This window comes from Falco cherrug, chromosome Z (genome assembly GCF_023634085.1).
Source record: "Falco cherrug isolate bFalChe1 chromosome Z, bFalChe1.pri, whole genome shotgun sequence".
Classification (NCBI taxonomy): domain Eukaryota; kingdom Metazoa; phylum Chordata; class Aves; order Falconiformes; family Falconidae; genus Falco; species Falco cherrug.
Genome location: NC_073720.1, coordinates 43637250 through 43709338, shown reverse-complemented (window position 1 = coordinate 43709338; position 72089 = coordinate 43637250). Strand labels below are relative to the sequence as shown.

The 72089-nt window shown below is 40.7% G+C and overlaps 1 protein-coding gene across 1 annotated transcript; it reads left to right on the top strand.

Annotated features, from left to right (window-relative positions):
* Positions 1-17201: 17201 nt before the first annotated feature.
* On the top strand, positions 17202-68567 carry SLC28A3 (solute carrier family 28 member 3). Its single transcript, XM_027808453.2, has 18 exons — positions 17202-17311; positions 22007-22295; positions 35408-35490; positions 39287-39378; positions 40800-40989; positions 42962-43106; positions 44747-44860; positions 46295-46372; positions 51463-51543; positions 52625-52705; positions 53749-53874; positions 55042-55172; positions 55968-56136; positions 57736-57933; positions 60665-60746; positions 61634-61732; positions 64089-64212; positions 67807-68567. The coding sequence occupies exons 2-18, from the start codon at positions 22074-22076 to the stop codon at positions 67907-67909; spliced, it is 2118 nt and encodes a 705-aa protein (XP_027664254.2). The 5' UTR covers positions 17202-17311; positions 22007-22073; the 3' UTR covers positions 67910-68567.
* The last annotated feature ends 3522 nt before the right edge of the window (positions 68568-72089 follow it).

Here is a 72089-nt window from a genome sequence, read left to right as displayed (position 1 = left end):
TTAGCCAGCGCAGCTAATAAATGATCAAAAGTGGCTCAATGAGCACTTCTTCTAGCTCCCTCAGTACCCCTGGGTGAATCTGATCTGGTCCTAGATACTTGTGTCTAAGTGGTGCAGCACTAAGTGGTGCAGCAGGTCACTGACCATTTCCACTTGGGTTATGGGGCGGGTACCCTGAGAACAACTGGTCTTACTATTAAAGACTGAGGCAAAGAAGGGATTAAGTACCTCAGTCTTTTCCTCATCCTTTGTCACTGTGTTTTCCCTCACACCCAATGAAGGATGGAGGTTCTCTTTAGCCTTTTGTTGCTAATGTATTTATAGAAATATTTTTAATTGTCTTTTACAGCAGTAGCCAGGTTAATTTCTAGTTAGGCTTGGGCCCTACTAATTTTATCCCTGCATAACCTCATGGAATCCTTGTAGTCCCCCTGAGTTGCCTTCCTCTTCTCCCAACTCTCCTTTTTTTCCTGAGTTCCAGCCAAAGCTCTCTGTTCAGCCAGGCTGGTTTTCTTCCCCTCTGGCTCTTCTTTTGGCACATAGGGACAGCTTGCTCCTGTGCCTTTAAGACATCCTTCTTGAAGACTGTCCAGCCTTCCTGGACCCCTTGGCCCTTCAGGACTGCCTCCCGAGGGACTGTCAGCCAGGCTCCTCAACAGGCCAGGGTTGACCCTCAGGAACTTCCAAGGCAACAGTTCTACTGACCCCTCTGCTTACTTCTCTGAGAACCTAAAACTCTTACTATCCTGTGATTGCTATGCCCAAGATGTCCTCTGACCACCACATCACCCATCAGTCTGTCCCTGTTTGCCAACAGCAGGTCCAGTGGGGCATCACCCCCAGCTGGCTCCCTCACCAGCTGGGTCAGGAAGCTGTCCTTCCCACATTCCAGGAACCTCCTAGACTGTTTCCTCTCTGCTGTGTTGTATTGTCAGCAGACATCTGGATGGTTGAAGCCCTCCATGAGAACAAGAGCTAACAATTGTGAGACTACTCCCAGTTGCTTATAAAATATTTTGTATACCTCTTCATCATGGCTGGGTGGTCTATAACGAACTCCCACCATGATATCTGCCTTGTTGTCCTTCCCCCTGATTCTTATCCATAAACACCTAACCCTATTATCACCATCATTAAGCTCTAGGCAGTCAAAACACTCCCGAACATACAGAGCTATGCCACCACCTCTCCTTCCTTGCCTACCCCTTCTAAAGAGTTTGTAGCCATCCATTGCAACACGCCAGTTGTGCAAGCCATCCCACCATGTTTCCATGCTGGCAATTATGTCATAGTTTTCCTGCTGCACGATGGCTTCCAGCTCCTCCTGTTTGTTGCCATGCTGCCTGCATTGGTGTAGATGCAATTCAGTTGGGCTATTGATCCCACCACCTTTTTGGGAGGAGAAACCCTAATTCCTACATGACCATAAGGTAAAATGTGTGTCATCTTGATTTGGCCCTTCTTCATCAGCTATCAATATACAATGAAGAGAAACTTAATTTGAGGTGATTTAGGATTTATTTTTCTCAAGGTCACATTTCTATATTTTCCTCTTTTGAGGGAAAAGCTTCTGAGATAGTCAGTATTCTGTCAGCAACCAGTAAGATGTGAATCCACAAACTCAGTCAATTTCTCAATTTGGTTAGGAAAAACATGGTGCTGTGGTCTCTGAGCTTGCAAGTGTTTTCACTTTGGTGTTTTGTGTTTTTCTCTTCTGAGCCTCCATAAATAAGACTCTAGAAGCCCATTTGCTTCATTTGAGACATTTTAACACAATATTGAACAAAGCATTAGCTCCTCAAAGAGAACTACTACATAATATATTTATGGATTTAAAAACTGGTATATGCTCAGATTGTATGGATTTATGTGCTTGATGAAAGAAAGACCTAATGGATGTAAATTATAGTAAGCATGTGAGATTGATACCCTTGTTTATTGATGGCAATAATCTATTAATAATTGAAATACAGTTCCATCCCTATTATTTATACATACTCTACAACATTATTCATATTTATCCTGTATGGTTTATCAGTATCATCTGCACATTTCTACTGATTATGTTTTTACAATGATATATTTTTAGGGCTATACTGGATTTGCCTCCAACTTTGAAATCCATGGGCAACCATAAATTCAGAATTTTAATGCAGTGTTTTAGTTCTTCTTAAGAGAGAAGAGTGGGTGCAGGTATGGAAAACCTCCAATTCAAAAGAAGCAAAGAAATGTGAGGTGAGGAATCAAAAGATTAAAACATCACACCATAGAGCCCGTGGGGTTAAAAAAAAAAAAAAAAAAAAAAAGGGATCTTTGAGACAAAATACCTGCTGTACTTTGCTCATCTTGCTCAGTTCAAACTGCATAAAACTAGTATAAAATTACAATATATTCCTTGCTGGGGTATCTGTCTTATGGATGTGCTTAAGCAGGGTTAATATTCAGGGACTCAGGGTTGGGAGTGAATGCATCCACAACCAAATTTCCATTCAGATGGAAAAATGATGCAAGGAAAGGTGTATTATCTCTCCTGTTTGATCTGTGACTTTGCAAGGCATCAGCAATTCTGTTTCTAAATTTCACCAGAACTGCTTTAAATTGAACAGCTAGGTCTATTAGAACTATTAGAACTGCCATAAAAGGATGTAAGAAAAAGTGGAGCAATTTTTTAGTTCTTTGATAAGCCCTGCCCACTTGGATGCTGTGAGTACATTTCTTACACACAGACTGACCAAAGTTTCTCTGCTGCATTTATCTCAAAATGCAGCCAGAAGAAGCCCCCTCATTTTATGAAATAACCCAGCGAATAGAACCATCACATAGGTAATACAGAAAGAGTTTCTAGCCCTCCTCTGATAAGGTTCAAGACATGAAAACAATCTAACCATCAGGTTACAGATCATCAGAAAACATACAGAAGAAAGCTAGGGGTATGGACTGGCTACGTAACTAGCAACTGGCAACATTTCTCATACCAACTTAACCAAGTGGTAAGCTACCTCTTTCTGACCAAGGAAATATTATACTCTTCTGCCCAATTTTTAGTGTTCACAGAAGACAAGAATGCATTGTAGACCAGCATAAAGTTGAGGAGCACATGTTGAGGACCTCTACAACCCAAACCATCTATGCTGAAGGGTCCTTTAACTGCACTGAGGAAACTCTAGCATACTAAAACAACCCCTACCAGCTCCTCATCCCCTCCATAAAGGGATAAGATTTCACAGCCCTGCTTTCAGGTATTTCCTATTGACTTGTTGAGGGTGCAGACTTTCTGACGCACTATTCTGAAATAGGCAAAAGGATCACAACCTGACATAACATTCATACCTCTGTGCAGATACTGACTTACTCTGTACAGAAATCTTTGTGCATTGCTTTGATTTTTATATTCTTTTGAAATATTCTGACTCCTTATCCTCACAGCCCTCCACAAAGTCTAAGCCAAGAGCAAGTAACTTCCATTGCTGTTATCTTTGTAAGCTTCATTATTGGTCATATGTGTAAATAAACCAGTGGATTGAGCACTGATTCCAGAACCTGTATTTGAAATAACGTCTTGAAGAGCACACCTTAAAAAAGGTTTGCTATAAAAAATAATAATACTGCTTGGGGCACATGGTGATTTCCCTGAAGTATTGCTTGCCTTAACTATTTTGCCATAACTGTTATCATTAGACCAAAATAACCAGCTGAAGGATAAGCCAAAACCAAAGTGACTCAGACAAGCATTCTTGATGTAGAATAGAAACCAAATTCAGATTAGAATTTTGAATTGATCACTGTAAATTGTAAAGCTAAAAAAAAAAAAAAAAAAAGAAAAAAAAAAGTCTAGGTTGAACATCTCTTTAACTATGTAGGTTTTAAAACTCTGGTCCAGTTTCAGACCAGAATTTTATCTCAACATTTGGGCCAAACTCTCAGCCACACTGCAGCTCCTTTAAACACATAAGATTAAAGGAAATCTGTAAAATTCATCTGACTAGACTATGAAGGATGCCCTTACACAAGGGAAGTCTGTGTACAGAGAAAAGCCCTGTCTTGCAAACTGTATAGGTAGGCTGAGTAGTAGTAAGGGATTGTTGCAAGAACACAACTCTTCTCTGATGATCCAAAACAGTTTTTAATTGACCAGCGAGACAAAACTTTCTGTTTCCTTGTTGCTGCTGATTTATGGCTCTCTCACTCTGTGAAAATTCTTTAAAAAAAAAAAAATCACTATTTTTAATTACAGATCTTTCAATTACTTTCTGTTTGTGAGAAGTATAAAAACAAAGAACTAGCTCAGGACTGATATTTGCACTGCAAATATTCTAACCTCCACTCTCTCGGCTGTTTGGTTTTGTCTGGGGTTTTTTTGGTTTGTTTGGTTGTTGTTTTTTTTTAATTTATTTCTGTTATTATTTCTATATTTCCTAGAGGTGCTAAAGGCAATCTGTGTTTGAGTAAATCAAGTCATCTGAATACAGAAGAAAACAACACTCCATCCAAGAAGATTTTTGAAAACTTGTAGCCATTTATTATAACTGAGTTTTGCACGTTTAGATTAAATTACTGGAAGCTACATATCCTGAGTATCTCCGCAAATCAAGTCATGATCATCTCTTTCACTCGAGGCGATAATGGGACACACCTTCCAAGATCCTTTTCTACTACAAAAAAGCAACAGATTTTTCTGCTCCAGGAAAGCAGGAAATAACATTACATACTCTGGAGCACCATCTGCTGGTACCTAACCAATTCTTTAGCTACTAGATTAATTACTTTTTTTTCTCAGTGAACAGCTTTGTATTTTCTGTGCTTTGGAGTCTTGAGTAGGGAGCAAAGTTTTGGGGGGAGTTGGTATTTTAATAGAAAATAGATAAGTTGACTAAATCAAGAAAAAACGCATTTCACAAAAAAGTTGCATAGAATTACCAGCCACCCTCAGCATATGAATTACACAGCTATCTTTTTTTTTTTACAGCTCATCCTTATAATGCACCTGTATCTCAGAATGTAAAGGACAGCTCAGAAGCTGTAACAACCCAGCTTTAAAGGGCAACAGAAGCTTGGCTATGTAACCTGACTTGTGAGGACAGCAAGAAAAGATTGAATGAAATAACAGAGAATAAATGTGGAATGGGGCCTTAGTAAACTGTGTAGGTTTGTCTCACAATGACCATTGTTATTATAGCTCCAGTATGAAGCAATAAACTACCTGCTAGAAGTGGTGCCTAGAGAGACAGCAGGGGCCACTGCTACTACCTTGGCTTTCCAGTGTGTCCAATATTTGACCTGCCTTTCGAAAACAGTTGGCTAGGAGTTTATATTTCATAGTCATAGAATGGGTTGTGTTGCAAAGGAGCTTAAATATCATCTAGTTCCAGCCTCCTGCCGTGGCCATTTGAAATGGCTTTTCATAAAATATTTTAAAATGTAGCAGTTGAAAATTGAAATATTGCATGCTCATAGTTGGGCATAAGAGGCAGGGTTGTGCTCTCTCTGGGCTCTTCCAGCTAGCTCAGGGGACAGCCTAAGGTGCTGGAGGCACCAGGAGCTGCAGCTCTGAGGCAGTACCATTATCCTTCTAGGTAGCTGGGGCTGGAGAGAGCTTCAGCTATAGGTTTCAGGACAGCTAACCTTCTTTCTCCCTAGGAGAGGCACAGCCAAGTTAAGAAGCTCAGAACACGGATTCTCAAATGAAATAATAAACCCACACACACCTATACCCTAAATAATTTACTTTAATCACTACTAAACAAATGTCCTCAAATATCTCATCCCACTGGAAATGCTGGAAAATTGTTTACCTTTCCAAGCACAGAGAACATTTTTAGAAATTTGCAGGGGGGGAATATCAGATTCCGCTCAGTGCGTTGCTGCCTTCCTAAATCCTGCCATTGCTAGTCATTCCTTTGGGAAAGTAAAAGGGGCCAAAGCTCTCCTCGCTCTCTCCCCAAACACACACGCACACACATTTTAATATCTTCTGGTGCCATAGTGATTTCAGCAAATGTTTTCAATGGGCCCTGCAACTTCTGAATTTTGATTAGTTCAACCCCCAACTCCCAGTAGTATTGCTTCACTTAGCATAAATTATTAATTTATTACAGAGAATTTCAAGGGGACAGAGTTTCAGTTGGATAAAGACATCAACTGCAACAAGAAGAATGAACCACCCATGTAGTGAGAGGGGAAAATTTCTGTTTGCAGCTTTTAAAAAAAAACAGGTGGAAAGGTGACACAGCTGGACATGAAAACTCCCCGACTTCATTCCTAAATTGATTACTTGGTGCATCAGTTCCACAGTTGGTAAAAACAAGCAATCTATACTTCTTTACACCAGCTGAGGACCTCCCTTAGTGTTTGAGTGGGACTGAGTTGTTTTCTTTTGTGATTTTTTTCTGACATAATTTTTTGGAACAAACATCCAGACTTGGTAGCATCATGAGGAAAGCCATACTGCAGCATGGTTTTGTTGCACATCTAATGCTGTGAAAACCAACCCATAAGACCAATGGATGCTCTTCTCTGAAAAAAGCAGAAAAAGGATAATCAAAATTTGGAGTAGAACAACCCTAAAATATTTTTTTTATTCTAATCCACTGCAAAAAGCTGATTGCATTAAGGAAACAAAAATATCTACCTAGAATAAATGTCTGATATTTCATAGTGTTATCAGAGTACCAGTGTATCAGAGTAACACCACAAACACTTGCATCTGCTGTATGCATATATTTTTTTTTTGGGGGGGGGGGGGGGGAACAAACAAAACAACAACAACAACAAAAGAAAAAAAAACACCACTAGAAAAACCAAAATCAAGCATTTCCACAAATTTTGTTTGATAATAAGATAAGGGTAGGACTGAAAATATGCTACAGCCTACAAGTTTCAGTATGTAGAAGGGGCTGAATTTAGATATTGGTATACATACACTAAAGTGTTTTATGTATTCTTCTTGATCACAGTCCTTGGATTGAATTTGGGTGCACTTGCCAACCCCCCCAAAACTAGATTCTTACCACCATTATATCTCTGCCATTTGACTGCAGCATTAGCAGGGGATTGCTTCTATCATTTGTACAGGCTAGGCAGCCTCAGATGACCATCTCCGAAAGTATCACCACTGGCAGGTCAGCAGGAAGCTGTGTGGGAAGCTGCCTCTCATTGCACTTGGGGACCACTCTTACCCACTCACCTGTTTAGAGATATTTTGCATCACTAGCAAGTTGCCAGGTGCTTCAGCCACTGCTGAAGCACTGTAGCCCCTTGAAGGCAAGAATTAGTGGAGAATAATGCTGTCATAACAATCATACCTTCACTCTTAATCAATATACCCCAGATCAATGTTATCAGCCACACTGCGACAGATTTCAAATAACTGTTCCCTTAACTTTTGTCCTGAGATTGAGCAGATAGGGTCAATGAGAGCTCCTGAGGCAGAAAGTCGACAGTAAGCCGGAAAACGAAACATTTACAGCAAAATAGTGTCCGGTAACAGTGGCAGTAGTACTGAAAAGAGTAAATCATATTTGCTGTGCTTACACTCCTCTTCTGTGATTTTCTCTTTCCCTTCCCTGCATGCCCCCCATCTCAGGCAGTCAAAAATGCCCAAAGCTCTCCAGAGACTGCACTGGAAACCGCAAAGCTACTGGAGTTACTGCTGGAAGAACCCAATGCGAATACTGCCATCAAGTGCCCAACAGACGTGTTCGCAGGGCAGACTCTTCCATCTACAGCTATGTGCAGAGATGCGGATTTTAATATACGGCATACATCAGTTGTGGATGCTTGTATACAAGTCTCTCTGGTACAGTGTCAAACAGTTATTGAATCTGAACGTACAGGTAAATGCAACCACCTTCCTGGAGACAGGAGAACTGCATTAGAGTTTTAAAAGTGCAGCCAGGATGGGCAATTATTCCCCCCGTGGCCTGGCTTCTGTGACTGTAAGGCATATTCCATTTCCTGGTATGTCCCAATATTAAATTTGAACTCTCTCCCTTGATTCAGCACTTAGGTGTGCTGGCAAGGGCTTACAGGAGAAAGCACACACAAATACACAGGATCCTTGCCAGCACCTGCACAGGCTGGCATTAATGTGAGCATCTCAGTCCATGCGCTGATTGCAATGCCACACAGCCCTACAATGCCTGGGGGGAGCCCTCCAGCCCCCTGGTGACCCCCTGAGCACAGCCCACCCAAAGGCAGGGACCAGCTCCTGGCCCTTATCACTTCTTGCTCCTGGGAGATCAGACCCTGCTGTGTGCCTGGCCCTCTAGCTCACCGGCACCAAACACATTTCCCCTCCTTAGCTTTAGAGCTTACAGGCCAATTTCAACTACATCTAACTGGACAAATATACTTCTTCAAAACTGGTGATTTTCGGTGAGAGAGAGAAACTGTAGCTGGGTTTTTTTTCTCATTATTCCTGTAAGCTGGCTGATCCACAATAAGAATCAGGATCTTCTTATTATCAATATTTATGCTTGCATTTTTCGCTACATGTTATTTTAAGCAGCTAATGTACAAAGAGTGCTTTGCAGTCATCAAAAAAGTGTGTCCTCTGGCCATGCTAATTGTAACACTGTAAATGACTGTATAGGCAGTGTAAATACCAAGTTGTGAGGGAACTGGGTGCAAACAGCCATCAGTGAGAAAAGCAGAGGGAAGAGAGCTTTCTGACTAAACAGTCTTCAGAGAGACTTAAAGGGAACTGCTTGCAGACAGAAATTGTGCAACTTTTTGAAGCTTAGGCAGCACCAGGGTAGGACATAGGAAGTTGAGAGGCAGAGAAAGAGGTGAAAGAAAGAGTGAAATGGAAAGATTAGGAAAACTAAAGGAATTCAGGGGGAAATTACAATAAATAAAGCTGGAGACTGCAGCAGAAATATGAACATATGGGACACCCAAGGTAAAAACAGAGGAGAGATGAGATAGAACAAATAGCTTCAATATTGTATAAGGCTTAAAGATGGAGACTAAAAGCCTGAGTATGATGTAGGAAGATAACGAGGTAATCAATGTGGTATTTCTAAATGTGATCCAACACACTGAACAAGAAGACGATTTTATAGGCAGGATTAGGTTAGGTTATTCTGTGTGTGTAAAATACTAGTATTGCAGTAATTAGTATTACTGGCATTGTTGAGCTTAGGGACACTAATACTGACAAAGAGAGAAAATCCTTACCAGGAAGACTAGACATATAAACAAGATAAGGAGTGATTTAATGTAAGTGCTGGGAAGAGGAAGATTACAGTTAATCCAAGTAGGAGGTACCAGGTCAAAACAGAAGGGAGGATTTTGGTGCCAGCAGAGGAGGAGGCAGGCAGGGAGATGGCTGCTGCTGTGCCTGGGCTGAGGATCTAGGGCCAGGGATGACCTCTCCTTCTGGATGCCCTCATAGACAGTAGGGAAAGCCAGCACTGTCTTCCAAGTTAAACTTTGACTCTCCGAAGGAAAACTGATCCGAACGTACACTAAGCAATACATCTGTCTATGCATGGGCCAGATTTTTTTGTTCTGTTGTTTAGTCGAGGAATGAAGGCATATGTATGAATAATCGTGTAAAAGTAATAGGAAGAATAACGCTTAGTTTCACTTTTCAGACCGCAAAGGCAGCTCAGAAGAGCCGTGCTTACTAACAGTATCACTTTAGGATAAACAGAGGCTTCCTGCTGTGACAGCCTCTGGTGTGTGGCCTATCTGGAGAACACACACATATACTGAATTTCTGCTACCAACAAATGTTACTTCTCTGTTTAGAATAAATTATTGGAGATTATTTCCCCTCCCAGGAAAGAAAGGGGTCAGGGGGTGCACCTGACCTTCCATGGTTCCCCACATCAATCACTACTAGGACTGTAATACGATTCCCACACTCTGGTTTGGTGCTGCTTAACAATCTGATGTACAGCTGGTGCAGGGCAGCTCTGCAAGGTAATTTGCTTCCAGTGGAATTTTCGAATTTAAATTACTTAAGTGTAAAGCTTTGTAAAATGAATAATCCATCACAAATAATTAGAGCTGCCCCTAGAGGAGCTGGATAGTCAGCCAGAAACAAATGTGTCCTGCATTTGACTTACTGGTTGTGTCTGGCCTGAAAAGCCAGCTTTTCTGATAGAGGCTCCAACATGGATGGTAGTTAGCAATTCCAGAGGGTGTCAACGGGCAATCTGTTCATGTAAGAAAAGGCTATAAAGGATGGCAAGAATAGAAAAGGAATTAGCAAGTACTTTAACAGTGGTCATTGGGAGATCTGGCCTTCTATTTACTTTTTTCTTTTCACATGGCATTCACTAGTCAACTGGCATTTGCTGGTTTTCTGGCACACAAGATCTTTTATTTCTTTACGTTCTGTACCTGATTCCATAACTAACTAGAACTTCTTGCTCAGCTGCATAGTTACAGTTCCTTCCTACTTTTAAATTAATTCTTTACTTTCTAGTCCAGTGGTAAATAATTCCATTTTTCCACCACTGCTTCTTTTAAGCAAGGTGTTACTCCTCATACATACTGAATATGCCCCTGTCCCAGCCCACTGGAATGTGTTTGTGTACGCAGTTCGCGTTTGCAAATGCAGCCCGAATGGATTTGGGTTTGACTTCCTGTACACTATCCTTCCTCTCCCAGTTCTTCAAAAGGTCTTATTTATTCATCAGTAACCCTGAAGGATCCCACAGATCTGTACAGTCCAAAACATATGGAATTTTAAGACATGCAGAGAAATTGCAACCTGTAATGAAATATATTAAAATCAAAGGGAACTATAAGAGTATGGGGGATCAGAAGACTAAGGTGGACAGTAGGCTTCTCTGTCTAGAAGTTTTGTGCAATATCTATCAGCAAATTACAAAAGTGTCTCCACTATAAGCTAGATCAATGCAGAATAGTTACTTCTGTGGCAACATTGTTGTGCATCATCAGACCTTGGATCTAAGTGGCACCAATCGGCTGGCTATAGGGAGCTCTGTTGAAAAAGCTGGGAGAAAAATTACACTGCAATATGGTGAAGTGGAATTGATCATTGCTGTTTGTAAGAAACATAAGGAAAAATTGTCTCCAGGTTATAATGTGTTAGTCTTATGATTAGGTTGCTTTGTCTAGCAGTATATTTAAGAAATACAAAAAGGTCACTAGGCAGCAAATATTTAGCTGAAACAATACTAATGAGCCATCAGTATGTACACCCTGCAGGATGGAAATGTTATAATAAACGTACAAGGTAGGAGCTTCGCAATTTTTGAAGCATGGTAAAAAAAGATCTGCAAAACACAGACTGCAGATATAAACCTCCAACTGACATATTAGCTATGTGAACACAAGATCTGTTGACCGAAGGAGGAATCCTTTGGCTGATTATGGTACTGATTGTCCAAATCCACTTACATCCTGTTAAATCCTTTGCCTTGACAGACAAGCTGTAGTTTTGTGTCACTTGGACTTTAAAAATGTGTGTCCTGAATTTCTTAGTGAGGAGGAGGAGTTCCAGACTGTGCTTGGAAAATGTATTTTTGATCTTAGGCATAATTCTGAGCTGGGTGTCTTGCAATACGTATTTAACTGTTTGCCCCCCCCAAAAAAATTAGTACAGGGAATGGGTAAAATGGTCTTGCTGGGATGGTACAGGGAGCAAATGTCTCCAAGCTCCAACAGCATTCATTTCAGCTGAGAGAACTAGGCTGGGCAACACTGCTGTGATGCTGGGGCAATCTAGAGCTGCCCCAAGCTCTGCTCTAGGCCAAGCCTTCCCTGAAAGCTATTAGAATGATAACAGCTTTAGCTGTGTTAACAGCAGTGTGTTGAGTGGTGTTTAGCCACCGTTGACCTCTTTATCTCCTCAGCTGTAGAAAAGGCCTGAACTTCTAAATAACCATTAAAAATTCAAAAGAACATTTTAAACGGTGCCTCTCCCTCCCCAGACAGCAGCAGTTTAAAAAAAATGCCTGAGAGTTCAAGCCGAGTGCACGTTGCCCTTGGTTGCTGTAGTATTTCACAATGCAAGGAATTATTTTCTCTTCCGAAGCATATTTTACTTCAACTTGTGCATTTCGTCAATAAATATAAAATACACAGATATGGAAAATAATAAACAGTGCTTAATCATGTTTAAGTATTTCAACAAACTGACATCCCTATATTTAAAAGGGAGGGTTCTTCCTTTCTTTTAAAAGGTTTTGGTGTTCTGATTTCTTTTAAGTCACATTCAGCACTCAAGAGGTGACCTTTAATAGATTCACACTGGGTGATCCCATTGCATCAAGCAGAGAGACATTATATCATCTCTAGTACACCTAGGAAACCAGCATGGGGGAGAGATTTAGTCCAGTCACTTCAAGTTAATATGTTATATTCAACCTCATTTGTCTTAAAGGCTTTGTCTTCCATACTGGGCTTGTTTTTGAAGGTTTGTTCTTGTTGTAGATCTATGGAATATTTATTCAAAACCACAGTATGTGCTTGCCCTGCTTCAAATTCACTAATTACACTGAACTTGAGATATGTAATTGAAGTAGGATTGTTTAATGAGGGTGTATGAGTAGTGTATTTTCCATCTTCTGAGAAGAAGTACCAGTACCAGACAAGGAAAACAAAACAAAACCAAAAAAAAAAAAAAAAAAAAACCCAACAAAAAAACCCCAAAGGTAATGGGTAAGAAATTTGCCCCAAAAGAGCTTGTATTAATATAGCCCTTTATCCTGATTAAGTCCTAATTCTTTACACACACACAGTTCACTGTCCCACACAACAGTGTTCATTTAACAGTGTCTTGCACATCCTTCTCCTTAAACTGGAGGGACATGGCTTTGATGGATGGACCACTTGGTGGGTAAGGAATTGGGTAGACAGTTGCACTCAAAGAGTTGTGGTGAATGGCTCAGTGTCCAAGTGGAGACCAGTGATGGGTGGGTGGCGTTCCTCAGGGGCTGGTACTAGGACCGGCGCTGGTTAACATCTTTGTTGATGACATGGACAGTGAGATTGAGTGCACCCTCAGCAAGTCTGCAAACAGCACTGAGCTGTGTGGTGTGGTCAGCACACTGGAGGGAAGGGATGCCATCCAGAAGGACCTTGAGAGGCTTGAGAGGTGGGCCCATGAGAACCTCATGAAGTTCAACAAGGTCAAGTGCCAGGTCCTGCATGTGGGTCAGGGCAATTACAAGCACAAATACAGACTAGGCAGAGAAGAAGGACTTCGGTGTGTTGGTACATGAGAAGCTCAACATGGCCTGGCAATGTGTGCTTGCAGCCCAAAAAGCCAACCATATCCTGGGCTACATCAAAAGAAGTGTGGCCAGCAGGTCGAGGGAGGTGATTCTCCCCCATCTACTCTGCTCTCATAAGACCCCATCTGGACTATTCTGTTCAGCTCTGGAGCCCCCAAGCATAAGAAGGACATGGATGTGCTCAAGGAGGTCCAGGGGAGGGCCATGAAGATGACCAGGTGCCTGGAGCACCTCCCCTACAAGGACAGGCTGAGACAGTTGGGGTTGTTCAGCCTGCAGAAGAGACCTTGTAGCAGCCTTCCAACACCTTAAGGGGGCCTACAATAAAGCTGGAAAGGGACTTTTTACAATGGTATGTAGACATAGGATGAAGGATAATGGCTTTAAACTGAAAGAGGGTAGATTTAGATTAGATATTAGGAAGGAATTCTTTACTGTGGGGGTGGTAAGACACTGGAACAGGCTGCCCAGAGAAGCTGTGGATGCCCCATCTCTGGAAGCATTCAAGGCCAGGCTGGATGGGGCTTTGGGCAACCTGGTCTAGTGGAAGGTGTCCCTGCCCACGGTGGGGTGTTGGAGCTAGATGGTCTTTAAGGTCACTTCCAACCCAAACCATTCTGTGATTCTATGATTCACATCCTTCAGCGGGCCCTGTTACATGTGACAGATGAAAAGTACTTCTAGTACTAGTATGCTAGGTAAAAGGTACTTAGGATAGCACACGCCCCCATCCTATTCCTCCTACCACATTTCTTGCATTAGTAAGGAGGGTCTGAGGCTGGAGGAATGGAAGCTAGGGGTCCTGGTCAGAGCAGTAAATTAGGGCGCAGTCCTTAGCTCTGCTATTTTGAAAATGTAAGCTTGCTGAACTGACAGTGTGGACTAGGTGATGGATAAAAAAGGAAAGATAAGACCTTTTGTTGTCAGTTAAGAAAGTTTTAGAGTCATCAAGGTTAAATCTCTCTCTAGTGCTGCTGGTTTTCTAACCCAGGTAACTTGATAATTTTACAGTTCTGTGTAAAAATATTTAACCTCAATGTGACAGTGCCAGCCCAGGGACTAATCAGCAGAGCTCTGAATGTAGTATAAGCTATGTTGGTTGTGATTTTTACAGCTGTGAAGCTTTGTTGTCTCTGTAATGAATTCTCCACAGGGAAACCACACTGAACACAGTATATTCACACTGTTTCTAAATTACCTTGGATCCCAATAATATCAATGAGTGATTTACTGTTAAATGTAAGGAGTGTAAGCACAGCGCTTTTTGTGGTGTCCTCTTCATTACTCAGTAATTGAGGATTCCCACTGTCTGGTTTAAACTCATGCTTACCGAGGTCCTGCAGTTCCAAGCTCCAGAAACACTGTTAAGTGCATCAAGGAAGCAATAAGAGTAAGTGTTGTGCTATGTGTATATCTTTTCTTTGTAAACAGACATCTAAATACTTTCAGGACTTTTGGTCAGATTCTTCAGATTTCTGCATTAGTAATGCTCCATGACTGCCCTCTTTTTGGTCCTTTTGAAACACTTTATCATAAGCAAAACATTGATTTGTGCTGAAAGATCTTAAAGATCAGTACCATACTCAGGCTTATATTGCACTGGCAGTTCAGAGCAGAACACCTCTACTTATGTAAAAAGCATTTCATGACGTAGGTAAGTGTCATTGTCTGTGTTGTAACGGGAACAAACAACTGTATAATAAACATTGAAATATTCAAAACTTGTCAGATTCTGGCCTCACTTTAAAAAAAGTAGAAATTATTGACATTGTTTTATAGCAGAAGATTTTGTTTCAGGAGAAAGACTCCCTGAGCTGTACAGGCATTCACAGACAGAGTGTTAGTTACAAAAATAATTTATTGTAATCTTCTGCACAGATAGGGTAATGCCTATGTGGGGAACTGAATCTGTCAAAAAGGGCTGTCAGTCACTATGTAGATGGTGCAGGGCTGCCCCATTGCAAGCATTGCAATGGCATCTTCACTGGATCAAATGAGACTCCCAAAACTGAAATTGAGGTGAGTTTTTACAGTCCTACTGATCCTACTAGGATTAAAAGTGTTCTGCTCGGTCGGTCCTATTAGCAGGACAACTCCAGCAAATGCATGACCCATTACTATGGGCTATTTTTATGTACCTACAAAACTTACTCTATCTTAGCTATACACAAAAGACAATCCTACCTTACCATTCCTACATATGCAGGAACAGTTTCTACTGACTACTCAAATTCTCTTACGTATGCACATTTTGGTCAACTGCTTTCTGTGCCTGAGGAGCCGCCAGGATTAGTCTGTTTCTCCACCCAGGGTGTTAATTGACACTTTTTAACATGCTCATCGTGCTTATCCACTGGTCTCAGCCCTGCTGGGTCTGCCAGGGTGAGTCCTGGTGCTGTCGGGAATGCAGTGCACGGAGAGATCCAGTACCAAAGAGGCAGTTGCTTTGAGAGAAAGCAAGACAGGAATTCAGTCAAGTAATCTGTCACAAATGAGTACACCTTCTCATCTGTACAGAGACAAAGAAGGGAGTTCCTGTTAAGAAGCACTCCAGGTATGCACACAGACACAGTCTTTGTGTACATAACCCTGCCACATGCCAACCACACCACAACTATAACCACAGGAAGAACCTGAATTTCCTCCTTGTATTGCAATTATAAATTACTTTTCATGGGTTTTGCCACACCTGCCTTCACAGAAAATGCAACATGCATGCATTACTTTAATTATTTTTCTGCCTCAGAGGTCTAATTTTCACAACTGCAGTGATTAGCTGTCTTGTTGACTCTCTATAGCATTTCATCTCACTGAACAGAAAGGCAAAATTACTACAAAGTAAAAATCAACTGAGTCTGCACAGATGCCCAAAGCTAAACTGCATCCTGCATGAAATGTATTGACACAATTGTCTCACCAAAACCAGTTGATTTTACACCATCTATAGGATCTCTTCATGTGTCTAAGCAATGACCAGAAGTGGTGTTTAAAGATTTCCAGCACACAAAAGGTATAATTTCTCAAGCAGAATTAAAATAATAATTAAAAAAATATGAAAAAAATAAAATACGAAAAACCAAACACCAACTCACTGTCCAAAGGAAATATGGTATGCTAACATTTCAGCTTATCTTTGCATGTGACATTTATAGATTGATGACAGTTATATTTCTGTGCATAAAAGGTTAGAAGAAACAGTCTGTGACAGATAACCAATAGATATTTTTTTTTTCCTCAGCTTTTTAGATTAAGACAATTTCAGATTGGTAGAATAAGACATTAAAAGACACCCTGGTAAGCCTGATTGCATTTCTCTGTCTTTGAGCTTACATTCACACCAAGGTTCCCACCTGCAGATGACCGAATCCTTTCTGAAATATAGCCATTGAACCTGGATAAAATTTCTATCGTAATTTCCCTATTAGTATTCTTCAAAATAATCTTTCCTATCACCTTCAAGTGTATACCTTTCTTCTTTTATTTGAGTTTTGTTTGTTTGTTTGTTTCTTTTCCTTCCACATGAATGTGCTATGGAAACATCTATGTGATGTTAGTTTCTTTTACTTAGCCTGTGTCACATGATTAGAAGATGACATAAAATCCTTTTTCTCTGTTTCTACTGAAGTCTGACCCCTTTGGGATGGTTGGGGTGGTCTTTTTGAACTCTCCTGAAGTTGCTGCTAATGTCTGAGAATCAACAGGTGTAGGATTCCTGCTGTTTAGCCTTACATGGGTATTTGTCACAAGGTAAAATACAATAGCTCTCAAAGGCCCTTGACTTTCCTCCAAGAAGTCTTTCCGCCCTAATTGATGGTGTTCGTTAAACATGAAGTTCTTTTGCATTAATGTTTCTCTCCTGTCAAGGGGCAACTTTAGGACAACTAGGAAGCATAACAAAGTTTCATTTCTATTGCCACAGAACACAGAGGAAGTGAGTAACTCGTTACAAAACCATCTCAGAGGGACAGCTGGGAGCCAGAGTAGGAGCTGGAGATTTCCTGGGCAAGAGGTTGTGACTACTGTCGACCAAAGACTGAACTCACAGCAGAAGCTGGGAAAGAAGGCAGCACCTGGCCACTCAGCCACCTCATAACTGTGTGAGTAGTATATTTTCATAAAGTCATCTGGCAAAAAGCTAAAATTATTCTGAAAATGCTGATGGTTTCCCCCCACCATTTATCTACATAGCAAACAAATTCCCCAACATGCATTGTGAAAGAATTCAAAGTATTCCAGACAGGCTAGATGTTATGTCTGAAATCCTAAAATATTCTGGATGTCCAGCCTTTATTCTCCCACCGCTCCCATGAGTAGCTTACTTAATTTTCCAAAAATTTAAATAGTTTCTTTTCTTTCTTAATGAAAGACTTCTTGTGAAGGATCAGAACAGTTTGATTTAGATCAATGTTTTATGAGAAATGCAAAATATATGTTTGTACAAAAATGGCTGCAAAACCACATGATCTTTCTTTAATAGCATTTACTGTTACTTTGTACAGATGTAAAAAAATTTTAAAACTGGATATTCAGGGTTTTGTGTCCACATTTCATCATTGCTGTGATTTTTTAAAAAGTGTTTTTATCTTGATAAGAACTTCTTGCTTTATACTTTTCTCCTAAGAATGCAGGACCAGTAGCTGGGAATTTTGAAAACGTATGTTCCCCTTCGGTAAAAATGAGTCCCAAAGTTGGATTTTCCCAGAAAAATGTGTGTTGATTTCACACACATAAAGTTGTATTTCTTTCCCAGAAGACAGTACTTAACTTCCATTCATCCTTTATTCTCATGATATTGTTGAGGTTTAGAGTTTATCTTTTACATTGGTATCCTAATGAAAATGTTTCTAAAAACTGAATAGGCCATAGTGCAAACACCTGCAGCTTGGACATTATAGATATTAACAAGGAATGTCCTTTCTGCCCAAAGTTTTTTCAAATATGGAAAGGACCTTTTTCACTCAGAGAAGACAGTGGAGTGGTAAACAGGACTGCCTAAATAAATCTCATGATATATAGGAAACAGTAAAGCAATTAATCTTCTACTTGCCAACCATTTGTAAATGATAACCATGTTTTTCTTTCACTCACCTTTCCTTTGAGGAGCAAAATCTAAGCAGTAATATGGAATAATCATAAAAATACTTGTCCAACTGCAGTTTTACACTGACTCCTCCCACAACTCTGCTGTTGGGGTTACATTATTTTCCCCTGGTTTTCATCATGGAGATCTCAGTGGCTCTGGCAATAATTTGCATAGAAAAACATGGTCACTGAGTTTCAGAATAACAGTATCCCTGGAAAATCTAACTGTATTTTTTCATTAGGTCAGGACTGAAGCTTCTCTGCCCACCTCATGGCCTAGCCTGTATTTTTTATTTGAAGTCACGGTTAACCCAGGGTGTCTAAGAGAATTTATTCAAGTATTTATTGTCTCAAAGCTTTTGAAATTTTTACTGAAATGTTCTAGAAGCCACAGCTCAGTAAAACTAGCACAACTATAAACACTGAATATTATCAATTAAGTATGTAAAAAAATCTTAATTTCTGAGCAACTGTACAAATCCTAACTATAAAGTAGCTTCTGACAGTTCAGCAATGAAACAAACAGGATGGCCTTACTCTTTTTAGATACCTCATCTGTTTCTTCATATTTCTGCTCATCTTTTAATACACCTAACAAATTATTAAGAATCTTATTGCTACATATTTGCCTGCTGTGAATACAGTAAGCAATGCACTGTTGATTAATATTTTATAGTACCCCAAAAACTCTTTCTGGCCTAGCCAGTCTGCATGAAAATTTCAGAGCAAGTTGGGCATTGGTGTGCTATTACTTGAAGCACAAAAAGGCTCTCAATACTATCCATTGTGATTAGGATTTCATAGCAAAGTTACTTAGCACTGGTATTGGAAGGTTTTCTTATGCTAACCAGAAGTTTTATTTATTTGCCATAATACTCCGGTTTTTTTAGTCAGACCTCTGTGTATATTCCAAGAGAGATACTGATGTCTGGTGTCAGCACAAAACTCCCATTGCCTGTAATATACCCATTTATACCAATCTGTATTACTTTATATTATAAATAGGAACATTTTTCTGTATCAAAAGTATGAAGATCAGCTGAAAACCTCCCTTGCTAGCAAGACTTCTGGTTTCCTTTACCTACATAAGACTCCAAGGAAAACACTCTGAAGGGCTGGTGTTTAAGTTTGCTGCTTCCTTAATAAATTCCTGGGGAGTGACTGAAAACACCTCTCATGATTTTTGAGCAAAGGATCCAAAAAAATAACTGTTATACATTTTTTTTAAAATGTTCATTTCTCAAGTTTATTCATTTTCTGTTTGTCATATATGTGATAAGTTGTTCATTGTGCCAGCTGTCTGCAAAGTTGCAAAGATATAAAATACACTTAAATGAAATCTTCCTTAATCCATATAAAAAAGTAGTTTTTCATACTTACTGTGCTGTTGAGCTCCTTTTCCAGATTGCTGTTTTAATGCAATAAAATGCTTTCCTTTCCTACTTTCTCAGTCCTGCTAACCAAAACAGAAGGATTCTTTCAATAAATTCATACACTCCTACCATTAAAAAAGGAAGTGAGAAGCAACCAGGAAAATTATGTCTTCAAATGAGAATGAACTTTCTCCATATATTATTCACACTAGGAAAAACATGAATCTCTTTTATATGTGAAACTTAGTGAAAGAATAAGGTTTTTTGATTGGTCTTCCTCTAACTAAGAGAAAGAGAGCCCAGATTTCATGTAGAAAGACTGAGATGAAACATAAAGTGTCTTAGGGCTATTTTTAGGAAGCAACTCTTGGATTATTGTAAATTTTTCTCTCTGTTATTAGTCAGTAGAATTTTGGTAACACGAATTGACTTGAGTCTAGCACTGTTAGTCTAATGTAAAAGCACCCTAAAAAATAGAAGAATGAGTCTTTAATGCCCTCTTATAGCTGGAGGAATCACACAAGTGGAAAACAAATGTCCAGGCTTGTTATCAATTGAAATAGCAGGATGTGATATCCTTCAGACGCATGACACTTCTTGAAAGCTGATGTCTTCATATGAGTATAGAAACTAACCAGAAATGGGAAGGGGTTTGCTGTAAATGAGACATCAAGTAGACTGCTGGCTAATCATGAAAAATATATCAGCGAGTTGTGACCTTCTGGTTAATTACATGGTCCTTTGTCCATAGAGAAATGGCATATTTCATGTTTTCTATAGTGAGTTCAGGATTTTTCTTGGATTTGTAGGTGGTTTTGTTTTCAGTATCCTGTGAGATTTCTAACAGAAAATACAACCCAGGGGAGGAAACTTTGCACTGAAGTGATTACATTAGTGTTATTCTGACCTTTTTCAATGAGAAAACCAGTTCTGAAAAGTATCTAATGAGTTGCCAGAAGAAGAGGAACAATAGCAGAATTGTGTCTTTGCATAGTTACCAGGCAGGGCAGAACTTTCTTCCAACATTCAAGTGCAGAGTACGGTTTTTAGGAATCAATGGGCTGGATTTGAAGATGATTCACTACTTTGTTTCCTCTGCCCTCTTCCCTCTGATAGTAAACTCATGTGTCCAATATTGGCAGGAGGAGAGAAGGAAGAAAGGAAGAGAGAAACAGCTGAGGTATGCAGTAATCAGCAGGCAATTATATCAACATTGTTAAAGATATTTGCAGCTATTTTTGCTGGCAAATAATGTATAGAGAGAAGCAATTAGTCACAGTCTACTCACAGGGTAAATACAAATAGCAACAAACTTGTTGATTTCAAAACCTAGGGCATCAAAAAAAATTCTGAATACTGACAAACAGAATATATCATTAAAAGTCATGTGCTCCTAACTGAATAAAAGAAAAAACCCTAGTCCTTCTTTCTGAGCAACAGTTATGAGATTCAGAGAGCACATATTGCAACTGTATGATTTATAATACAATTAAAACATAGCTGGAAGATTCCTCAGAAAGATGCATAATTTTATTTTTCATGTAACTGTTCTTTATTTGCAAGAATATATTGTTGTGCCGGTCCATTCTGTCTTTATTCCTAAAATAGCACATAATTTTTTGCTTTTTCACAGGATGAGGCAAAATTTGTGACATTTTCAATCCCTGTGTAGAAAGTTACAAATTTAGGCACCTAATGAGTACGTAAATATACATTGCTGTATTTCAAAGAAACAGAACTCTCTCTCATTTTTGTTGTCCTTAAAGACAAAAATTATATTCATTCAAATCCTATCTGACATAAGTGTCTGTAATAGTGCTACTATTTTCAGAGACCTTACACAGAACAAGCTGTCCACAGGTAGCCAAAATAAAAAACATGGCTAAGAGACTGATAGTTCTACGAATATAACTGCCATACTGCAAAGAGCAAGCCTGGAAAGTTATTAGAAAACTCCAGTTAAAGATGAGTAAACTGAGGACAGATAATCAAATGAGCCTGTGCCATAAGATTTGGCATGCCAACTAAAAATGCATAACTAGTATTTGTTGGCGGTTTGGGAGTTGTTAATTTTCCCTTGTTTTCTCTTTCTAGATTAAGTCCCTAACCACTATGAAAACAGAGTTGTGATAACATCGTAGAAACAGTGATTTGAGAATAGCTGTAAAAAAAAGACTAAAACTGTGTTGACCTCTCAAAGATCTGGGTAGGGAAGATTTTCCCCCAAGCAAGGGAGGAAAGACAGAAGTCATATAAGTACACACCTTTGCCTTTGGGATCACCCAGGGATACATCGGCCTCTTGGGGCTCGCAGTAATCCTTCCTTTTTGTCTCAAGAAACATCGAAGGCCCTTTCCCACACTGGCCAAAAGGGGCTGTGCCAGGGGAGTGAGAAGGTGGAGCTATGAGTGAGCAACAGCAACCTGAGCATGCTCCAGATAAAAAGAGCATCACTTCAAGTGACTTTCACCCACCTTGTACATGGATTAACCAGGTACTGGCTGCTGTGCCCCTGTGCTGCAAGCAACTTCCAATATCCGCCCAAAACTCTCCTGCCCAGGCGAGGCACATGGAGCTGAAGGACACTACCTGTGATCACCCAGGCGTGCACAATGTGGCCTTCCAGGTAACTATGATTTCTTTTGATTTGTGGGGAAGAGGAAGGACTTAAAAACAATGAACAATGCTTACTTCAGTCCTTGAACAAAGAAAAAGCAATTTATGCTGTCTTCCTGCATCCACGTACTTTGCAGTGATATCCTGCCAATGTACAAGTCTCTTGTACAAAAAGTTGGAGCACAATTGACACATTCAGGAGTAGGCTCTGCCTATTGTCTTCGTCTGCTGCCTGGTACACTGTATCTTTGAAAAGTCTCCTAACTCAGTGTTATTTCATAGGCTGGTGTATCTCACAACTAGCCCATCCACCTCTCCCATCTGCTGTATCAATTACTGCGATTTCCTGAGGGCAAATAATTCAGTTTTGTTGAAGAGACGCATCATTATGCAGCAGACGTACATCTCATCAAAGCAATGTATATTAATAATGTGAGAAAAATGATCACGTAATCACAGTGGGGCATATTTTCTTTCTTCCATGCATAAAATAAGTGCAACTGTCTTGTTCTGCTCCCAAGAAGGGCACAGAGCCAGCCCAGAGGGTTCTGCATGTTATGTGCATAAAGTAATGTTAACAGCCATTTTAAAAATGCAGATTTCAAAAGAAGAAGCACCAAAAAAAAATAAATTGTTAACCAGTTAGCTATTGTTCTCAGTGCCCAGCACCCCTGCATTTTTATAGGAATTAGAGCAGGGACAAACAGAAATTTGCAAACCCACAGCCAGGCCATTCACTGTGTTTATTATTGAAGGTGGAACAGGTCAGGGAGAAAGCGGCTCTAAAGAGTGCTGTATTATCGAAGTACCCCTTGCTTTCCTCTGCGGCCTCTGATCTTTACACTGCCCCTGAGCTCAGCTAGCAGTAAGGGTAGCACATAGTGGGGTATCAGCCAACACTATTCAAATAACACAGAAAGGTCTTTGGAAATGCTAAGCATGTGGAATATTATGTAACACCAGTGACATCCAGCCACTCTGGTGTTATATTTATTCATTGAGCTATAGACAACGATAAGCAATAGATTAATCCGGTAATCTGCCAGTCAGGGAATATTTGTGGAATGTAAGGGAATTGCGGTCAAGTCCCTACTCCAGTCAATAGCTAATAATTCACACTAAGTGGGACAGCTTCAACAGGAGACGGAGACATAACTGTCTTAAAACATAAGCCAGTGGTTAGGGCATTCTCCTGGGTAATCAGTGCGCTCAACACATCTGTGCTTCAGAGCAGACAGACAAGCAATTTGAATTTGGGTCTCCCTCAGTTCATGTAAATCAGATAAGTGAGGACTTAATCCTGGGTGCATTTTCACACAAAATGTGTGTTCAAGATAGTGCATTCAGTTTCTAAAGTCTCTGCCTTACAAACTTACAGAGGAAGTAAGTCCCTCTCTAGCTGCATAAGCTCAATGCCAAATGCTTTTGAATGATGACCTAAGCTGAAAAGCACCTCTTTCCTCAGCAGTCTCTGTGGAGCACAGTTCAGTAACTCAGGTTAATTCTCTGCCTTACACAGCTAGCTCACCTGGGCAATGTGCAGGGAATCCAGGTGCTTCCTTTGCTGTCTGTCGCAATTGAGAGACGGGAATGCAGCTTGATGCAAGCAAATGTCTCTTTATTAGCCTGATAGCATGATTATATACACACAAGCAATTGTTACATCTTGCTCTGATCAGTTCAAAAACTTGCTTATTCTATAACTGTGGCAACTCGCGCAAAGATCTCACACTAGCTATTTAGCAATTCAGCAGTAGTTAACGATAACAATGTCTGCAGTTCTTACACCAGGTCCTTGAGCAATCTGACAAACCATTCCTTGTATAGCCTCAACTTGATACTTAGTCCCTGTTCCTATACCTTCAGTAATTTTTCATGTCCTGTATCAGCAGGGCTTGTGACCCACAAGCTCGAGCATATTCCTTTCAACTAACATTGTTACTTGTGGTCCTGCTTCCCAGGCCCCCTCCTGCAGCTGTCCATTGCAGAGGTCTGCAAGATCCTGCAAATCCTCTCTGATTTAAACAATGCAAATACCAAATCATAGAGACTGTGCAACAATGAAACCTGGCCAGAGTCAGGTTTTCTGGTTACTTTTGATTTCTGAAACACCAGAAAGTATTTATGTTTACACTATCGCTGACTCAACATGTAAGTGACTCCCTAGACAAAATAAGACACAGAAGGAAATAGGTAAACTTCTGCATATAGAAAAATAAATCGCTTCACAGTAGAAGCCACTGAGAAGAAAACAATCTCATAATTTTTCCTTATTTTCTTGTATTTGAGCTTTTCTTGCACAAAGAATGAACACTCTTCTTTCTCCAAGATGCAGTGTCTTCTAGTATTTTGCAATTAGTGTCTTTCTTAAACCACAAAATATAAACCTGTTCTGGAAAGGGATTAGTTTAAACCATTTTAAGTATCAGTGTGGGATTGCACTCCACAGGTACCTTCAGATGTACCTGAGCCGATTCTGTGACTCAGGCAAGGTATCCCAGGAACAACTATTTGCAAATGAAGGAGATGGCTATTAAGGCAGTCAGGATGCAGGAGTCTTGCAGGGTCCTAAAGAGTCATATACTAACTTTATTGATCAGCTTCAGAATATTTTGCAACAACAAGTCGAGCATGAGAAAGCTCAAGGGTTGCTTTTAAAACAACTAGCTATGATAATGCCAATGAAAATTGTAAACAGGCAACTTTCACAATCGCAACCCCAACATGTGTCAAATGATTATAATGCAGAACTCACAGCAGACTGTAACTCTCGGGCTGAGTTCTGGAATGCAGTGCAGCACATTTTTGCTTCTCTAATTTCTTCTGTAAGAATAGTACACGCTCTTAATTTGCTTAGTAGATTAGGCTGCTAGCTTGCTAAAGTTTAATGATTAACGCACAATGGGATATAAAAAATAATGCAGTGACAAAGTAAACCTGGGTTAGGTAGTTTGTTTTATAAAGTCAGAAAGTTAAGAAAACAGCTCTTAACAATACAAAGCAGCTCAAGGCTAAAAAGTGGTGGATGAAGGATCATATCAAAGTTTTATTAAGTCAAGAATGAGAAGCATTGTACCTTCTGTTGTTGAAGGACTCTTAACAAGTTGAAGAGGTGGTAATATAGAGTAATCTGTCTTTTGACTGGTCAGTCATACAAATGGTCAAAGAGGGATAACTATTCAAGCTCATCTGAATTTCACATTGGTTATTGATATTTAAACACACACATCCTTCTGTACTATAATAGGTTTTGTACTGTGTCAGCTAGGATGCAGTTAATTTTCTCAGTAGCTGGTGCAGTGCTGTGTTTTGGATTTGGTGTGAAAGCAATGCTGATGGCACACAGATGGTTTTAGTTGTTGCTGGGTGATGTTTAAGTCAGGGACTTTTCAGTCTCTTGGGCCCTGAGGGCTGGAGGGGCATGGGATATTAGGAGGGGACACAGCCTGGACAGGTGACACAAACTAGCCAAAAGGATGTTCCATTCCATATGATGTCTTGCTGAGTATATATAAGCTGAGGGAAGAAGAGAGAGGGGAGGACATTAGGTGTTAGTGTTTGCCTTCGCAAGTAACCGTTACAGGTGATGGAACCCAGCTTCCCTGGGGATGGCTGAACACCTGCCTGCTGATGGGAAGTAGTGAATGAATTCCTTGCTTTGCTTTGCTTGTGTGTGTGGATTTTGCTTTACTTATTTAATTGTTCTTATCTTAACCCTTGTTTTACATTCCTTTCTGATTCTCCTCCCCATTGGGGTTGTCAAAAAAGGACTGTCATGGTTTAACCACAGCTGGTAACTTCAGCCACTCACTCACATCCCTCTCACCCAGAGGGATGGGGAGGAGTTGGAAAGAAATGTAAAGCAACCAAAACCAACAGTTTGCCATCAACATTGGTCTCACACCAAATCCTAAACACATCTCTGCACCAGCTACTATAAAGAAAATTAACTGTCACAGCTGAAACTGTGATACAGTTAATAACCGTTGCATCACAGAAGTGTAAAACTTCTTCAGCCTTACTGTAGTAGACCCTCAGAAGTCAGCTAAGCAATGTTAGCTTTCAGAGAGGGTGTGCATTCATGTAGGGTAAAGTTCTATTAACCACATTAATCATATTTTTTTAAATGCATGATCCTGTGAAATATCACCTACTTCTTTTATACACTAAGCAGATTCCACTTGAACTGTTTACAGGCATGACATGAAAAATTGTGGGTCCTGTGTTATTGCTTTGTGATAATGCCAGTATCTGGGAGACTTAGAAGCAACTGTCACCTCATTAACAGCTCAAAATGGTCTCAAAAGAAAACAGACAGCAAACCTCAAATGTAAATGTACCTCTCATTCTACCTCTTTCTTTGATATCAGGGACATCTCAGTAAGCTTCTTGTATTAGTTTTGGGAAGATGCATAGCTCTACCTACACTTGCCATTCTTCACAAGCATGCTCTTATCCTTCAGTGCAGCATAAACTTAATAAAACTCCAATGCAATTGTTAAGACCTACACGCTAAATTACCTGCTTTGGATGCTACCTCATAGCTAGAATCAACAGACTGCCACACTGTTTATACCAAAACATCCAGGGATTTATGATTTTTTTCCCCCCCTTAAATGTCATGCAATATAAGGAATGTAAATCCTCACCCTCATCTGCCCATTGCTACTCAGAAGATTGTCCATGTTAAGTGTCTGCATGCCAATGTAATACATTCTGTATCTACATCTACAATAATGTCATACATAAAGTATAGAAACACTACTGTGTCTCTTCCATTCAGTGTAGTTTGGTTAACTTCTCTCTGATGGCACTGGCTAGAGTATCACTACAGTTGGCTACAGAATTTCCTGCTCAGAAATCCTACATTAATAGTAACCCTAAACCTGAGATTTTATTTATCTAGCTTGAATTTAGCCCTTATTTAAGAGGCAAAGGTTTTATCTCTTCAGTGCTGATGGTTCAGATCTCTGCTAATTATGGCATTAAACAAATCACACATTTCTCAAGGAATGGTAAGAACTAGCTCATAAAAAGGAATGTTGGTGGGACAAAAAAAACCTGACAAACTTTTAAAGGGAACTCAGAGGTAAACATAAAATAAATACAATACAAAAGGAAGATAACAGCTAATAAATAGTTATTATTCATTGGCCTCCTATTGTTAGTGCTAGGATGTATTAAGCAGTTGGTACCTGTTTCTGTAGAAGAGCAAACTGCTCTTAAGCTGAAGGAAGGATCCCCTTTAAAACTCTGCCTTTTACTCAAGCTGCATAAGGACATCGGTACTGCCATAACATACACAGCCTTCACACTCCATTTCATTCAAACAAGCTTATAACATCCTAAAAAATGCCATATATTTCTGTGTTTATCACCATTCTCCACAGTTTCCTAGATACTCTTGTCTGGTTAGTTGATTAAAACTATAGGTGTTATTAAGAATTTACATTTCATGAGCATAATTGTTGTAATTTCCCTTGGAAATTATGAGGGCATTGTACTGTATAACTCCATCGGATTCAGGCAGGAAATTATGCAGTCCTTTTCCACATTTTCAAAACATGTTTTCCAAAGCCATGTTTGGGTATTTTTTAAAAAAAGTGGGATATTACTCCATCTCTTACAGGAACATACATTTTACTTGCTCTGAGAGCAAAAGGATTTCCTATTTCTTTTTTTATGGCCGATTGTGCCAGTCTATCATTTTAACTTGTTTATCCTGCATTTCAGAATACTATCCAACTATCCTACTCAAAACTGACCACTTAAAGTTTTAAAGAAAACACTAATGTACTCAGAGGTGGGTGAGCCTAATTTACAACCTGTTTTAAAACACCTCATAAAGATTTAGCCAGCTGAATTTAAATCTGGCAGCACATGTTTCTTATCTGCTGTCTTTACAGCTTATTTACTATAGTTTAACACATAAATAATGAACTTTCATCCCTCCTGCCATCTACACTCAAATTTGTCATTTCACAGGAATTTATGAATGCTATGATTATTGATCAAAAAAATTCTTCCTCGGTATTTAAAATGCACTTTAACTCCTTCAGAATAATGACACTCTGGCTAGCAAAAGGTAGTACATGGGGGGAAATTTACATGAATGTTCTTCTATTACACTGAATACTAAAAATATAGCAAAGTTTTTAACTAAAAATCAGATGGCTTCATTTCAGCTGACAGAATCTAATCTGAAATCCAATTAAATCCAACATGGTAACTTAAAACATTTGCTTTTGAAGCATCTGTTTTCCACACAGTTCCTAAAGTACCCTGATTCTAATCTCCAAAGCTAATCTAATGACCCACCCTTAAACCATCAACAATTTAAGCAGCTGCCTGGATGTGCTGATAGCAAATCTGGTTTCATCACTAACTGATAGGGGTGGGAAAACTGTAACAGAGACTGTGTGCTCTTGTTAAAAGCACAACCAACAGAAGTTATGTGCTCTTTGCAAAACCAATCCTCTCTCAAAAGTCAGAGAGGAGATAGGTGAGAAGGAGATAGGATGGAAGGCCAAAGTATGTAGTTAGGCAAAAAGACTTGGCAAATGAACTGCAAACCTAGAGGAAACTGAAAAAGCATTGAAAGAGTATTTCACTTTCAAGTAAGAGATAGCTCTATGCCCTTGCCAAGTATTTTACAAGTATGAAATTTCAATCAGTAAAAGTACAGCAGAGTGTAGAAGCAGAAATGCAACTGCATAACACTTCTCATGTGATCATCATTAGAAGTAGATGGATCAACTCTGTAATCCTTCAAGCATGACCTAAAAGAAAGAGAATTTTCCTATCCAAGTGTCTCTAACTTGGTTTTAGCTTTCAGCTTCCTTGTGTCTACCAATTGAGTAAGTTCAGAAGTGACTAGGCATATCACTGGACCTGGCCTGGGCTTGTAACAGGGCTGTGCTAGCTATAGTCCCTAAGACTTGAACTCCTGTCTTCTGTTGCAATGTTTTGTTCTGCAGAAATATCCTGGAAGGTGGAAAAGAATACTGGGCAAATGAGATAGAGGTCTTCTGGCCCTGCTGGGTGCTTAGGTAACAGTTTGCTACAGCAGGCCATAAGCACAGAGAGTTCAACATTTTGGTGAGGAATGCCTTCAGCAAACTCAGAAAGAGAAAGACTCAAGCAAACAGGAAAAAGGAATAGGCATTTCTATTTGTCACTTGAATACTGCCCTTCTTACAAGAAATTAAAAATAATTATTTTTGTTCAAGGGATACAGTTAAATAGCATGCATTTTCACCAAACAAAATAAAAAAAGTTGTATAAAGGGGAGGATGAAGAAATTGCACTTGAAGAATCAGGTGTGAAGTATAAGAAAATCAGTCATCTTCATTGCACTCATTCAAAGACTGTTTTAGTCAACAGAATTAGACTCTTACTGAAGTAAACTTGTTATCAATAGCAGTTAACAAGTTTCTACTGAATTTGGAATATGCCAGAAATGTGGTATTTCTCAGTTGAAATGAGTGCTTTTTATGCTTGCATGAAAGAACACAAATCTACCATTCTGCAGTGCAGGCTATTTGGAGTGCCAGCAATCATGTGATGCTCTTACTAATTTTCTGTAACATTACTCATACATTCATATATTTTAATTACTCTATAAATAAAACTCTTATGTAATTATTGCAGTTGAGCAGTGGGTTGGACAAAATGACATCTAGAGGTTTCTTCCAACTCAAATTATTCTGAACTTCTGTTGTTTGTAGACAGCAACTTGCATGTTTATTGTTCTTCACACTGTCGGTGACAATAATCCTAAGAAATCTTTGCTTTTTCTTGCTTGGCAATAAGCATAGAAGTCATCAAAGAGACTATCCCCAGCAGTGTCTGTGTGTCAATTACAGAACTGTACCACTTAGACTTCACTGTACTGTCCTGTATAGTGTTTTTAAGATATTATATCTCAATGTTACAGTTAACCTCAGCTTCTTGGATTTTTTTTCCTTTTTTTTCCCCACCGTATTGAGAGTTTCAGTGGAGGTTTTCATTATCAGCTGCAGAGGCAGCTATGGCAAACTCCTAAGACAGCATGGTTGGAAAGCAAAAGAGTAACAGAAGAGAAGAGCTTTTTGTAAAAGAAATACCTCCCTCTTAAGGGAATGCAAAGATACTTTTGTCTTAGAAGGAGGGGAACTCATTTATTGGCATCTGGTTTAATCAGGGCAAGAGCAGGTGAATCAATAGCTTCTTGCAACTCTCCCCTCTTCCCCCAGACACAAAGTTCCAGAAACGTTTTTACTGAAATTGATTTTTTGTGAAGTTTGAAGTCAGAGTATCTTTATGGAAAATACGTTACTGAAAAGTGTTCTGATTTCTTCTAAGGTCATGTTTCTGCTAAAAGGCAAAACTTAATTGATATCTAGTAGTACTGCCTATTCCTGCCTTTATCATAATTTACTATGATTAAGTCTATTCTGTATTGTTCATTTGGAAATTATTGTTTTCTCAGAAAGCTAAATGTAGATGCTAATTTACTGGGTTTATTACCATGTAAATAATGAGATACTTCTACTTCATGCAACAAAAAACAATGAAATGAGCACACCGTAATTGCTGCCAGAAGAAAACACTGAAATATAAAACATTTGTATAAATTGTGGATATAAGTTATCTGAAATTTTGTTTAAGCTGCTTTCTTACAAAACCCAAATAAGAACCAGCCTTTCAAGGATCATTAAAAAGAAATAATGTACCCTTCAAAACATTAAGAAACAAGAAAACTCAGCTTCAGGAAAAAGAAAAAAGTAGAAATAGCGGAGTTGGTTATTGCCGTACTCTCAGTACACTCTGATAAAAGGTATATCACAGAGAATTAGTGTAGTAAAACTAACTGCTCTTTCCCAAGATACTCTGAGTGTTTTATCTCAAGAGCAATAGAAGTACATATTTGAAAAAAAATATGCATTTACTGCATATGCCTAAGGAGTATATATACTGGAGCAAAGGTACTAAGAGCCTGGACAAGGCTCGAAAAAGCAGTTTTGCCCTTGACGGGGAGAAGGGCTGGATCTTTGTAAGCTTGTTAAACCAGTCCAGAGGCAAAAGGCAGCACCAGGAGGTCATGTGAGCTTGGGTCAAGAAAACAGCAGATTCACATTAGCTAAGCACCATCCATGAGTGACAGAGCTTTGGGTAATAGTGCAGGGACTTGAACGTCCAAGCTCTGTACTCTGAGTTTTGGATTCCCTGTACTAGTAAAGTAAAACATGGAAGCACAGGCATCAGGATATAAATCAGTTCTTACCACACATGAGAAAGGCTTTGAGCTTTTGACTTGAAACAATACAGTTTCTGGTCTCATCATGCCCCCAGAACAACAGCAAAGGTGTGAATGTTATAAATCTAAAAGGTCTCAAAGGCAATTCAGAGAATCAAGAATTCACAGAGAATCAAGAAGTCACAAAATAAGAAGTATTCACAAAATACTAATCAGGTATGGTTTTTTTCTTTTTTTTTCTTTTGCATAACCTTATGTAAATTCATAAATCTCAAATTCAGTGTCAGTAATTGGCTGTGATAATATATCCAAGAGAGATATTTTAACAAAACCTGAATTTAATTTAAAATTCATAAACTGACAAGGAAGCAAGTTCTGTTCTCAGAAATACATTAAAGAAAGAACACAGAAAATTGACAGGATGTGTAGGATTCAGAAAAATGTTTTCTAATGTCATGGCTTCATACACGACACAAAAGAGGCATCAGAAATGGTGATCAGAGGGAATATTGCGGACAAGGAGCTGATACAGAAGCATTTTCTCCCGAGAAGTTGGAAAAAAAGAAGGTGGAAACACTGTCTTTAGTCATAAAATATTTCAGTCAGGTGGGGCATACACATTACTAAAGACCTGCTCATCTAAAATGGGGGAAATTTCAGACAAAAGCAAACTGGAGGCAACCGTGTGACGTACAACTGGCCAGAGAAAGAAGAGGAAAATACAATACAGATGACACATGAACGCATTCATTTTTAAGCTTTTTGACTGGACATTAGTTTAAGCCCACATAATGAGTAGCTCACTATGAAGACATGAGAGTTTAAAAAAAATCCAACAGATATTTTACTACTGTCATGCATTAATATTTTCACACCCACACTCCAGAAATAATCTACTCTAAAAGTTCCATTAAAAACTTCTAGTACCTTCCTGTGTTGTAATCATAGCTACTTGCAAAATTGGTGAACGTACCTGAAGCAGCACATAAAAAATAGAGGTTTCCTGATGCTTGTGGGTATTCTTTTCTATCTTCCAGTTTTTTGGGGTATGATCAAAGGCAGCAACGGTATGCTGCCAAAGAAATGCCTCTGCTCATAAAGTTGAAGTGATTTCAGATTTACAGTGATGGGAAGGATGAGTTGGACTGTTCTGATATGCTCCTCTGGGAACTAAACCTCTGAGATCCTAGGAAAGGAAGGTGGTAGACAGTGTCTATACCTTCCTCTTCAAAAAAGCCAGCAAAAAGGGAAATGTCAAAACAAAAAGAATAAAAGGACTTGCAGAACAGATTGAAACAGTTGAAAAATGGACAAAAGTAGTGGCAGTCAATGACAGCTTGATTTTAATCAAAGAAACCAATTCCTCCCTGAAAAAGTTCAGCTGAAAGTGATCTGCCACTACTTTGTGCAAGTGTAGTAGAGATACTACTACTAGAGATAGCATTTTCTCAGGCACACCGTGTCTGAGGCAGGAGAATTTTATTTTGCAGCTCTGCAGAGTATGGACTTCGCTGTGCCCCTGCTGGCAGAAGTCCATGTGCTCCACGCAGCCCTTGGTTTAGCCTCAGCAAGGACCAACACTCCCTATGAGCCAGATCTGATACCATGTTTGGCCATGAAAAAAGAAGAAAAAGGGTTTGGATCCTTTCTCCCTTTTCTTTATGTATCTGCTCAGAGTTAGACACAAAGTGGTTTTTGATTTCAAATTTTCTGAACACCTTTTAATGTCAGTGAAAGCATTTGCAACAATAACATAGCAACATAATATTATTCTGAGCATACTCAAATACATTGTAGACAATGTGAAGAGATGTGGATTGATGCTTTTTATATTGTAATACTCAAAAGACAAAATAGGTTATATTCTCAAGACAAACAATGTATTTCACAAATTCAAAGAGCCAGAGCCTGGGGTTTTGGGTGTTCCGGGCAAGTTCCTGGCCCAGGGAGGATGCTATGGCATTGGGGAAAGCAATAGGGGAGCAGGGGCTCTGGGGATGGTGGTGAGGACTGAGGGAGGGAGGTATGGAACGTGGGCTTTGAGCTGTGACCAGGAGAGAGGACGTGGTGCCACAGGGAGCATAGCCACCTGCAAACATGAAAACATGGCTTGTCAACCCAAAGGGCTGGACCCTCCTGATTTATAATGTAGGTTCAATAATCTGTGAGAAGCACCAGTATACAATATACCCCAAATTTAAGCCAAGGAATAAATGATATTTCAATACTATGAGCACTTGCTGGCCCTAAGCTGAGAAGCCAACCTCCTACAGCCACTGGAGAGTGCTCCCAATTACCAAAAATAATAGCAACTTAGGTGAAAGCATCTGCATCTTTCAAGTTTGCTTTATTTCACAGTCAATACCGAAGAGAGAAAGAAATTGAGTTTAGTGAAAATACAGCCAAAAGTTACAGTGCAGCTCCATGTTGCTACACAACTCCTACCACCACCACCCCCCCTCCAAAAACTGCAACCAGGAGGCCTGAGAGACTCCTGTCTATGTCATGCTGAGTTTTCTCCTAGGGGAATGAATAGCAGCTTCTACATACATACTCCTCCACACCATTGTAATTACTGGCTGTGTGTTAATTTTGCCGGTGAACTGGTTCAGGTTTCTCACTAAAACTAACTGTGGGCTTTCTAGGACTTCCAGCAGCAGGAAGGCCAGACAGAAGGCAGAGGCCAGAGCAAGGTCTGTGGTGGGCCTTGCTTCACACAGCAGTTTGAGGAATGCAGTTACCACAAATAATAGTGAGGCAAAAAGAAAAGGTAAACTTGCCTGCAGCCTGCCACCGGTCCAAGTGGCCTGGCACAGCAGGCCAGCTACTCTCAAGAGGGTAGGACATGGCTGCCGGCTCAGGAAAACACTGGGTGCCTTCACTGTGATCTTGGCTGGACACGCAAGGGCAGGTGACCGGTCACGCTGCCCTGGCACGGCATTAAAATGGGGAAGGGCAAGTGTGGCGCAAGGGCCAGGCACAGTTACGCTGCTGCCTTTGGACGCCACGGTCACCTGCTGCCTGTCACTGGCCTATTCACAGGCACGTACCTGTGGGACAAGTGCTTCCCTCTGCCTGTCCGCACTGGGCTGGTGGGACGAACACAGCATGAGCATGGCAGCCCCCACTGGTGTGCCCAGCAGCTCTGGGGGCTGTGCCCAGCCACCTGAAGGACGGTCCTGGCACGTGGTGGAGGTCAGGCTGTTGCTGTTCAAAATTTTTAATGCAGCCAGGTTTATATGGGTTAAGGTAGCAAAAAGGTGTGTTCCTGATGAAAATGTGCTATCTGGCCAGATTTCAAGTTTGTGCTACAAAGCCCGTGGATCCCAGCTCCCTTTAAAGGACTGTTACTTGTCACCTTATCCCAGCAGCTTTTCTGAAGAATAAATGTTTTGGCTTAGTTACACTTGTAAAACAATAAGCCCCACCTCCTGCAATTTAACCATTCTCCAGACATAAAATTAAAGTTCTGCAAAGAGAAAAGCAACAAAAACAGGAGGTTGTCAACAGGAGGTGCTCTGCAAGCTGGCTAATTAGCAGCTCTACCATCCCCACCTGCACCTCTCACCTTTTGGCATGTATACAGTGGTAGTCTGTATGGGGCGCTTTTCAGCTCTGAGAAACACTGGTGTTTTCCCCCCCTTCATTTCCCTTTTCAAAATGTGTGGCTGGCTTGGGAAAGTTCACAGCCAGGGTCTCACCACTGGGTTTGCCTGATGCTGATCACAGCACTGGTGGCAGACAGGAAAGCTGGAGCCATGCACTCAGTGCAGACGGGGAACTCATGAGACTGCTTCAACCATCTGCCAGTGGGGTCTGGGATTTTTGCACCTTACTTGACAGGCATGCACCCCTCTCACAGCCTTGGCATCCTTGTTTTCCAGGAGGATGAACACATCCATGTTGAGAGTGATCTGCATGAAAACAAACATGATTCAGCAGATGATGAGCAGCCCCGCTCAAAAGGGTAATGTCTTTTGGATGAGTAAGTTTTCCACTCACTTCATCCTGGCCTAAGCAATTATCTGCCAGCTTTTCTGTTTCTGGAGTGACAGCTCTAAATTTCACTCCCATACGCCTATGCTACACAGACCTTTGTATTGCCTAGTAATCTGTGAAATACAGAAACACATTGTATTTAAGATTATTATACCTTTCAACTGATACATGTGATTGTGGAGCTATCCTTCCAAAGCCTTGTAAATTAAAGGAGCAATTTTTTTTTAATGTTTTTTTTTGTCCATTTTTATACATTTGTACTTTTCCAGTATTTCCATAAGAGCCTTTTTTAAAGAGAGGACTTACAGTGATCACTTTCAGGGAGTTAAAGATTCACTATTGTCCTTCAGTTTCAATAGCTATTTACCCCTATACAAAATTGGAATAGAATAGCTGTTAAAAAAAAAAGGCATTCTGATGGAGTAGAATTTTTACATTTTGTTTAGCACTGGTGTCAGGTGACCACACAGTAAAAGCACAAATCTACATTTTATACTTGAGGATTAGGGTTTTTTGGAAAGAACTACAAACCCTATACAAGACATTAAAAAAAATAAATATTTAAAATTATAAAGTCTTAGTATTTTTCTGTCATTGAGTCTTCATATAAACCTTCATAGAAACCATACTGTACTTCTCCCCTGATTTCAATGACTGCATTCTGTTATACAGCACACTATTTCAGATCTGAACCTGTCTTTTTCCCACAGCACCAAGCCTGTCAGAGTTCAAGGAGTGTCTGGAGGATGCTTTTAGTCATATGATTTGGTGTTAGGTAGTCCTGCAAGGAGCAGGGAGTTGGACTCAATGATCATTATGGGTCCCTTCCAACTCAAGGTATTCTATGATTCCGTCAGCAGATTCTAGCAACTCACTCACTGGATATCTCAGATATCTTAATCAAACTGGACTTCGTGGAAAGATCTCGTGTACAAATGATATATGAGGAAGTAGCTGTGAAGGTTTAAATTATGTTTTTGAGTTGTACATACAGAGCTTAAAGATTTGTTCATATGATCAGGTTTACTGCTGTTATCATTAAAATACTACTTCAAAAATCTAGCAAAAGTACTTAGAATTCACTTAAATACCGTCTCATTTCTCCTCTGTTTTTTGGAGATTTGTCATTCCTTTAGCAGTACGCAGGATTAAACGTTTTCTTGTTTAAAACTTTTGGTGTCTTGTCTAGCAAAAACAAACACTGAGATTTCGTAGATCAAACATCCAAGTTTGAAGGCCTCTCCAGTGGCAGGTATCCAGCCTTACTGATAAATAAGCTAGCTAATTGGAGAGGCAAGTGTTGGCATGCAAATGGCTGTACAAGGTTTCTTCCCCTCAAACCTGGGCCCACAGTCACTTAACAAGAGGCATCTCTGCACGGGAGCAGGTTGAGCTGGGGTTGAGACCAAGCCTGTATGTTTTTTTCTCATTCTTATTTACTTGTGCTCCCATGGAAAGCCAAGGGACAAGTAAGGTTTAATTCACGGGGAATTACTGTTCCTGAGGTCCTCTTTTTCTTTCATCAGCAGAGGTACCATTATCTCTGGAAGCGAAAGCTCCTCATAGGCTGGAAGCAGAAGAGCACTTTGCTCCGTTCTGATTACATTCAGGCTATGGCCTGTTCTGTGCTCTCCGGCTTTGTACTTTGCTTAGGTTAATGTTTATGTTGAGCACCTGACAAGGGCAACGGTATCTTTACCAAGTTATTTTTTGTACATTAGCTCCTAAAAGCAGGCACTAATGTGATCTGATGTCTTTCTTGTATCTGCTTAAAAGGAAGGCATTCACAAAGCTGCCTTTACTATGAATGTGTCTCCGGTAGGGGAGAGCCTGTAACCTGAAACACAAGCCCTTTGAAACATCAGTCTGTTGATAACAAGGGTTCACTACCTGTGCAAGGTGTTAACATTCACTTACAGAGTACATGCAGACTAGAAAAAGGATTTCTGTTGCAAAATGCAAGCAAGAATAGTTATGGCATATACAAATATTTCACATTAAGGTTCTCCTTTAATTGTGTGTGTTACTTGGTTTTTAAAAATCTTTGGTTAAGTAAAAGCAACATGCTGCACTTTAAGCACATAGAATCAGCTTTTTAAAAAGTGTTTCCTTAGTAAAATAACTAATTTTCATAAGGAAGATGTTTTTCCTGTCACCTTTCAGAACAGAGCTTCATATTTATGACATGTATGCCTAAACATTTAAGATATCCACGTACCAAAGTGATAATCATCTAAACTAATAAAATAAGAAAAGAGAGAGAGTGAGAGATGTTAGAGCGAAGAAGACATTACAAGGAACTGTAATCTTAAAATAGCAATTTTAAGCCCCAAAGGACTCATAAGTACCAGCAACAGATAGTAGATAATATTTTTTCCTTTTTTTGGTCGATGGATGAACTATAAATTTGATAAAGGACCTCTACTTTATTCATACATCTGTTTCTCATTTCTTCTTTTCTTTCTTTTCCTGTTGTTTCTAACCTCTCTGCTGAGATTGGGCAGATAACCTAATGTTCTTACAAGTAGAAAGAAAATAACTATGATTTGTGAGGCAACAGGAATTCCCAGAACTAAAACTGAAATACCAAAAGCAATCAAGATTTCTCAGAGACCATGTTACTCTTTGTACTAGTTAGGAGTATATTCTTGCTCTGCTGTTCTGAGTACTTATATGAATTAAGTTAATATTCCTTGTTTCTTTCCAATTTCTTTCTTTTTTTTTTTTTTTTTTTGTGCAGAAAAGAAAGGTATTCATGCTGAATTTCAGTACGAATCAGTATGTATCTGACTCCAGCTGCATCTAGTTTCCACAAAAGAACAGTCTGGATAATTAGCATCTCTAGATTTGTTACCTTTATACACTGTAGAGTGTAACACACCACTTTAGAGAAACAGAGATATAGCTGTTTCCAGCTATACTTCCTTGTCAGCTTGCACAATACAAGAGTGTTTATTTAGTTAAGGTTTTTTAACTGAAATACATCTGCATCACTTAACATTGGAAAACTGTGTGGAATTAACTCTCTTAACTACTATTTCCCTGTATTTCAGCATCCCTCATGAAATCACGCTGTACTACCCTTAGTGAGATGAGAAAAGAATGAAAGTGAAGTACATAATAATTAGAAGAAAAGGTACTAGAATAGGACATTCAAATATAACAAATAATTTTAGCTTCCATGAACTGATAATTATTAGATGAGATTTCAAATATCCAGAAACATCTATGCACACTTTAATAAGGTTTTAGGTGGCTATTGGTTATTTTGCATACACAAATGCAGCCTTAGGCCTTCACAACTATAGCAACGCTACTGCTCCACATAGCAATGGTGGGCTGGCTATATTAACAGTCTTTGCAGGCCTGGCAATGGGCACTGAATTTTTACCTACCCTCCCAGTTTGCACTAACCCTGTTAACAGACATCCTCACAGAAGAGCTGTACTTCAGAGTCTAGTAGAACTGACCCCCTAACTTTGGCCTCTTAGATAGTTAATAATTTTGCCCATTAGTTATCTGCCAGATTTTCACTTGTTCGACATCAAACCGAAGAAGTCCTCCCAAAAGCTCAGCAGACGTCAGCAGGATTTTCTTTGGTACGTTGGGATACAAATTTAATCCTTACCAAGTGCAGCATACTCCAGTGGAGAAATTTTCATCTATTTAACCTGATCTTCCTGTGCAAATTACTCTTCTTTTTTATCTACAGCCTAAATATCTCCTGTTTTGTTGGGTTTTTTGTTTGTTTTTAATTCTCCTAGGTGTTTAGAAGAGAAATATGATAAAGCTTGTGACCTTTGCAAGAAACATAAACCCACAATTCAATATGTGATCTATGGAATTTTAATAACAGGTACAGTATATTACACCTAAGGTCGCTGAAGCCTTTTTTTTACTTACCTATATGAGATTATAGATTGTGCATGTCTTCTACCTGACACAAAAACTCTTGATTGTCTTAAAGAATGCATTTGAAGGGAGGTAGAAGTTAATTTAGTCCCAGAGAAAGCTCCAGACCAGAACATCTCTGCTTGTTCCCAAACTTAATAGAAGCACAGATCTTGTTATACTTCTCCTCCAGCATGTTTGAAATCCAATTAGCAATTACTTTTGAGATAAAGGGTAGTTCAGGGTTTGTGTCTATTCCATTACCAGCCCCCTCCAAGAAGCCTGTTAAATTACAGTTTTAGGAACTTGCTCAAAAACATGAAATCTCATTAGAAAGAGTCAAGCATCAGCTTGCACCGAACTGAAGTCAGCAGGCTAGAAATGAAAGTTTTATGTTCTGACTCATATCACTCATTATCCACAGCAAATGTTTGCTAGAGGAAATGTGTTTTATGTCAGCATGCACTGCAAAGTATTTCAGATATTCTTCTTTGTCCCTTTCCTAATTAGCCAGTAGACTGGTTCGTCTCCTTCCACTTCACCGAGTTTTTTTTTGAGTTCCTCCCACTTGAACACGGAGAACACATAGACCTAAAATGTCTGTGTGATAGGCATCAGTGTACCATAAAGTGGTTATAAAAGGGCTGCTGCATGCATGCTGAATATCCTGCCCTCCTAGCATCAGCTTGTATTGCTTTGTCATGGTACAGGCATATCCTGGCTTCAAAAAGTGAGTGAGTTCCAAGAATATGTCAGGATTTCATATGTTAATTCCATAAAAAAACAACTTGCCTTACAAAACCCAGTAGTTCTTCTTCCTTATTTGCCATAGACAGAATTAGATTATTATTTACAAGAACTGAATATTTCATCGGCCAGCATGTATTAGCCATGAACCTGCCAAATGACAAACCATTTCACAGCTTCTTTATGAAATAAACTACTTCTAAGCTTCCCAATTATTTCAGAGGGCCATCAAATCAGGTAATTGACAAATGTTTCTAAGTGTTTCTTTATTGGATAAACTTATCCTTCTGTGAAAGAAGAAACAAGACCCATTGTTCTCAGTTCACAGTTTTTACACAGGAAAAAGCAGTCCTGTAGATGAGTTTAATTTTCCCAAGTAGTTAACATGTTTGATATTAACTTGGCTTGGGCATAGCATATAACCTTCTTTGACAGGATGAAGCCACCTTTGATACCAATAAGCATACCATAAACAACATTACCTGTGAAAGCAAAATTTTTCAGTAATTAGGCCAAGAGTCAGAAAAGCACTAAAAGATAAACACAGGTCTGACCTCAATCACATCTTTAAATTTAAGATTTATTCTGTTTTTAAAAAGACCAGCCTAACTGATATGTATATTCTTGTCTCTGTGGCAGCATACTTGGCAATAGTTATTGCAGCCTGCACCTTGAACTTTCAGAGGGCCTTGCCACTCTTCGTCATCACTGTCCTAGCCATCTTCTTCATCTGCTGGGATTTTTTAATAGCTAAGTATGAAGACAGAATTGCTGCATTCTTTTCCCCTGGAGAAATATATCTGGAGAAACAGTGGTTTGGGCTGAAATGGTAAATATTAATTATTTCCTGTTTATGCAGAAGAATAAAGCATTAGCCAATTTACCCCTGAAGTTTAATTTCAGCTTAGACCCCCATAAGCACAGGCAGGCAGATGGTTCAATCGGACAAATTGCAGTAAGATCAAAGAACACATACAGAATAATTCAATATTTTCCAGTTTATACATGTCAGGCACACCTTTAAGGTTGCAATACAGTAAATAGTTATCAAAAATCTGGACAGACTGTGTATAAAAATTCCACAGATTGACATAGGACAAGTTCGTGGTTGCAAGAGAACATGTTTACAGAAGTTCAGATGTGTTGTAGCCTTCTGCATTCATTTTGCAGGCCAAAAAGTGCCTCACTGTCACTTGTTCAGAGAGCTGTGAGATTCGCAAAAAACTTAACTCTAACATATGCAAATTGTTAAAAACTGTGTTATCTAGACAATACTTATTCACATACCCCCATAGCAATTTTTACTTGACCTTCAGGAGTCAAAACATGCCAGCCACATTTGGTATCACAATAAGATCATATAACCTTGTTTGGGATGGTAGACATTCATCTGGTAGATAAATGGTAGATACTCTAGATCTGGTATTCCAAGTATTCCTGAGCAGTTATCAGGAATATTTAAATCACTCCTTGGAAAATGGGGAACCAAAGAAGGCTTGTAGACCAAAAAAAAGACCAAATGAAATCTCATTAAAAAGAAAAAGGAAACTGGCCAGCTGCCTTCTATCTCAGCTAGGTCACCTTCTATCTGAAAGACTTTAAGGAGGAGTCATTCTGGTTCCAGGAAAATGTCCCAACTTATTCTTAAAATTTTGAAATAGTGTTGCCACAGGAGCAGGAACTTTTAAGAAAGATTGTGGTCCTTCTGCTCAGGAGCCACATTACAGAGCAGTCACACACAGGCACATCCATTAGACAATCTGGCAGCCTCTTTGGTGGCAGGAGCAAACAGAAGAGGAAAGCCCTGGTGAGCAGACAGAACAAGCTGGGGGCAGCAAGTGCTGTATTACCTTGGCTGCAATCCTTAAGTTGTACATGTCACAGATTAAGCGCTTAGCTGCATGTCACAGATTCCTCCAAAAGACAGAAAGTCTCTCACGTGTAGAAAGTGTTATTCAGCATTGCAATGGCCAAGCCATTTTGTGGAACTGGCCTGCAATATTTTTGATCCAGGTCTACAAGTGGAATTCAGGTATCTAGATACCACTAAAATTAGTGGAAGAAACAGCTGTTAGACATAGGTAACAGTAAAGAACTGGGACTATGCTTAGTTTTCCCTTCTGTAAATGGGATGATGTATTCCCTTGGGTCTCGGGCTCTTGTAATATTTACCTTCAGTATGCAAGTTGAACACGGTTCACAGATGTACACGTTGCTCTTGACATTGTTTCTGAGATCGCTAAAATTGTTGTGATTAAAAGTTATTTTTCTAAACAGACTACAGGAAAGTTATTTTTCTAAACAGACTACAGCTGTTTACAAAGAAGTAAGCGGTTCATAAGTCGTTCCTCCATACTGTGCATTTCATAGGCCCATCAGTTAAACTGCACAGTGCTATTAAAAAAACCACAGCCTCTATTGCCCAGAGCTAAGAGAAGATTCCACAAAGAAGACAGGGAAGGAAAAAGAGGATGGAATGAGAAAGGAGGGTATCTTCTCACACTTCTTTAAAATAGAAATAACACCCAGACAAGAGTCACTTGCACTTTATTTGGTTTCCCCCACACTCAGACTTTGGGGACATGGTTGGAGGACATTTGCTCTGGATGCCACCATGGGATGTTGTTGTCAAAGCTGCATCAGCAAAGGCAGATTCCTGCTTGTGTAGAGCTACATGTTTCAGCTTAGTATGTTACTCACAGAGTTCAATCACAGAGATGTAGTGTTGTGGGGAGGGGAAGGGGAAGGAAGATCTGGTCTTCTTCAAGGTGTCATGCCTGACACTTTTTTTTTTTTCCTAGGGTGTTGGGTGCAGCTCTTATTATAGCTGTCATCTGCTGGATCATCTTTGACACAGCAAAACAAGGATCCCGTCAGCTGATCTCCTTTGGTGGGCTTGTGCTATATGTTCTCTTGATGTTTATCTTTTCCAAATATCCAACCAGAGTGAGTATTTAGCCCATGTTGGATTTTTTTGTTGGTTTATTTGTTTGATTTTTGTTCAGTGTCTCAAAAGCTATTCCCCTACCCTAGCAACAAGTTCAGTAAGAGTAACAAACCCACAAATGCCAAAATTTAGGCTTGCTAAAACCCAGTGATGTATTTAATTTCTGAGGAAAGCCATTTTGCTCTGACATCTTGGGGAGCATGTGTGGGGCTTTACCAGCCCCTGGCTCTCACTGTTTAGGAAGGCTGCTGCCCATCCTTTGTTCCAGCCCTGATGCAGATTGGAACACATTGGTCCTGGAGCACTGAGGCAGGCCTGCACCTTGCTTTCCACCCACAGGAGGCTCACTACAGTCCTCTGGATGTCACAGGCACTTATTTGAGGACACAGTCATCACATCAACGCACATCACATAGAACTGAAGACATGTTCCCCCATGTAGCTCTTAACCCCTCACAAGTTTGATTCCCACTGCAAATGCAGCAGCTGAGGCCAAGCTGAGTTCTTCCTCCCTTTTCGGTAACCCACTTCCATAGGTTCGTTGATGCCATTTGTTTTAATTTTCCAGTTAAAATGTCCACTCTGAACTGCTGTGATATTACAAAGGGATTAGTTCAGCCACCACAACTCCTACCTCAGTTTTTACCCCTGTGCGCACACCTAGCATACAGCACATGCTTTCATCAGTCATACATTAATCCCAAGTTTCAGTAATACTTTTTCAACACTCTTGCATCAGTGCTGAGACTATTTTAACAGAAAAAGTCCCCTCATAAGGGACTAATGGACCTGTCACTCCCCATCCTTTGTAACTGCTGCTGAGGTGAAAACTCTTGTACTCCAAATGCTTTGTGGTCTCCCATGGGTCCTCATTATACCTACTTGGCTTGTGTTATTCAAATATCATCTGAATAAATTAAGAGTGCCACCTGAGCTCTTTGCCTTGTAAATAATCAGATTCAATTTTCACAAAACAAAGATGTTTTCTGAGGCAGCAGAGCAGAAATCTGCAGTGTAACGAAGAGGGACTGCTTACAGGCAGGCACATTTTTTCTACAAGTGCATTTATGTAATATGAATTGCAATATCTAACTGTGAGTAGTTCTCCAGTATCAAAGCTCTTTAAAGCTGGGGAACAGAAACAAAACTGAAATTACCCAAACACACAGAAAAACCTGTAGCAAAATCTTCTTATTCCCAGTCCAGATACACGAAGAATATACATGCTTGGTAACTTTTGTTCTGATGTTTCCCTTCCAGTTAAAAAAACACCAAAAATAAAAGAAAAAAGTCATATCTGCTGCTCGCATGTATGTCTAGTTCATCTATAAACTGTAGCAGAGGAAGAACTATAACTCCTTTTCATACTACTTGATTGCTTCCAGTCTGTGATGCAGAAATGGGCATGTCCATACTTACCTAGTCAGGCTTTCAGCAGCTGGCTCAGATGAGACATCCACATCACAAAGCTTTCAAATTAGGTGAGGTGATTCATGCTGCAAGTCCCCTAGAACCTGTTTTGGCAGCTGCTCCTATCCTGCAGTATAGTTAGACAATCTCCTTACATTATTTTAACAAACACCTAAAGTAAATTATTATTTAATTAAATAACAAGTGGTTTATTTTTCTGTCCATCTAGGTTGCTTGGAGACCAGTGGTTTCAGGAATAGGCATGCAGTTTATTCTTGGGCTTCTTATTCTAAGGACCAAAGTAGGGTTTGATGTATTTAACTGGCTAGGCATTCAGGTCCAGGTAAGTTAAAAAATTTATTTTTTATATTATTTTTTGTTTTGAAACTCTTATGTAACAGCCAGGAGTTCAAGGGTCTGTTTCCCCAGATGCTTCCTCCTCTTTAGAAATACTAGGTTGTCAGAAAGGTAGTTGACTTCCTGATTTCAACCTTCTCATTTCTTTTTCTGTCCCATTAATACAAGACCATATGGGACAGGCTGTTGAGTAATGACTAGAGTGACCCTGTCTTCTAATGGCTTTTACCATCTTCGCACTGAAATTATAACTTGCACCCTCCAAACACAAAACCACTATTGTGCCAGGGTGCTCATAAGAAACTCTTAGATCTGGCTCAACTCCAAAGCATCCTTGCAATACCTGATATGCCAAAAACCTCTGTGATTTAGCTAGGCAGAACCACTGTTGTCTTAAGAATAGCCATAGTCCTGGCCCCAGGGGCATATCATAGTTCTCACAATATATATGAAAACGAATTTAACTACAGGTGGCAAAACCAACAGCTGCGAGCAACAAAGGATATTGAGAGAGGACACGATCTGCCTGTAGGTAGGTGCCCCTGCAGGCAGTATGCAAACACAAAGTTTTTTTTTTAAATAAGTCCAAAATGTAGATCAGAGAGTACCCAGTGAAGCATGTTCAGATTTGTCACCCCAGGGATACTATTCTCACAGCTGTTCTTTGCAGTACAGATAATTATGTGCATTTAAAACAGGACAGTGCAGAATGTACTGTTTCTGCATGGAAGTGAAGGACAGGTCTGATGTCTGTCTGGCTGTTAATCTGCAAGCAGTGGGAGTCATTTGGACTTTGTCACTACTTTCTCAGTCTCCCCTTTCGTCTCTGACTGAAGCAGGTCTGGTGCCCCCTTTTGTTAGCTCCATATGTTTTATGGTCACTCCTGTCATAACTCATTACTCCAGCTATTACATCTCATTTTAAACCATATCATTAATTGCATGTGTGGGCATCAGGAGTATAAAAATGTACCACTGTATTAGAATTAAAATGTGGAAGATTTTTTTTTAGACTACTCCTTTAGAAACACATTTCTTCAGCCATTAAATCTCCATTTTAAACTGTATCACTTATTGTACTTATTTGCATGAGTGGGAGTGTAGAAATGCACCACAGTCCTGGGATTAAAAAATAAATTTTTCTTTTAATATAGCCTTTATCGTGTTGCATACTGCAGGAAAATGTGCCCTATGCCTTTGCTGTTTACCTACATACTCCAAAGTAACCTGCACTCCTGGCAGAGGAGGGCAGAGATCCTTCGTTCAGCCAGACACAGTCAATGAAGCCTGGACACATACAGAGCAGAGCACAAGCTCCTTGGGACCTCAACAGATCTCTGCAAGACAACAAAGAATATTTGCTTAATTTTTGGCAGGGACCTGGAACTTATGGTTAACTTTTGTTGCTTTCTCTCCCTAGACTTTTCTGGAGTATTCTGACACAGGTGCTAAGTTTGTATTTGGTGAGAAATACACAGATCATTTCTTTGCTTTTAAGGTAAGATGGGTTTTATATATACTGTATGTGGCAGATAGGCAACAGAAACAGGAACAGTATGGCTGGGAAATAAATTAATTGTATGTCTTGTGATACCAGTGCAATCACTAGAGAAATCAGCTAAGAAGTAAATTATTCCTTACTCTGTGACACTCCAAATAGGAAATTTAGGAACTCCACATAAAGTCTTTCGTTTACTGCCATACACTGAGTCGACCTCTCCACAAGTAAAGGTGTTATACCATGCTATCCTGTTCTGTCCTAAAGTGTTGTGCAGACCACTGCCTCACAGACATTGCCCCTGTAGAAGTAGGAAGCCTATATATATACACTGATATACTTACCAGATAGAAGAGACAGAAGCTGCCCATGCATAAACAGGAAGAATTACAACACATTATTTTACATTAATAAAAATTAACTCTCCCTGTTGGACCTTGTTGGGAAACTGCTGGAATATGGCTTATACGTTCTGTGCTCTCCAACCGCACAGCATCCTGTCTGGTTTTGCCCTCCTATGTAGCCATGCCATACCTGCTTTGGCTGGAATCAAGCACATATATAGCAAAAAACCCACAAACAACCATGAGAAATAAATTGGACTTTCTCAGAGACCATTCTTCTGTCTGGTATTTCAGACATCTGACTGTGTGCTTACACACTTTTCATCTTCTTTTCTTCTGGAGGAGACATTCCAAACTGGATATTCTTGAATCTTAGCTCTTTCGCCACTTAAGAAGATTCTATCCGTAGAAGATGCTGCTACTAAGAATAGGCATAATACCTTAGAAAGGAAAAAAACCTAAGCATTTCAGCAAGAAATATAACTTATATTTTAATTACAGTATTTTTGTACCTTTTGTTTCACATTTTAGCCTCCTCTCACCTTTACTCTATTGAATATTCAAGTGACAATTTGCATTCACACATATTCTGGGGGTGAAATGGTTTAATTCCCACCCCAATGCTATTTTTCGTGTTTTTCCAAAATGCCTTATGAATATGATTTTTTCAAGGTAGTTTTTTAATGCCTCAGTGGTGTTGCTAAATACTTTGCTAACTAAAGCTGTAACTAGGGACCAGATAGTTAAAAGTTGGCTTCTGTGCATGCACACATCCATTAGTTTTATTCTATGCGATAAGCCAGCAAAAGTCATGTGGAATTTCTAGAAGAGGGTAACAGGGACAAGTAGGTTATTTTCACACTGAAAAATAAGAAAGCAAAACCCGCGAGTTGATTTTCAGAGCTGCATATGTCTTGATATAGGAATATATATGGCAAACAGAGTGACAGACAAGTGCACAGCAACATCAAAATGTTCCATCTGTTCTTCTTGTAGAAAGAGATTTCTGTCTTCCAATGTCAGTGAGTGACAGCCAGCCTATTCTCTCTTGAAACACTTGCCATTTATTTAGAGATTAAGATGGTCAGAAGTACTTTTTTGTGTTTCTCATATTTTGTGAGGTTTGCATGTAGCACTAAGCTGTGCAAATCTTGTCCCAAGATATTTCCAAGTGTCCTCCAAGAGAAAAGTCTCAATCTTAACTTAGCTTTTAAGACAGAGCAGACAAGTGATAGGGTATGTCTTCACGGAAAACTGTCAGAACACAGTTGTACCCATCTGCATCCTTAGCAGCATGCAGGGACACCTCAGTTTTCTGCTAATGTAGATGGACACAGTTAACCAGAGAAGACACATCCCTTGTGTCTTATGGGAAGCATCCATTGCAACATTTGTGGGCTGCATACATGTAATCCTGAAGAGATCTTTGGTATCAATTCTCCAATGAAACATGGGATTTTTCAGCGTGCTTATTAAATTTATTCATCAGTTAAAACCTGACTATTTAAAGGTATGTATTAGGTATCAGGAACTATACATATTAGAGACTAAACTTCCTCACAAGTTTGTCCACAGAGAGAGATGTAATTCTAACAGCTTAACCATGCAAGTATATTTACATTGCAGGGCCATCCACTCTTCCTATATGGAAATGCACTAGCCCTTTTTGAACAGTAGGCTTCTGCTACAACTGAGGTCCATCTGATTTCCCTGTCATATTTCCTTTTGCAGTTCTTTCACCATTTTCACAGAGTTGAGAACTGTCTCCACCTACAGGCTGTAATGGTGTGTATATAACCTAACTAAACTGGTGAATTTTTTAATGGCAGAAGTAAGTTGGAGATGGTCTCTTTGTCATCCTCTGCTCAGAGTGTCCACATCTTTAAGGCAGACTTAGAGAATAAGGGCACTACAACAGAAAGAGGGAACTGGAAGTCCATGATATATAGGTATGAGTTTTAAGAGCTTTTTTTTTCCTTAGAAGGTATTTCCTGCAGTCAGTGCATGGTTTTTAGGAAAAAAAAAACCAACAAAGGGCACTCTTGACCTTCTATTTCCAAATATGTTTCACATTTAACCAACAAAGGTAACACTGCCAGTTAAGGCTGACATTCCACCATGACCTCCCCAGGCTGTGCAGATATTCCTACACACAAAGGGTGTGCAACAGCCTCATAGTTACACAGGGAAGTTGTTCTCAGACTCCTTGGATCAGCCCCATGCCTCCTTTTTTCCTAACAGTCCTGCCTCCATGTACACATGCCCGATCCCCTAGCCATCCAGACTGCTCCTCAAATACAAACGTCTGCATGGTCCATTACCCTCCTCACCTCCCCAGATCTTGTACCTACAGGTCCAGCAAGGCTGCACTCCTTCCACCCTCCCCTGATGTGCTGCTAGCCTGAGCTCCTTTCACCCTCTGGGTGCTTCACCACATGCCTGACACTGGAGCACCACTAGAACTTTCCCTTCCCTCTCCCATGCCCCTGCCACAGCTCTTCACCATCAAGGTATTGCCTGCACATGCACATCCTGCCACCCAAGCCCTAAGAGCCTCAGAGGGAGCCCTCTGACATTATTGACTCCATGCCACCTGCTCCCTTGGTTTTGGCACAGCAAAGAGGATGAAGGAGAGGATGGGAAGCCGCAGAAGACACTCCTGCATCAGTTTCCCCATTCTTGTCCCACCTGTAACGTGGAACTCCATGTGGGTCCAGTACAAAGGTGAAGCTCATCTTGGGGCTGGTGGAGAGAAGGTGGTTCTTCCATATACATATGGGACAGAAGGAGTTTTCCTGAGGCTGTTCTCTCCTCTCTCCCAAGTTTTTATCTTTAAAACTTTAGTTTTAGTGACTTTAGTGTATTATCGCAGCGGGGAGCATTTCTATAGAAGAGTTCTGGATTTTTTTGTTGAACTTATTTCATGTTAAGTGCTTTTCATTGCATTTCTCTCAGCAGAATGCAACTGAAAACCCACTGTGATGTGAAGTGTTGCTTACATTCTGTAACCGGAAAAAAAAATACGGAAAAGCATGTTTGAAAGTCATCTGAGGTATTTTCAGAGGAATGTGCATAGGAAACAGACTGAAGGGTGTCTGCTGTCACCCAGCATAGGCAGAACATTGTCTTCTTGCTCCTTCAGCTAAAAACAAACCACAACTCTCAAACCTGAAAGCACTTCTTATCTATTTGGAGTGAAAGATGTGAGGACACTCACTTATGGTTTTTACCATCCAGTACAGACAGTTGACCTTTGCCTGTCTGCCCACTGCTTCTCCAGACCCATTTCCCTACAGGCATCGCAGCAGTCCCTGCTTGTACCAGCGTATGGAATCAGCTGGGAGCCAGATGCCTCTCCAGTTAGTACACACTTAGGAACAGGCAGGGGAAATAGCAGGAGAGAAAAGGCAGGGGAGAAAGGTGTTACTTTTACTGAACTAAACTTTCTGTTACCATTGCATGGCAAGCCCCTAGAGGATTGTTAAAAGGATCAGAGAATCAGACTGGAGAAAGCACCTCGTATTAACTTGTTGAAGAGCACAAAAATATACATGAATTGCACTCGCTTCTTTCAGTGAAAGGTTCTGATCATCTAAATTGAGTTTCCAAACCTTTATCAAAATTGTTTATAGTACTAGCTCTCCTCTAGAAAGGCACAGCTTCTATTTACAGAAAAGGTCTGAACTAACAAAATGTTTTATTCTTTTTTTATTCTGTTCCTTGCTTTTATTTATAATGCATTATGTCCTCAGTTGAACACATATAAAAGCTTCTTAGTGTTAATGATCTGTCTGCCTGTCTTTGGACAGACCTTTTGGGGAGATTTTTCTTCCTGTTATGTACGAGTGTAGAAATGCTGGGATCCTGTGTTTAAAATACTTGAGAATCAAGTGATACTAGTTTTAATCAGGATGAGAAAACAACACATTTAATAACCCATCAAACAGTGGGTTAAGCATCATGCAATTCTTTTAAATTTTATGTTTAAGGAAAGCCTTTTTCTTTCAGTCTCCACTGAAAGAAACTTTCATTCACTTCTTGTATTTAATAAGTATACACCTGTGATTTTGTTATTAAGCAAATTCTCTCTCTGCATACAGTTACAGAGCTCTTGAATACTCCATGTTGGCACTATAATCAATACTATAAATAGAGCAGAAGAAAAGAGGATTTTTCTGTAGCGTGTTACCAAAAAGCAGCTACACAGTATAGGCTTTCTAAGGAAGCTGCCCTTCATTCTGTGAAATCAAGTCAGCTACAATCCCAATCAAAATCTTTTCAACTGCTGCTTATATAGCGGTCAAACCAATGTTTTTTAAACACAAAGAAGTTGAGCTCTGAATTCTACACCAGTCCCATTGCATATATTTCTGTTCATGGTTTTTGAAGTCTACAGATGATATCCAAGTCTTTGTAGATACCATTGACTAGTAAACATTGGAGCTGACTTAAATACGGCTATAAACCACCGCATATCATTTTAAAACCAGACAGTTTCAAAACTTGCAGTCCTGTTAGAAAACTGTGTAGATACATGAAAAATAGTTAATTCCAGCACAAATATAAACAATGAGTCTAGAAGGTTAAACATTTTACAGCATAAATGGAAACTTAATAATGAGTTTTCAATACCTTTAAGTGTATTTCCAAAAACAGGAGCCTGTTTTTCAAAAACTAAATGGCCTACAGAATCAAGGAAAGGCAAACCATTCTCGAAGTATTAATGATTTTGTGTCTTCTCATCAGGTACTTCCAATTGTGGTTTTCTTCAGCACAGTAATGTCCATGCTTTACCATGTTGGATTCATGCAATGGCTCATTGGAAAGGTACGAATTTCTGCCAGTAGGTACTCATTTGCCTAGTACAGGACACTTCATGAACACATATAGCCAAACTGTAGTATTGCTCCTGACCAAGATGTTCAGGGGCAGACATAGGAAAGGTAGTTGTTTATTTTTAACCTAGGAATAGTTCCAGGTGTTACTATTACTTCAAATTCCTAATTGGCATCATATATCACACTTTCCACCCCCCTACTTTTATTGCTAATGTCATAGTAATTGTTAGATTTGCATGACTAGTTTTAGCTTCCCTTAGATGCCATGTTTGCTTAAATCTTCCTTTCTGCCTCCCCCTCTCTCAGTCCCCAAGGTGCAGGATTGAAGTTACATCACAGACAGTGGATTTCTGCTTCCTACTAAGCATTGCAGTAGTAATTGCAGATAGCTTCCTATCACAGATCCCCACAATAAGATCGGAGGCCTGGTTCCTTACCTCATGGTCGAAGTGTTCATTTCTGTCAGGTCCTGTGCCCAGTGCCAGTGTCCACTAAGACAAGAGCAAGTCCACAGAAAGTTCACTTACTGCCCTGTCCACCCGATGAGCTTACCGTATGGGGAAAAATATCTTCCTGTACAGTGGTAGTAAAGGTTATTTGAAGATACTATTAAATTAAAAGTCCTTTTTCCTTCTCATTCACAGGATTGCTACGTAAGCACTACCAATGTCAACTAGCTGAAATAGTGTGCTAAAATCTCTATGGGGCATTTTTAGCCTTAATCTAAATTTCACTGTTTTTCCCCCTTCATATGATCTGAGTCCCTTTGAACAGGTACATAAGTAATAAGGGCACATCAAAATATCTACTTTGATTAATTTAGTTTAACAATTTAGTGCCCAGGAGGAGTCTGGGTTACTCTCAGTTCTGTTATATTATTCCCTCTCTGGCTTATTTTAGCACGCTACTATTAAATGAATGTGCCATGTCTTGAAGCTGAAATCATTAACTCAGGAATGCAGAAAATATTTTAAATTGTCTCAGAACTCTCACATTGACATGATTAATTGAAGAAGTGTGTGGAATAGGCAGACCAATATGTTTGTTTGGGGTTTTTTGTATCATTTTAGGTTGGTTGGATAATGAAAATTCTCATGGGGACAACTCCTGTTGAGTCTCTGGTAGCTGCAGGTAACATATTTGTGGGACAGGTGAGTTGGAGCATAAAAAAACATAGTAGCACAGGATTACTGAATATTGTGAAATACGCTGCTCAGTGAGCATCTGTGTACAGAAAAATCATCATTTCATACGAAGCTAGGACTCCAATACAGCACGACTGGTGGTTAATTTCCAGAATTCCAGTATGTTCATATGTCAGCAGTGATGCACAATGCAGAGTGAGTTTTGGGAGCCATATGTTTTCCCAACAGAAAGTCAAGCATAAATGCAGATGATAGATCTCCCTTAAAATGACTACCAGACTACTCCAAGGCTATGAAGAAATAACAATTTCAGGGTTTTTTTAAATTGAAAAGGCGAATGGCACGAAAAGAATGCACATGAGGCAGGCAAGGCAGGAGAGACAGACAATGCAGAAAACTAAAAGCTAGCGCTGGCTGTGCAAGGCCTTACCTACAAAAGCATGGGACAGTGTCTAACATTCCTCTTTATGGGATATCCATTAAACCTGTACTACAGGCTTCAAAGCAACGTGGAAAGATCACAAAGAAACATCCAAGCTCAAAAGTGACGTTAGCATATCAGTTATTTAGCAGTACTGCATCACTGTATCACACTGCTTCAAGACTTAAACTAGTACCTCCACATGATACTGCCTCCAGGATGTGCCCACACACATACCAGAGGGGCTGGGAGGTTTAAGCTACCCATATCAGCTGGTTTCACTTAACACACAGCCTTGCACAGCTTTACTTGCACTCAGACCTGTGGCTATCCCTAACTTACTCAGAACTGGATTAGGATTTCTTAGCAATTTCATTGGGCCTTCAGGAGAGACAGCAAGACAGCAAGAATTGTCTTCAGACAAGATGGATGTTGGTACAATTTTCCTTCTTGCGGTAAAAAAACCCCAATCTGTTAATGTTGAGAGCACTCATTAGCACTAAGATTAACTAGTCAAAGACACCTAAGAAAGCATGATGCAGCCACTCATTTTTCTGCTCTGTTAATAAAATAAACCTGTCAAATTTCAAAGGAAATTCTTAATTTGGTAGATGTTCTTCACTTCCAGACAGAGTCGCCCCTCCTGATACAGCCTTTCTTACCGTACATCACCAAATCTGAACTCCATGCAGTCATGACAGCAGGATTCTCAACTCTTGCTGGAAGTGTCTTAGGAGCATATATTTCTTTTGGGGTAAGAAATGAAACAAGAAATATACTGTTTATCTGAAATCATGTTAAGCATAGAAACCCAGCTAAAATGCCTTGGAATTATACTTTGAGTCATTCCCACCGCCACCACCCCACCACCCCTTTTTTTTTTTCTTCTGAAGAAATTAATCACAAAAAAAACCCCTGTCCTCTGACAGTAAAAAGGATACCAAGATCTGACCTTGAAGTAACCTGTTAAGTAGCACAAATGTCTGCATAATGATATATAGAGACTTCCTGCCATAGCTGCAAGGAGATGACTGATTTGTATACTTTCCTACAGTTCAGATGAACTGACATGTAGAATACACTGACTGATCAACACTCCCACTTCTGTGGCAGTGATACAGATAAAGTCCTTCAGGAACTAGTGTGCTAGCCATATGAGCCTGAAGAGTTGACTTGTGACTGAGGTTCTGGTGGTGTTGTATAAATACAGATAATAAGTGTCCCATCTACTAAGGGGCTGGCAACATAAAGCCAGAAAAACATAGCTGAAGGTTTGGTTTATGATCAGGGTCACTGGAGGATAGTTGATGAATATGTTTGTTCCATGTTTGAATAAAATACAGTGGAGAGGCAGGGGCAAGAAGGGAGTATTAGCCAAAAAGACTGAGAAAGTAAAAGAAGGAGAGATGGAAATACTGCAGAATTTACCAAAGGAGTTGTTTTCTGTAGAAATTTGTGGAAGAAGGGGTGAATAGAAATTATATTACGCCATGTAATATTTTTTTTTGTAAACACAGCTTCAAGGGACAAAACCAGTTTTCTGTCTCTGCAACACGCACAGGGGGTGTTAAAGCAGGCTGGCTCTCACTCACCTGCTCTGCTGTTGCTACACCTAGCTGCACTTGAAGGACCTGGCTTTTTGTGTAGCTTCTTTTGCTTTCTGGCTTGCCCCTAGAAAGGAGTGAAGCAGTTTGCATCTTGGAAAGATTATTCCATACTTCTAACTACTTAGGGTTTTCCTGTCTCCAGTTTGCTTTCTCCTCTATTGCTCATTCTCTTCTTTTCTTTATGATCAATGTGAACTTTTTAATGACCACCTGTAGAAAAATCACCCAATCATCTAATGATTTTAATTGCTTTCCTCCATGTTTGTGTATGATGTGGTTAACACAGCTTATTCTTCTGTCACCTGGAATTCTAGGTTTCCGCCTCCCACCTAATGACTGCTTCTGTCATGTCAGCACCAGCATCGTTAGCCACTTCCAAACTATTCTGGCCTGAAACTGAAAAGTCTACAGTAACTCTGACGAGTGGCCTACAAATGGGAAAAGGGTAAGCTGATCTAGGCTGTAGTTAATAATAATAGTCATGCAAAAACAAGATTTGCATGACATTCACACATAGGCTTTAGGGGCAGTACATGGTAGATGTGCAAGCAATATATTACACACCAGTATATCCCAAATGAGTATTATTTTAATTCAGATGCAATGTTCCCCATTACAATGTAAGTAGGTGTCACTACTCATTGGGACAGGCACTGAAATGCCAAGGACCTGACCCAGACAGTAAACTCTCAAAAGAAAGAGGAAAATGCCTACATGAGACGAGTCACCAAGGGATTTTCCCATTTGCTCTGTTGCTGTCTTTCCTTTGTAATGAATCTGTAAATGTAAACAAACAAAAGCAAAGGTGGAGCAATAATTTCAACAATGACAGCACCTTACTTGTCACCCATCTGCAAGGAGACTCACTTGCCTTGAGAATGACAAGCAAAGCAAAATGGTTGGTAAGGAGCTGTTCCTGTTCTTTGGCATTTCTGCAAGGGCTGCCTGAAAGAAAACCAGTGCCCACTCCCTCACTCCACCAGTGCCACAGGCAGCCATAGTACTGAGACCTGATCCAGATCTTGCCCAACCCTGAATGTGCCAGAATTCATCCTCAGAGCAGCAAAAGGATACCCTTCCAGTGGCTCCCAAGAGGATCGAGAGCAAAAACCTATTCTACCTCATCATTTTTTCCCTATGAGTGATCAGATAGCTTCAGTAGTAGATGTAACTTTTAGTTCTATGATTTGTTCTTGAAATAAAAAATGTTTACACTCTGATTTTCTTTTCATTGATAAAGTGAATCAAAGAACCTGCTGGAAGCTGCCAGTCAAGGTGCCTCTGCTTCCATCCCGATGGTAGCAAACATCGCCGTGAATCTGATCTCCTTCCTTGCCCTGCTGGCTTTCCTTGACTCTGCTCTCTCTTGGGTGGGCAATCTGTTTAACTATCCACAGCTAAACTTTGAGGTATGGTCTCCAGGTCCTTCATGCCTAATGCATGTCTTTCTCAAATTAAGTGCCTCTGTGGTTTTGTTGTGGGTTTTGGTTTTTTTTTTAATATGATCTAAACCCACATATTTTCATGTGCATGTTCCTGAAAAATGTCTTTACAGCCAAAGAAAAAATTGTTGCCATGTAAATACTTTATTCATTAGTCCATGTATAGCGAGCAGAGTATGTTTGCAAATCATTTTATGCTATTACCTGCTGCCTCTGACTTGGCAGCCAATCTTTCGTTTACACACTTGTCAAGTCATTAACACTTCCTTCAGCTAAATATTAAAGTGGCTTTAGCTTCAGAAAGTCCCATCAAGCCCTTAATGCTCACTAGCATCACTTAGATAAGGACACTGGGGCAAGGCCAGACTTGTCTGAATCCACGCTTACTCAATACCACAGTTCTCAACACAATTAAATTGTAAAACTGCACCCAAATCACTCAGCTGGGAAAACAGATTTTAAACAGGACTTCCTTTTTAACATGTCATTACATCATTTCTGACCCAATGCAACAATCTTAGTACAATGGGTTTAGGCTTTTTGTTTTGCAAGCTTCCAAGGAAAGTCCTGTGTCAAATAAAAATACAACATTGTGACAAAGGTGCTGCTGAAGTGAATAGACACGCACAGCAGATGCGGCTTCAGCAACATTAAGATGTTACCCTGCACAGCTTCCACAGATTATCCCACTTGAACAGACACCCACGACAGAGGAAAGGCCCAAGTATGCGTACCTCAACCACACTGATGCAAGGGCTGGTATTTTAATAACTGCTGGATGGAGTAAGTTTTGGACACATAAGATAACCCACAAGGATCTGAGACCCAGACATGCTGCATTCAGCCAGCCATGTCTTTTGAGGGATACTAACACCTAGCCTTTTGTGGGCAGAGAAACCAGTCGCAAATAGTAACTGTTTAAACACCTCAGTTACATTCACTAAGGCCAGATAATCTGATTAAACCCTTTCACAACTGGAGCTATTGTCACTCATATAAAAATATGCTATACTGTGATATGGGATTTTTTTTTAATTTGCAAAAAACTTTTAATGCTGGGAAAAAGGTACAGATTTAATTACGTCAGATGCACAGTTTTTATGCAGAGACAACTCTTTTATTTATATCAGTTGGAGTCCAATAACCTGGTAATTAAGCATGTTCATTAACGCATTTGATTTATCAGTGGAAGAACTAGAACTCTCAATTCTCTAATCAGCTCTTTAACTCAGCCTTCCTTCTTTGCTTCAAACACTATGCCCAGTCTGAAGCTATTGTCGAAGAAAAAAGGCACAGAAACTTTTGTTTTACTTTAAGTGTAAAATTAGGGATGTACATAACTGCTTTGTTATACCTAGATTTTGGGTTAGTCTTTTAAAAATTACTCAAGTACACCTTACTATTAAAATCCCTCTATCTCCCAGACTGTTGGAAGTAATAATTCAAGGCCAATTTTCCTCTGCTGAAATAAACCCATCCTTATTTTAAGTTTAAAGAACTTATTGCATGGCATTGTTCTTTGACCAACCATATCTTTTGACCTGCTTTGTCTTATATATTTTGCAGAACATTTGTGCTTATGTCTTCATGCCATTTTCTTTCATGATGGGGGTAGACTGGGAAGACAGTTTTATTGTCGGTGGACTACTAGGTTACAAAACTTTCTTCAATGAATTTGTAGCTTATGAGCGCCTCTCAAAACTGATTCACAACCGAAAAAAGGGTGGGAGCATGTACATTAATGGTGTGAAACAGTATATGAATGTAAGTATTCTACAGATTTATTTGATATAATAGTTTTCTGCTAAAACTCACCTTATTTTTCAATATGGGCATAAATGGATAATGGTTGCATATTATTCTGAAGTGTGTCTTTCAGTGACAGAGTTCAGTTATGAAAATGCAGCATTGCTTTGTGAGGCCACCATGACTGTCATCACACTAGCTATCTCAAACAAACGTAGCAAAAGAAAGGCATAGTTATGGGGGACATGAAGGTCCCACAGGACATTGCACTTAAAATGAAGACTGTCTTCAAGGTGGGTTTCTTCTCACATCATTTGTAGCTAGTACTTCCCTATGGGATATTCTCCCTGGGCAAGAAAAATCCTGGGCAAGAACTGGAGGATCCTCGTGCCTGCAGAGGGTTAGCCAAGCATTAAGCTTCAAGAGGGGTATCCAGCAAGCTTTAGGTGGTAGCATTTAAGTTATTACTGGAACACCTCTGATGGACATTACTTTCTCCAGTAATCTCCATCAGAGGTGTTCCAGTAATACAAGAGGGCAGTAACACAAGATGTGTTATTACATTGCATACACCTCCCTTGCTGCACTGAGTCCAATCAACTTCTTTCAACCACCAAAGAAGTTAGTTTGCATGAGGATTTCCAGCCTGGAAACCTGGGCCCACCTCTCATTCATACATCCACCCAGATTCACCCAACAGGATACATAATTCTTGCTACAGTGCACTGAGGAAGAAACCTAGAGGATGGCAATACGAAGGACATCCTAGATGTGTGCACAGGGGCAAAAAGCATGCAGTGGTCAAGGCTGACCTCTGCAGCTATGACTGCTCCCCCATATGGCATTCACACACACAGCCTGCGCTGAGTTTGTCTTCAGTCTAAACACAAGCAATGAAAACCATGATATCTGGCTTAACGCCTGCACTGGCCTTTCTTTCTCAAATCAAGACAAATTTTCACCATAGAGGACTTAATATGGAAAAATCCTTTTGTACAGCTTTTAATTGTCATTTAATCTGGGGTGGTGCTATGGATACCTGCACTATATACAAAACCAAACCCATGTTCCTGACCACTTGCATCCCTCATTACCAGAACATATTTCACAAGTGGAGGTAAAAAGCCAGGTGGTCTGATCAATTACTTACATGTTTGCCTGAGCATTACTAGTGTTCCTGGAATTCCTGGAAATAGGATCTTGGCCTAGATGGACTTTTGATCAGCTCAGCTACAGTCATGTTATGTTTTATAAGCATAATATGTCTCTAAACTCCTGAATAAGTGAAGGTTTTTTTAAATCTGGAAGTCAGATCTGGAAGCCTTAAAATGCAGATCACATTAACTGTATTTCATCTTTTTCTTTTTTTTTTTTTTTTTTTTTTTTTCAGTAAGATGTTGTTTGTATAGAACTTCCATGTTCACTTCCAATACATAGGAAGAGCTGTACTAGCTTCTGTGGTAAAAAACTCTGACATATAAAAATTATTTTGATTCCTAACACTAGTAAAAACTGCCCAGTAACCATTTTAACTACGGTACAACAGTTCAGGCGAGAGTGCGCTTGACTTCCACTTTTAATTTCTCTTCAGCTTCAAAAGTCTCCAATATATCCAGGCACAGATACTCAGTCAGAGTGAGCAAACAAGCAGTCTTCTGAACTCCCTCACCTGTGCTAGTAATAACAAGGCTACCCGTGTTCAGAGCTAAGTGCAAATGAAAGCAAGGAAGTCACAGTACACAAAGCCTTTTCTAGGAAGAGTAGGTAGAGTGGGTACTTGAAAAGCATTTTCCTGCATATGTGCAGAGTGACTGAAAATACCTACATACTGGCTTTTATAAAGCAGGAATGGAAACAGAGAAGCTTTTAACAAACACGAAACATACCAGAACACTCATTCGGGCATCTTCAGCTTGGGCCTAAAACACATTAAATAGGAGTTCAGATTCATTTGCTCTCCTTTCCCAAAATACTTGAAGTACATGTATCTGAAGGTTTGCAAGGTTTGTAGCCTGATTTCACCCAAAAGTACTTCTGTGTCCTGTAAGGGGTCCCTCAATGGGGGCAAAGGCCAACCCAAACTTGCCTCTGCTCTGAGGTCCAGACTGAGGTGGTGTTGCCCAAGAGGAGGAAGGTGACTGAAGTTGGGAAGGTAATAAGCTGCTAATGGGGAATGCAAAATCATAATGTCCCTCTGCCTGTTACCACACCAAAGCACCCACAGAGACACATTTCCTTGTTCTCCTTCTGTGCCTGGGGCGGAGTACACACAAAGCAGCTTTGTACACAGAGCCCTCTGCTTGTTCAGGGGCAAAGAAGTCAGGGACACATACCAAAACTTGGGGTTTCAATGCCTTATTGTAGAGGCAGTCTAGCTATGAACAAGAAGCTGGTTAAAGGTCTCTGACTCATACCTTCAGAAAACAGCAGCCAGATTGTCACTAGTAAGATAAGAATTATTTTTTGTCTTTAATTACTAGTTCTTAATTCAATGAGGCACAGCAATATACATGAAAAAACAAACCACTACATGATTTATGAGTCCTCACACAGGCAATGGGTATGAAAGCCTGCACCTTTTAGCAAGAGAATGAGCCTGTCTTGCTGAAAGCTGCACAATGGGGCAACAAGCAAGCAAGCAAGAATGATTTCAATCCTCAGGGCACTGAGCCACAATGCTGTGTTTTCATACTTGTAAATAAACGCAAGAGTCTCAAACCACTCAACAGGGTGTGTGTTTGTTTTCCAGGTTCGCTCTGAAGTCATTGCTACCTATGCCCTTTGTGGGTTTGCCAACTTTGGCTCCCTCGGACTGGTGATAGGAGGCCTCAGTAAGGACACCACTCACAGAAAATTTATTTGGCAAGCAAATCCCAGTGAAAACACCTGCAGTACCAAACAGGCTGTGGGTGAAGCTTAGCAGCATTAGGGGATGAGCAGCTGCTCTGCCGAGACCCAGCACCCAACCGTGCATGGAAAAGCTCACAGAGGGCCAGAGGCTTTGGCATGGAAATTCTGTGACAGGGGCTGAAGGCAAGGGGAGGGGACCAAGCCGTGCCAACAGGACTCCCAGTCCAGCCCTCACACCACAAACCTGAGCTGCTACAGCCCTTAGGCTTCAGGAGAAGAAAACCATCTCGGTAGCCTGCTGGTTTGAAAGACAAACTTGTCTGTTTCCTGTAAAAATATCACCTATGTGCAGTAGGCTCATAGGGAAAGGGGGCAGGGCAGGGGGCAGGAGGAAGGAATGTTGGGGAAAGGCTTTTCAGATCTCAAGGGAAAAAGAAAAATTGAAAAATCATCTGGGTTCCTCACTGGGCAGCCAGCATTGCTGGCAGCTGCCTTTACCCTGGAGACCTAGCGGGCCCTGTAGTGCCAGTAGTGGGACAGCACGGAAGAGCAGCACCCAGCCATGGGGGCCAGACGCCAGTGCTGTGCCTGGCATTTGCTTCTGAAAGCTGCCATCAGCCAGCACAGACATGCAAACTGCCAAAGCAAACAGAAGGCGCCATTTTATACACAAGCCACCGTCTTAACAGAAAGAGCCAACACCGGCACTAAGCCTTCAAACGGCCCACTTAACTTGTCTCATTTTCCCTCCTTGTTTCTCCTGTTTCAAACTGCAGGGTGCGAATTTCCTCTTCTAGTGGAAGAACTGGCAGGCTCATCTTTTTTTATATGTATTTATGGCTGACACGCACTTTCATTTTCTTCCTAGCAAGCATTGCTCCCTCAAAAAGAAAAGAAATAGCTGGCGCTGCTTTCAGAGCTATGATTGCGGGAACTGTCGCCTGCTTCATGACCGCCTGTGTTGCAGGTACCGTACCCGCGCTTGGTGTCCCCTGCAGCCGGTGACCACAGGGCGGCAGCGCGTCGGCACGGCAGGCACGGCCGAGCGCCACCGGTCACTCAAACGCTGGTATTTTCGGGTTTGGCAGGATTAAAACTCATTATGCGACGAAAAGTTCCTGGAAACTAGAATATGAAAAGATTTATTTTATCTCTTCCATTATGTCTTACCCCCTACCCGCCACACACACCCCCCTTTTTTTTTTGTGTGTTAGTCTGTGTGTAACACATGACTCATGAACAAAGCAAGTTATAGATGAGTTAAAATCCCTCCCCCACACCACTGGCTACAGAAATACAAAAGTAATTACGGAGCAAAATTGGAGAAGTGGAAGGAAAGGAGGGTAGAACAGAGAAGGAGCGAGGGCGAAGCTGAAAGACTTTTTTGCCTTAATGTTAAATTGACATTTTGGGATGCTAGTGCTCCCACAGAGCATTTAAATTAATGAAACTGTCCTAAAGTGGGATTCAACAGCAGATCCTTATTCAGTCTTGCCTTCAAGCTGAGTAAAGAGCCATTTTAGGGAGGAAATTAAAAAGAGTATAGTATTAACAGTACAGGAGATTAATTAATTGACCAGATATGATTCAGCAGGTAAAATTTATCTCCACTGTTGAACAATCCCTTTCCCAGCTTTCTTTCTGAGTGTGTGATATGCAGAATTGCATGATGAAGGCTAAAGCACTCATATTCCTCTAGTGATGAAAGATCTTGGTTTTTCATGTAGCTGAAAACAGCATCTCTGTTTCTACCACAGCTTCCCTATCCCTTTGTGTTCACTGCAGCAACAGAAACATACACATTTTAAGGATAAGCCCACACTATTTTCTGAAGGTTATAGAACTAGTACACTTGAAATGTCATTATCTCACAGCTCTCCATGAAGTTTTAACATGCGACACTACTCTGTATAACTGAGGAATCAGGGAGCCTTACTAAAATGTGTCATTTCACAATCCTGGTCTTAAGAATAACATTGCCAACAGCCACTGGGAAATCTTTCCAAAACAATAAAATCTGCTTTGGAAAGAAAATTACATCCCACCCACTCCTGCCATGACAATGCTTTCCTTATGCCCAGAAGAAGGTAAAAGAGCCAAGCAATTTCTACTACCCCAGTTAAGAACACATTAAAACTGTGTCTGGGTTCCACAACTATGTACAAGGGGATGCCACTTTGATATTTCCCAGGTGGCTAACAAGGCTAACATCTTGGCTTGCATCAGACACAGTGTGGCCAGCAGGACCAGGGCAGTGATTGCCCCCTGTCCTGGGCACTGGTGAGGCCGCACCTCAAACGCTGTGTTCAGGTTTGGGCCCCTCGCTGCAAGAGGGACGCTGAGGTGCTGCAGCGTGGCCAGAGCGGGCAGCGAGGCTGGTGCAGGGTCTGGAGCACAAGTCTGATGGGGAGCGGCTGAGGGAACTGGGGCGGTTTAGCCTGGAGAGGAGGAGACTCAGAGGAGACCTTATTGATCCCTACAACTACCTGGAAGGAGGCTGTAGGCAGGTGGGGACAGGTCTTTCCTCCCAGAGAAGAAGTGACAGGACCAAGGGGAAACGGCCTCAAGATGCACGAGGGAAGGTTTAGATTGGATATTAGATGTCTTCACTGAAAGGTTGGTCAAGCATTGGAACAGGCTGCACAGGGGGTGGTGGAATCACCATCCCTGGAAGTGTTTAAAAAATGCATAGATGCAGTGCTTAGGGACATGGTTTAGTGATGGACTTGGCAGTTGTGGGTTAACCGTTGGGCTTGATGATCTTAAATGTCTTTTCCAACCTAAATGATTCTTCAAGTCTTCATTCTTCATAGGATTCTTGTCTCTTCATTACTGCATGGATGCTGACATTACTGTTTATAGGAAATTTTGGAGAAATCTAGCAAAGCAAAGATGAATAAACCATAACTATCTCCATTTAAAAGAAAAGTTCCTGTATTTACTTGTACTGCTATAAATGCATCATTGCATCATAGCTCCATTTTAGTTGATGAAAGCACACTGGCCCAGCAGTGAAAGAGCCACTAGCATACCTTTTAGTAGCGTTAAAAGGGGCAGAAAAAAACAATAGTCTAAGTGGCTACTATAGTTTAATTTCTACCTACAAAAAAATGTTTGTGGTCACCCCTTAATCCAGTTCTGTAAAATTATTTGGATTTGTTAAAAATTCCACAATCAAGAATTTCAATCTTATACCTTCACAGAACCATCTTGGGGAGTGATTTTGTGTCATTTAGAATGTTTCATCTGACCATGCCCTGGTGACTGATATTCCCAGGTCTTCCTCTTCATTACTCATTAAGAAAATTTTACTTACTTCACAGGAATGCTGACTGTCCCTGGTCTGGAAGTTCCTTGCCACGTCTTACTAGGAAATGCCTTCAGCTCCACAGATTTCCCTGTCAACAGCACAGACCTAGTGGAATGTTGCCAGCAACTCTTCACCAGGTATTGAGCAACTCTTTATCCTTCTATCAGCATAATTGAGGGAGCTCACATATTCTTTAAAAGCCTAATTTTATTTTTTGTATTTAGCTTTTTTCCTTAGGCACTTGTTTTCCATGAACTTGAATCTTTTGAAGAAACTGATATTTTAATGCTTCTAAATTTCTTCCCTCTTCTTGGGCATTTCTCTGTTACATGCCAAACAGAACCAGAACCGACAGAGAAGACAAAACATCTTTGTCCAAACCTAAGCTCCCTGAAAGGCTAGAGATAGATTATGATGTAAAGATTCAGTGGTCTATCTCAAGGTCACCTCAAATAGTAACAAAAAATGAATGAAATATTTGAACCAATATCACATGAACATAGTATCTGAACATAAGTCTAGCTGAAAAAAGCTAGGAGCTTTTCCTTCTGCTGTCTATGAATCTAGCTGAGCGTAACAGTAATAATGCTTGTTTACATATAAAACTTTACACACATTTGAAGTAGAAAAATATTCTGAGGTAAATTGTATTTGATAATTCTCTATCCAAGTTAAAGGAAAAAAACCAGCTATGTTAAAAAAGGAATATATTCAGACTTAACATTATCCCACAAAGAACCAAAGGTACACATATTTAGGTTATGGCAAGAAACTTTTACATTAGTCCTAATGTCCTGGGGTTTTTTTTTCCATTTTCACAACTAACTGCTTTAGAAATAAATACTCTAATTCACCTTTTTTCAATGCTATTGAAAATACAAGAACATCATCCTTCTTTTCTCATTTCTTTTAGTAAAGACAATGCTCTAACATCAAGCACTTGTCTACAACAGAAATATACAATGCAAATGTAACAGTGATGTTGCTGTACTCTAACCTACAAAAATTCTTTTGACAAAATCCTCAGGCTTTTCAGAATTGTTTTGATTTCACTGGATCTGCCTTCATACCCACTCGCTTAACAAAAACAGGGGGGTTTTGTGTGTAGTAGAGCAGTAACTTATTACATCTTCTCAGTATCAAGACTTCTGGCAGCATGAAATTTAAAAAATTTCACATGTTTAACTCCTCATGTCAAGAATCAAAATTTCAGTTCTAACTTCAGGTGATATTTTTTCCCCTGTATTATTCTTTTGACACATTTCTTCTTTCCATGCCTTGGCATAAAATGTAGTTTTGAATATTGGCATATGCAGTATGTGAGGTGGCCTTATTTTTATGGTAACAGTTTTGGATTTAAACTCTTAACAAAAATGTAATTTCAAAAAATCATTCATGTTGGTGTCAAGATCACCAGCTTCTGCCTGAACATCAGCACTTGCATACCACAGAATCACAGAATGGTCAGGGTTGGAGGGGACCTCTGGACATCATCTCATCCAACCCCCTGCTAAAGCAGTTTCAGCTGGAGCAGGTTGCACAGAATCAAGTCCGGGTGGGTTTTGAATGTCTCCAGAGAAGGAGACTGCACAGCCTCTCTGGGCAGCCTGTGCCAGGGCTCTGTCACCCTCAAAGAAGTTGTTCCTCATATTCAGATGGAACTGCGTGTGTTGCAGTTTGTGCCTGTTGGCCTTTGTCTTTTCACTGGGCACCACTGAAAAGAGTCTGGTCCCATCCTCATGACACTCACTTTTAAGATCTTTGTATGCATTGATATTGGTATGATCCCCTCTTGGTCTTCCCCAGGCTGCACAGGCCCAGCTCTCTCGGCCTTCCCTCGTGAGGGAGATGCTTCAGCCCCCTCACCCCCTTGGCAGCCCCCCGCTGGCCCCTCTCCAGTCGCTCCCTGTCTCTCCTGAACTGGGGAGCCCAGCGCTGGGCACAGCACTCCAGGTGCGGCCTCAGCAGGGCAGAGCAGAGGGGCAGGACACCCCCCGCACCCGCTGGCCACGCTCCTCCTGATGCAGCCCGCGCTGGCAGCGGCCTTCTTGCCCACCAGGGCACACTGCTGGCCCACGGGCCACTCGGTGTCCTCCAGGCCTCCCAGGCCCTTCCCCGCAGAGCTGCCTGCCAGCAGGTCAGCCCCAGCCCGTGCTGGTGCGTGGGGTCGCTCCCCCCCGGCGCAGGACCCTACCCCTGCCTTTGCTGAGCTTCATGACGCCCCCCCTGCCCCACTGCCCAGCCTGCCCGGGCCCCGCCGAACGGCAGCGCAGCCCCCGGGGTATCAGCCGCCCTCCCAGCGCTGTACCACCAGCAAACTCGCTGCGGGCACGCTCTGCCCCTTCACCCAGGGCGCTGGGGGGTGGGCTGAGCAGGACGGGACCCGGTGCTGAGCCCCGGGGCACAGCGCTGGCTGCGGGCCCCCAGCTGGGCTGCGCCGCTGGTCACAGCCCTCTGGGCTCTGCCATCAGCCAGGTCTCAGCCCACCTCCCTGCCCACGCGCCCAGCCCACCCGGCCTGCGCTCACCTGGGGCGGCTGTGGGAGACAGGGTTGAAAGCCTTGCTGAGTCCAGGTAGTCAAGATCCACCACTCTCCCCTCGTTTGTCCATCCATTCCATCATAGAAGGCTATCAGTTTGGTCAAACATGATTTCCCCTTGGTGAATCCATGTTGACTACCCCTGATAAGCTCATTTTCCTCCACATGTTTAGAGATGATGTCCAGGATGAGCTGTCCCATCACAGTTCCAAGGATGGAGGTGAGGCTGACCAGCCTGTAGTTTCACTGCAAGGAATTTCTGTTCTTGCAACCTGAAGTTCCAAACCAGTTTATCATAATGTTGAATGAGTATCAAAAATTTCTTTGCACAGTAAAAATTATCTGTGATGCTGGCTACATTCCTTCATTCATATTTCTTCATCCTTCATTCATATTTCTTCACCGCTCCAACTTTTCCTCATCACAATAATTTTAACTCTACCAGATTGCTACAAAGACAAGAACTTTCTGTGTTTTCACCAAAACGAATGTTGAGCAATGTGGTGATGCAAGTCGAGGCGGACTTAAAAGAAACACTATGTCTGCGTGGCTGGGTTTGGACAAAATGGCCTTTATTGTTTATACAAACTATATATCTTAGACAGTGCAGGTGTTAGACCCTGATAGGTTTTTGTGTCCTTCTTCTTGCTTGCTATTTGCTGTTGCTGTAGGTGCCCGTATGCTGCGGTTCTAAGTTCCAGTTCTTCACACCCTGTTTACATACCTGACAATTTGTGGCTGTCTTAAAGGTACACGGCTAAGTCTTTGAGGTCAACTAACTTATCTGCAGACCCCAGAAGAGCAACTGCTTCAAAGATCCAAAAACATTGAATAGTGAAGTGAAACCACCAATATTTCAGTTATTTAGGAATACATACCCAAGGCACGGGTACTTTATACAGAAAACCAGGCATCACCCTCACAAAAAGGGAGAACATCTGGTCGTGGCACACGGCTGATGTTTGGAAAATCCATTTAATTTCTCATGAAATTTAACACATTTAAAGTTGCTTTGGAGAAAGTGTGTCTCTGTGTGTGTATGTGCACATGCACAAGTGTGTGTGCATGTGGATGTGCATATGCGTGTGTGTATATATATACACACTATATACACGGGAGGTGGGGGGAGGGGTGAAAATTTCCATAAGAGAAAAAGAGTATATCTGATTTCTGCTTTTCTCTCCTTCCCTAGTGTAAATCATTCTCAGGAGATCTTCCCTGGAAGAAACTACAGCCTAAGTTTCTTGAAAGGATGTTGCCAAATACTGGATCAACCTGCTTCTCATTGTACTTAAATTAAGCCTTGTCTTTTGGGTGGATAGGCCATAAATAAGAACTCTGTTCCTCGGTAGGAACATAATAAAAAATTTCCTTTTCCATAGCAAGTGTCAGACCCTCTTCCCACAACCTTTACGTTCCATCTCTTAGCAGCCTGATTCTTCTGACTTGCTTGGAATTACACATGAGTTAAACAAGATAAATGCAAGACACCTTTTGCTGCAGGTTTCTTCTCCCATTACAGATCAGAAGGGAACATTTCTGAGCTTAATTCTCCGGATTTCATCTCTACCCTAAAACTGATGTATCTGTAGAATTAAACTACTGTGGGCAAGAAGAAAATCAGATTTAGAGGATATGACTGCCACTTAAAGAAGTTGTGAACTAGAAATAATATTTAGAATTGCCATCCATTCCTAATAGTATTTCTGCTCTGTTTTGTACCAAAGATATGTTTTTACTGCATGAAAGTAAATTACTCTCTTCTCAGAAATCTCTACACATTTCTTCTAGTAACTATGGCTGCATGTGAACTGAACTGCTAACATGTGGTGCACCCCACCAGGTAGGTCACTGAAGCACTCAAATCAGGGACTAGCCACTTATTGTAAAAAATGTAGGTTTCCTGTAAAACTCAGTTTATTAGCTTAATCCTCTAGAAAATTATAAATGCCAGTATTACTACTACTTGTGATTTTTATCACAGGTATCATATTGTTAGGTCTTTTTCTTTGGCCTCATCCACCTAGTTTTAGGAGACTGCATGTCAACCCCAGTTTTCAGTGTTTGTGAATAAAGTTGCTAATCTTGATTATGGCAGATATATACTCAAATATTTTATGCAAACCTGTGCTAAAGAAACTGCATGTGTTTGGTCCACCATTTTTAGCCAGCATACTGGTTATGGCAGGGTTTATCTTTCAAATAAGTTTAGAGTCTGAAATAGAGAAATCTATTCTTTCAAGGGCAATTAAGCCAAAAACATTAACTCTCACTGTCAAGCAGAACACATCCCACACACTCTGTTTATTAGTCAGTCATAACTGGCACTCTCCCTCCTGGCTGCTCCCTAACATGCTCTATTTAATATTAGGCTTTTAAAATGGCTGCTCTTCCCATTCCTGCAATTGTAACCTGGTAAAAGAGCTATTCCAGCTAGTAAAGGTAACCATGCATGAACTTCTAGAAAAGCCCTTCATATAGCTTGAGGCATCAGCATTCCTCCTACAGAAGAGATGTGGAGTTTCTTCTCTTTTTTGACACTCTATAGCAGGATTATATAGAAGGCAGTTTTAGCAGAGGATATGTGACATTGCCTCTACCTACACATGGTCAAAGAGACTGCCCTCCTGGTTTGCTGATGGCTTAATCAGAAGATGATATACATGGGGCGTTGCATGCTAAATGTGGCAAAAATTGCAGCAAAAGCAGCATGGGATTGCTAAGTACCATCATGCTTTCAGGTGACAACTTCGCCTCTGTTGTGATGGTACTAGGAGTTCAATGTAGAGATCTTTGTGTCTCTCTTGACACAAAAAGGGAGCTGCGCACTTCACCTACTCAGGTTTAACCTGGCAGCTTAGACCCTGGATTATCAGGAAATGAACACATTTCCAACAACGTGATTGCCAGCAACAATGAACCTGCAACAGAGCTGATAAGAAACATTTGATTTAATGAAATGCTTGCTGGTACTTGTGGTGGCTTGATCCTGGCTGGATGCCAGATGCCCACCAAAGCCGCTCCATCACTCCCCTCCTCAGCAGAACAGGGGATGGAAAATATAACAAAAAGCTCATGAGTTGAGATAAGGACAGGGAGATCACTCAGCATTTACCATCATGGGCAAAACAGACTTGACTTAGGGAAATTAATTTAATTTATTATCAATCAAATCAGAGTAGAAAACTGAGAAATAAAAACCAAATCATAAAAACACCTTCCTCCCACCTCTCCCTTCTTCCTGGGCTTAACTTCACTCCTGATTTCTCTACCTCCTCCCCACAAGCAGTGCAGGGTGGTGGGGAATGGGGGCTGCAGTCAGTCCATCACATGTCTCTGCTGCAACTTATTCCCCAGGGGGAGGGTCCTCACACTCTTCCCTGGCTCCAAAGTGGGGTCTTTCCCATGGGACACAGTTCTCCACAAACTTCTCTTACATGAGTCCTTCATGCTCCATGGGCTACAGTTCTTCACGAACCGCCCCAGCATGGGTCCCTCCCACGGGTGCTGTCCTTCAGGCACAGCCTGCTCCAGCGTGGGTCCCCCGTGGGGTCACAAGCCCGGCCAGCAAACCTGCCACAGAGCGGGCTCCTCTCCACATGGGGCCACAGGCCCTGCCAGGAGCTGCTCTAGCACAGGCTTCTCAAGGGGTCACAGCCTCCTTTGGGCATCCACCTGCTCTGGCGTGGGGATGCAGGTGGGTATCTGTTCCACCATTAACCTCCATGGGCTGCAGGGGCACAGCCTGCTTCACATCGTAGTCTCCATCAAGGGCTGCAGGGGAATTGTGGCTCCGGTGCCTGGAGCACCTCCTCCCCTACCTTCTTCACTGACCTAAGGTGTATGCAGAGTTGTTGCTCTCAAATATTCTCACTCCTGTCTCCTGATGCAATTGCACAGGTTTTTTTCACCCATGTTAAATACATTATCCCAGAGGTGCTACCACCATTGCTGATGGACTTAGCCTTGCCCAAGTGGCACATCCCTCTTGGAGACAGCTGGCACTGGCTCTATTGAACATAGGAGAAGCTTCTAGCAGCTTCCCACAGAAGGCACCCCTACAGCCTTCCCCCCCGCCCCTTGCCATACAAACCCAATACACACTCTGTCTTGCATAGATTCAAAGATCTACATGAACATTTTGGAAGTAATGGATTAAGTAATGGATGAAGCCTATGTGGAAGTATCACTGTTTCAAAGGTCTTGGAAAAAAAGGAGAACTTCACCTGCTTTGCAGCTGCTGGCATGGCAGTGCACAATATGTCCTACCTAATACAGATGACTAGTTAATGAAACACAGGTGGCAATGACTCTGTCACTCTCAGAAGCTACCAACTGGGTGGCGGTATGTATCTGATACTGCCTTGTGGAGCTTCCTACTGTAGAATTCAGTGTGCTAGTTAGTCACTAAAATTCACCAGTAATAATTCCAGGAAATGTTTTATACAGTGCAGTGAACAACAGTTCGAGGAAACATACTGTAGCCTTTATCACGCTGAAAGCATATATAATCAAAGAAAACTGTCCTTAATGTAAGACAAGTTCTCTCTGGCCCCAATCTACAAAAGCACTGAAATATGTAAATGAAGGAAGACTGGCAGGTAATGGGAATATTTCTACTTTAATTGGCTGAGAAGCAAATGGAAAAAACAAACACACTTTTAGAAACAAGCTCTTTTTCCAATTCTACATACTACAGCAGCACTTGCAACCTTTGTGAACATGTGAATAATTGACCATGTGTTGTGGTTTAACCCAACAGGCAGCTAAACACCACATAGCTGCTCCCTCCCCACCACCCCCCTGTCGCTGCAGTGGGGTGGGGGAGAGAATCAGGAGGTAAAAAAAGCAAAATCTGTGGGCTGAGATAAAGGCAGCTTAATAGGACAGAAAAAGAAGAGAAAATAATAATGATAGAAGAATTACAATATACAAAACAAGTGATGCACAATGCAGTTACTCACCACTGTCCAACTGATACCCAGCCAGTTCCTGAGCAGCAGCCCCCAGCCAGCTTTGCACCCAGTTTGTATACTGATCATAACATCCTATGGTATGGAGTATCCCTTTGGCCCACTGGGGTCAGCTGTCCTGGCTGAGTCCCCTCCCAACTGTTTGTACCCCCCAGCCTGCTCGCTGGTGTGGTGGTGTGAGAAGCCAAAAAGCCCTTGATTTGGTGTAAACACTCTTTAGCAACTCTAAAACATCAGTGTGTTATCAACATCATTCTCATCCTAAATCTGAAACACAGAGCTGTACCAGCTACTAGGAATAAAATTAACTCTATCCCAGCTGAAACCAGGACATTATCAAAGAGGCAAGTCATGCACAGCAAGTTGTGGAGCCAGGTGTTCTCCAAACCAAGTATTATCTCTTTCTCACAAAATATATGAGTACAGAGGCAAGATGCTAAAGATATAGAATATGAATACCAATTCTTTCCTCCTGCACACCGAAACAGTTTTTGCTACACAG

Bases quoted from the DNA above. Each gene is read 5' to 3' on its own strand.
- SLC28A3 (XM_027808453.2), top strand. From the start codon at position 22,074: ATGAGTGAGCAACAGCAACCTGAGCATGCTCCAGATAAAAAGAGCATC. The intron at 39,379-40,799 runs GTACAGTATATT...TCTCTGTGGCAG, and splicing joins CTATGGAATTTTAATAACAG to CATACTTGGCAATAGTTATT. The intron at 56,137-57,735 runs GTATGGTCTCCA...TATATTTTGCAG, and splicing joins ATCCACAGCTAAACTTTGAG to AACATTTGTGCTTATGTCTT.